Source organism: Micropterus salmoides, unplaced genomic scaffold (assembly GCF_014851395.1).
Source record: "Micropterus salmoides isolate LMB-PRFRI ecotype aquatic unplaced genomic scaffold, ASM1485139v1 Ms_hic_scaffold_8, whole genome shotgun sequence".
In the NCBI taxonomy this organism is placed as follows: domain Eukaryota; kingdom Metazoa; phylum Chordata; class Actinopteri; order Centrarchiformes; family Centrarchidae; genus Micropterus; species Micropterus salmoides.
Window position 1 is genome coordinate 26,178,807 of NW_024044570.1, and position 60,171 is coordinate 26,238,977.

The 60,171-nt window shown below is 41.2% G+C and overlaps 4 protein-coding genes across 8 annotated transcripts in view; 1 reads left to right on the forward strand and 3 right to left on the reverse strand.

Annotated features, from left to right (window-relative positions):
- si:ch73-62b13.1 (uncharacterized protein LOC100002270 homolog) overlaps nt 1–8,017 on the reverse strand; it is a 10,257-nt gene extending 2,240 nt beyond the window's left edge. Inside the window, exons 1-3 of one of the 2 annotated variants that reach the window (XM_038706999.1) lie at nt 7,781–8,017; nt 3,341–3,512; nt 1–2,402 (exon numbers count right to left, since the gene is read on the reverse strand). The exon at nt 1–2,402 is cut by the window's left edge and continues 2,240 nt beyond it. In XM_038706999.1, coding sequence (XP_038562927.1) covers nt 1,273–2,402; nt 3,341–3,512; nt 7,781–7,783 — 1,305 coding nt within the window. In that variant the 5' untranslated portion in view covers nt 7,784–8,017 and the 3' untranslated portion in view covers nt 1–1,272. Of the gene's footprint in view, nt 2,403–3,340; nt 3,513–7,593; nt 7,757–7,780 lie in introns of those variants that run through there. The other variant, XM_038706998.1, reaches the window with a different exon arrangement.
- Nucleotides 8,018–24,591: 16,574 nt separating this feature from the next.
- On the forward strand, nt 24,592–26,880 carry mterf2 (mitochondrial transcription termination factor 2). 2 transcript variants are annotated; one of them, XM_038705451.1, is made up of 2 exons: nt 24,592–24,655; nt 25,675–26,880. In XM_038705451.1, exon 2 carries the CDS (start codon nt 25,701–25,703, stop codon nt 26,826–26,828), a length of 1,128 nt encoding a protein of 375 aa, XP_038561379.1. In that variant the 5' UTR covers nt 24,592–24,655; nt 25,675–25,700; the 3' UTR covers nt 26,829–26,880. The 2 variants fall into 2 exon arrangements, with proteins under 2 accessions (XP_038561379.1, XP_038561378.1); XM_038705450.1 differs by lacking the exon at nt 24,592–24,655 and adding an exon at nt 24,692–25,588.
- A 4,460-nt stretch (nt 26,881–31,340) lies between these two features.
- zgc:153031 (uncharacterized protein LOC557552 homolog) lies at nt 31,341–38,196 on the reverse strand. Its single transcript, XM_038705452.1, has 6 exons — nt 38,007–38,196; nt 37,356–37,405; nt 35,567–35,672; nt 34,886–35,012; nt 33,234–33,349; nt 31,341–32,632 (listed from the first exon to the last, which is right to left on the reverse strand). Exons 1-6 carry the CDS (start codon nt 38,111–38,113, stop codon nt 32,542–32,544), a joined length of 597 nt encoding a protein of 198 aa, XP_038561380.1. The 5' UTR covers nt 38,114–38,196; the 3' UTR covers nt 31,341–32,541.
- Nucleotides 38,197–40,254: 2,058 nt separating this feature from the next.
- Nucleotides 40,255–50,862, reverse strand: cry1b (cryptochrome circadian regulator 1b). 3 transcript variants are annotated; one of them, XM_038705448.1, is made up of 12 exons: nt 50,510–50,862; nt 50,061–50,242; nt 47,316–47,424; nt 46,789–46,931; nt 46,474–46,658; nt 46,208–46,296; nt 45,137–45,277; nt 44,318–44,629; nt 44,046–44,197; nt 42,909–43,111; nt 42,040–42,177; nt 40,255–41,559 (listed from the first exon to the last, which is right to left on the reverse strand). In XM_038705448.1, the coding sequence occupies exons 2-12, from the start codon at nt 50,216–50,218 to the stop codon at nt 41,474–41,476; spliced, it is 1,716 nt and encodes a 571-aa protein (XP_038561376.1). In that variant the 5' UTR covers nt 50,219–50,242; nt 50,510–50,862; the 3' UTR covers nt 40,255–41,473. The 3 variants fall into 3 exon arrangements, with proteins under 3 accessions (XP_038561376.1, XP_038561377.1, XP_038561375.1); XM_038705449.1 differs by having other exon boundaries at nt 40,255–41,556; nt 50,061–50,862; XM_038705447.1 differs by having other exon boundaries at nt 50,061–50,862.
- Between the last annotated feature and the right edge of the window lie 9,309 nt (nt 50,863–60,171).

Here is a 60,171-nt window from a genome sequence, read left to right on the forward strand (position 1 = left end):
GTTCTTCCTCAGAAACTACTTCAAGCATTTATCTCAAGAGAGCAGCTCTATGTGGAAATAAATGGGCTGGTGTCTGGAGATGGCACGCATCTTTTTTTCTGTTTAGACACAAAGACTAATTTCAAATGGTGGAACTGGCAAAGAACCTGCAGCTGTCTAATCTCTGACCATACTCCACTGCAGACCGCCGCTGAATGATCCTGGTATTACTCTTTTAGGTTCAAAGCTTACTCAAAATGAAACACAGTGTGAGCAGTGTGTTCAAAAACATATCTGTCACTACAGACACATCAAACGGATAGAAATTTGGCTGAAAGACAAACCAAATGAATTGTAAACCAAAGGGATTAGAAGAGAAAAGACAATGAATTTGCACCATTCTCTGTTTTTAGTACTAAAACTCAAACACTTATCTGCCTGCCTCTCAGGATTGAAGAAATAAAAAAACACATAAAAAAAACGTGGTTGCAAGAAGATTTCAGTAGCGTGGTAGACATGTATTACTTACATATGAATAATTTATTTTAAAAAGTCTAAAAAATATAAACGGTATAGTTACACTGACAAAAATGTCCAAACACATCCAGTACATAACATTTGCGCACTTGCATTGTAACAGTTTTTACAGTATTTGTAAATAAGCGTTTTTAGTAAAGAAAAAACATTTAGTCTCATATTCTCAACATCTTCACGTAGAAATTAGAGCTGCTGTACTCTGCAGAAGATTGCACCGGTGAAGATTTTCTACCTACGACGTGACATTTTAATCCTTTTCTTAGATGCATTAGAGATGCTTGGAGGGCAAGCCCTATAATTTCTATTCTTTTCATTTTTTTTTTTAACTAATAAATCCCCCTCGCTTCCTGTGTGTCTCACTGACATCACTTTTTGTCTGATTAAAGGTCAGATTAACTCTGAAATGGTACCTGGACTCTTTCAAGTGTCTTTTGAAATGATGAGAAAACTGAATGATGAAAAAAAAAACAGCATGATAACCTAGTGATCATTTCAGGATGCTGTGTTTTGCTCTACAGGTACAAGAAGAGTTTTTCATCAACAAATACAGCAGTATTGACTAGCAACTCACACGCTTGAAATTTGGCACTTAATATCTTTAACAAAACAATAAAAAATTAAAATACAAGTGATATTAAATTACTTTAGGCATTATTACAAATTAAGATTAATTACATTCATTTTATCAGCATCATGACAGAGAGGAAAGTCAGCAGAAATGAATATGACAGATTTTTTTAAAAACCTTTACCAAATCTACCATGTGACTGGTTGAAAGGTTCTGTGTTCCACCAAACTCTGGGACAAGTTTCTGAGTTCAGTTGCAGAGTGAACCTGCTTGTATCCCAGAAGAGCCAGAGTGTCATTGCACAGATTCTGCACAGTCCTCACAATGTCAAATCCGAGACGTAGCCTCCAGCTCTCTGCTGTGGCTCTGGAGTCTCTTGTGGTGGAGTACCTGTAGTTCCACTCAGACGGAGACGAAGCGTTACTGTTGGTGTTCTTTGCAATCCACATCCGCACACTGTCCTCCATCTCCAGCCCCATAAATCTATAGATCTCAGTGGCCTTGTCCTTCGGGTTGAACGCCAGGTCCTCGTACCGCACCAGCAGGTAGCGTCCCCGCAGCCATGCCGGTCTTTGCAGGCCTGTTTCTGCAGAGGCCACCATGTCCTTACAGGTGCTGGTGATCTGCGACAGGTCCACATATCGAGGCTGCCGTCCTGTCACGTTCCATATTTTCCAGGCACGGAACTGGTCTGAAAACGCCATCATGCGTGAGGCAAGGATGGCTCTGGGGTCTCTCACCAGGTGAATGATCTTCAGGTCCAGACGTGGATCTTCTGTCAGGGTCCGCAGGTCCCCCACCTCAGGGACCCGCACAGTCTTTATGGCTACGTGTCCTCTTGACAGACATGACATAGAGGCTAAGGTGAGGTTGAGGGCCCCACACTTCTTAGGACACCAGGTTTCATCAGGCGGATCGGACGCCGCTACATCTCCTCCTTCCATGCACACGGGACGGGAACAAAGGGCGTGGCTGGAGCTTCTGCGGAAGAAGGAGTTTGTGACATGGTCCTGGGGCTCTGGACGGATGTAATTCTCCATGAAGTGAAGGTCACAGGTGTACAGATTGAGGAGGAGGTCCCTGTATGCTCCGAGTAAGGCCCTGCGATCCAGGGTGCGACGCAGCCTGCTGCTGGAGTTGGTGAAGGCTTGCTGGACATGATAGAGAGGTTCAAACACATAGAATATCCCTGGGTGCTGGTTGAGGAGCTGCCCGGTGAAGGAGGAGCCGCTGCGCGTGGTGGCAAACAGCAGGATGTGCTTGCGAGGCGACTCGTCGAGCATCCAACTGTCTTCGCACAAAGCTCTCCACCTGGAGTCTTAAAGAAAGAAACAAAAAAGTCAAATGCTTTACATTCAACTCATATGATCTGATTCTGACGTCAAATGGATCACGTTTTCTAAGAACAGGCTAAACAACAGCTTTGAATAACACGTTACACAACCTGCTTAAGCAGTTTCCTACTTTCAAATTCTGGTGAAAAAGGAGGAATCAAACTAATTTCACAGGAGTTACTTCAGCTCATAAAAGTGAAAGTGAGTCAGTTTTCGACATAACTCCAAGCCAAGAGAAAGTGAACTACTGAATCAAGCCAATAAAGCCTAAATAATTTAGAGGGTAAACATGCATGAGTAAGTAGCTTGTCTGCCGGTGGTTACCGAGGGGGTTTATGAAATGGCGGATCTCTAAATATAGCACAAATAGCTAACGTGTAATTACTGCTGATGAGGAGTTGATTGCAAAGTGGATGTTACTTTTGTACGCAGGAGCGCGGCGGCGGCAAGCCACAGCTGTGCTGTGAGGGGGGATTAATGGAGATAAATTGGAGGATAATTGTAAAACGAATCACACATATTTCATTTCTCTACCCTTCATACTTCTTAGGAATTCCCTCATTTAATGATCTGCTTTTCTTTTTCTTTTGCTTCAGTCACACTGTGTTGCCACAGCTTGATTCTTGATTCTTTCTGAGCTAAATCTCTTTGCATGAGGCTTTCCTCCAAACTGATAATACTAATATTATCGATATTACTAACATTACCAATCAGGTGTTGAATGTGTGTCGGTGCATGCCCTCTGCCGGTGCTGTACAACCAAAGTCTGTAACAATACACATACATCTCAAGGTATTTGTGTTACTTATGCAATAAATATAAGCATACATCTGTACACTGCAGCAGCTATACATGCTATGTCTTCTTGTAGCGAGGCAGTACAGTGAATGTGGGACAATCTTGACTGGCTGTCGAGGCGTACCTCTGTGGTGTCTGGTCTGGCAGCGGTAAGCTCCCTGACAGGGTCCAGACAGCGAGTCCCTCAGGGTGCGGATGGCCGTGTACTGGACCCCCAGAGACGCACAGACCAGCAGCAGCACCGTCTTCCAGGAGCACTCCATCCTGCCCCCCCCTCTGGCTCTACATCCTTCACGCTGACGCCGCCAGGGAGGCACAGAGACAAACACAATGAGATTTCATTTTGATGCATTTTTTCAGTTTCATACATGTGCATCTCCCACTCATTTAAGCCTACAGCCCTCTACTGATGGCCAGTGAGCAGCTCTTACTGGTGCAGTTAGGACTCTTTCTCAAGGGCGCTTAGACAGCAGAGGGTAAAATATTTTCCATTAAGATTTCCCATCCAGATCTCCCTCGCAGAATGTGAACCTTCTTCCTACAATTTCAGTAGCAACAGTGTTTTCTACTGATATAATATAATAATAGTTAAACATTCTGGGAAATATCCTTATTTGTTTTCTTGCTGAGAGTTAGATGAAAAGATACCACTCATGTCTTTATGGTTAATATGACAGCAGTCAGTTAGCTTAGCTTAGCCAGGGACCAGGGACAGGGGGAAACAGCTAGCCTGGAACTGTCCAAAGGCCACAACACGAAAGGCATCCTACCTCTAAAGCTCACTAAATACAACGTTATATCTCTTTTCTTTCACCATACTGAAAGAAAAGCGTCAAAGTGACAGTTTGTGTTTATATTGGGGAGTTAAGAGGCGTTGCTAGACAGGTCTGTATGTGTTTTGGTTGCTGTCCAGCCTTTGTGTCTGAATACTGTTGAATGAATGAATGAAATACAACTATTTATTACGTTTGATAAAGACAGGCGACTGTGTGTATAAAGTGCAGCTCGGAAAAGACAACCACATCAGGCGTGAACATGCATTCTTATGCGCATGCACAAAATTAAACTTTCGCATTCCAGCAGCAACCTCTGCACAGACCAGTCAATATCACACACGGATGTGATGGCACTGCTCATAGGCGCATAGCATTAAAACTCTAGACTAATGCAAGATGGAAAGCAGTAGATTCACATTGATTAGCGGGGCAGGCTGGCAAATATATGGACATCTCTCAGTAAATAGTGAACATCACGCATTCAGTCAAGCCATTGTGAATGGGCCTGATGCAGCTGATAGCATTTATATCTAGCAAGTATTGTTATCTATAATTTACAGGTGCTTAAGTTTGTCAGTAGAGTTGATGCCAGATCTTAAGCCAGTACAAGCACAGTTGATCAATGTTCAGCCTCAACCACTACGAGCACAGAGAGATATGTACAGCCAGCATCAGATACAAGCATCTCAGACCCTAATGGAACAGTTGCTACTCCACCAAATGACCCAGCAGATTGGCCCCCAGTCTTAACAGACTTTATGAGGATTGAGTTTGTGTGCAGCGGTCCATCCAAACCAGCAATGGATTTTTCATTCAGGATTATTACAAAGATAGACTGTTCTAAAGAGGGAGGATTGTAGTGAGAGCAAGTTTTGTTACCTTTGGACAGAGCCAGGCTTGCTGTGTCCTAGCAAGGCAGGCCACTAAACAAGAGTATTTATCAAACATTAAATGTCAAACTATTTATTAAAAGAACATATGCAGTGTTTCTTTAAAAAACACAGATTCAAGAAAAGGTTGCTCTCTCTCTCTCTCTCCAAGCAGAGGAAACAGACAGCACCTTTTAACATTTCCAACGTAAGAAGCTTAAATGCTTTGAATAAACAGTTTAAAGGTTTGGGATTTGTCTCCTAAAGGATCCAAAGATTTGTTCTGCAGGAAAACACGACTCAAAGGTCAGACTTTTGGAAATGGTGGCAGCAATGTCACTATCTATAATAGCTCCACTATTCAGGATACCGTGCACAAGCTTGCATAATTGCATTTCATTTTTGCTTTCCTCTCTTCTGGGTAATTAAGCCTCTAAGCCCAGCAGAGAGTTACATACCCAGATAAATATAGCTGTCTTCACATGAGTGGATAAGTTTCCTTTGTACACTTCCGAGTTCTTTGCCACTGGGCATGAAAGAGCAAAGGGAGATGTGATTTTCCAAATGGATTTTTAGAAAAAAAAAGGTGCTGCCATCCATTTGTCCCTGCATGCACCAAACTGATGGTAGGTAATCGCATGAGATCCTGGGTGCAAATTGTGTCTCCATCACTCAAAAAGTGGCTGCGTGGAGGCAATCATCATCAAAACCACAGGTAAATATACATCGTATTACTGACAAAAATAAATATCACCTTCCTGTTTGCTTCCTCACCCTCTTTCTGTCACTCTGTCTCTCTCCAGTCTGCCTCTTGTTCATTAATGATGTTTATGTGTCCCTGGTAGACCCATGTCCTCAGGAATGTATCACACTGAGCTGAGATCGGCTTTTGATGTTCCATTAATCACAAACAGTGCAAAACCAAAGACATTTACTCCGTGGGTGAGGGGAAAAGAAATCGAGCTGAAATCATGAGCCATTCTGTTTGAAAAAACAGCATTTGCAGAATTAACTCATCCGGGGGAGAAACTTTGTTTCTTTCTGGCAGCAGACAGGATGACAGAAACAGGGACACTGTAATGTTTGTCTCGTGTTTCTGAACAACTTTAAAGCTGCTTGTTTTGTTTATGCGTTTGTTAAAGGACAAGAGAGATGGATGAAAAGGCAGAGAAATATAAGCACGAATGACTGCAGATAATTGGAGACTTTGACCAAGCTTCTTACCATCTCTGACACTTAAGAAAAATAGAAAATTGACAGTCCTGCCATCCATACCCTACATGTATTGCACAGCTGGCTGACCAAGGCACATCATTTGATTCCTCAGTGACAGGTTTTGTTTTCCTTTCCAGTCGTGATCAGGGCTCAGTGCTCCTCTGCTACACACCCTGCCGCCCTCTGGAGAATGAAGACAGATGCTCCAATGGATTAAAGCAATTTGATTTGCAAGTCCTCCTTTCTCCCTGGCTTATAACTCCTCCCACATGGGGACTCACGCCAGGAATAATAGACACTCTGTCAACAGTTGGAAGGTGACTGTGAGCTTTAGATGGTCTCAGCTTTTGTATCCCTCATACAATAACAGTGCTTATAGGAGTTAAAAACCTCAGGGACAGGATCAACCAAAGATTACACTGTGCGGTGCACGCACCTCTGGCAGATTTGACTTGTAAATTCAGTGAGCACAAGTGTTACTGCTGGTGAGATAACATAGCTAGCAGCAAAAGTGTTGGAGATAATGACTTTTGTGCATGGTGCAGGAAAGGCAGTTGTCTCTGTGGAGAATAAAGGCAACAAATGAGGTTAGTGATGAGGGTGGGACTGAGAGACTTGCGATGCAAGTGATTGAGGGATGTGACAGTGCCAAAGATTTTTCTATTAAGGCACCTCAGTGTGCTCACAGATCCTCTGAGTGAGGCTGTTTATTGGCAAGGCCTGATGATCAATCCTGCGAAAACAGAGAGTCGAGCAACAGTATCGCAACAAAGAGCATCACGCTTCCAGTTAGCTCTGTTCCCCATCCATCTTTCTCGTTCTCTCTCTAAAACAACACTACACACACACAGTACCACCGTCGGAGAGCACAGCGCTGCAGCGCGCAGTGGAGTTGCATCTGGCCCCGGGTAACAGAGGAGAGAAGATGAATCTTGTCCTACATGATTCCCCCAGCACACACATGCGCGCGCGCGCGAGTAAATGCACTGAGACGAGAGGAAGGAAGAATGAAGGAAAAGGTCAGCACTTCATCTGATCTTGTCCGTGGTGAATATGTTTCCTTTAAAGGATGCCCTGTAAGTTGTTGTCACTGACTGTTTAGTTCATTCACAGAGAGAAAAAGTGCGCGTTGTTAAAGTGAGAAAATAATGTAAAGTTTAGTGATGATGAAATGAAGGAATGGACGATGAAATGGGTGGATTAGGAATAAGAGACCCGCAACTTCTGAACTAAATCTACACGATACAGTAGTGCGAGTCTTAGTGGCACTAACAGCGATGGAGAGCGTAAATTAGCATCCTTTATACTGTAAAATTTCCAATAGAAATAATAGAATAATAATAGAAATTCAATCTAAAACACATCGGGGTTATCACTTAACAAACAACAGTATTATTCTTTTAATAATGTTAGGATAATAAAATTAACAGATTGGATCACCACAAAACAAAGCCAATGCGAAGTAGCTTATTATAGTAAAACCACAGCCGATAAAAGTAAGGTCACTATAAACTCACCATTGAGTACCGCGGGCGCACTTTAAGTAGCTGTGAGGAGAAATCGTTGGCACATTTACTGATTTTCCTCCTCATCTTCTCACTGCTATGATACTCTTTGTCAGATCAGAGCATCTTGTTTGTTAGATAACAGCTCGCTGCGCGTAAAATGCACAACAGGATGAAAAACACATTTGTGTTGCCTTACCATGGACGCGCTCGATCAGATAGGATTTCTCTGTCCGGTCCAGTCGTCTGCGCTGCATTTGTAAAAGTAGGAGTGTGTGTGTGTGTGTGTGTGTGTGTGTGTGTGTGTGTGTGTGTGCGTGCGAGCGAGAGAGAAAGAGAGAGCCGAGCGCTGCCGCCGGTGTCCAGAGCCGAAGTGGATTCAGAGTTGGAGATGCGCCATGTATGGAGAGCAGCGAGAGGCTGAATGAGGATGCATGTCTCACCCCTCCAGAGACCACACAGGCTACTGGAGCCGAGTCTCTAGACTGGATGCAAGATTGCCGTGCCGTGCATCACACCTTGATGCCATAGGGTACGTTTTATTGCGTCTTGGGAATGCATGCGATCTTAACAGGCAGTAAACAGAACTTACACGGTGAGATATCACTAAGTAAAATTTTGTGTTGCCATCTTAATTTAATTTGTTTTACACTGCATGAGAGGACCAGAAATGTCTCATATTTTATAGAGGCAGGTTTCATCAGCTCCAGCCAGGCATCAACAATCGCTTCAGCATCCCACCATGAACATCAGTGTCATCCCCCCTCTCTCTGTCACTGTTATGTTCTCTGCAGGGATTCTCACTATACCCACAAATGGAGCCCCCCCCCCCCCCCCCCCCACACACACACACAACTCTCCCATGACCTCTATTTTTCCTCATTCCAGTGAGGATGACTGCTATCATGAGATGTGTGGCCCTTTCCTCACTCTGCTGCTGGCTCCCTGGTGTGAAAGGATGGGTGCCATATCATTGCCCCCAGGGGGGTCACCGTGGAGTCAGATTTAGCCAGTGACAGCTCCATTACTCCTTGGAATGGGGGTCGATTCTGTTTGCGGTCTTATCTCCAGCTGTGGCTAAAGTGTGTCTTTACTGTGATTCACAGCAGAGATTGGTGGAATAATGTTGCTGTCTTTGCTGCATCTCAGTTCTCACTTGCATACTGTCTGCTGCTGGATGAAATTCCAAAGCATCGGGAGCCTTAAACCTCCTATCTGTGGGGGATTAGTTGTTCCAACTTTTCTGCCCTTATCAGCTAACCTGTGTTTAAACCTTTCAGGCGGTACAAGTGAATACACCAAAGCAAAAGGCAGGCAGAAATTATCTCAGAAATAGGAACCGGAGGGGCTGGAAGTCTACCTACACAGATACAGAACAAGCTTTTTCTGGTGATAGAGGGCTGAGGCACATTACCAGCCAAAGGTCTTACTGTGCAAGCAAATACAAAGGACAACAAGCTGCTAAGAATGCCTGGTGAGTGATACAAAAGTGTCCTGTCCTCTGCACCTCTCTGTGCTGATCCCTCGCTTTGCCTGCCTACAGCATCCATTCCCCGGTTCTGAGCAGAGAACGCCCCCGCACCTTCTTGGTGAGATTTGAAACAGGCAATAAGAAAAAGTTGAATTTTCTGTGAGCAAAAACTGAATCCTCCACGGGCCTCCCTGTTTAGCTATACCCACACTTGCTCCTCACCACGCACACACGTAAAGCGCACATAATCAAATGAGCATTAGAGATTTAGAGTGACTTTCATTTTTCCTTTCCAGCACTATCAGGCTCTTAACAAATGTCTCACCAATGTGGGCTCTTTCTTCCCCCTTATCTCTATGATCCACCCGATATCTGATCTTTAACATGACAGCAGTCTTTCATCATAAAGTGGATGGAAATGCACAGCTGAAATCTCTCTACTGTTCGGGATAACCTTGTCTCCTTAGCTCACTGACTGCTTTTCTATATCAGGGCTTGCTTGGCAACTTCCCACTTTCTTTTAAAGACACGATCCGTCAGTCAGATTATCTGTCAGTCAGCTTGTCACAAAAGAAAGCAGGTCTAACGAAAGTTATCTAAGGGAGGAATTTTGCCTGCGGAAGAAAGCTAGTGTTTCTATACACTCCGTCTCATTTGAGGGAGCTAAAAAAAAAAAAAAAAGCGGCCCCTTTATTCAGCCCTACCTCGCTATAAGTGCAATAAGCAGGTGAAAGGAAATCTCATTTCACCCACTAGTATGCCAGCAGAGACAGCTAAATTTAATTCTGCAAACAACTAGCACACCTTCTCTATTTCTCACTGGTATTGCACTGGCATCATCTAAAACTTCTCCAAAGCTATTGTGACTTGGGCTATAAGAACTCCATGTAGACACAAATCTATTAATTTAAAAAAATATATGGCTACAGCCGGCAGCTGGTTAGCTTAACTTAGCATCTAGCCCTGGCTATTAACCACCACCTTTAAAGGTGTGTTCAGACAGAAAGTAAAGCAAAATTTCCACCTCATTCTTGCTTATTAGACTGTTGGTGAAGTCCATTAGAGAGGTTGGCTGCAGCCTTGTGTGTGTTTGTGTTCAGCTCAGCCTCTAATTGATCTCACCAGAAACTCTTTTTTTATTTGTTATTTCTCTCTGGTCTTTCCCCTTTTTCCTCTCCTGTCTGTTTATGAACTCGACTCATAAAGGCCCGGGCTAATTGATTTGATTTCCATTGACTTTGTATACAATTGGTCATACAGGCCTACAAGGTACATGGTGGATTTTTTTGTCATTTTATAGGGTTGCATAACGAGATCAAGTTCTATGTACAAAATGATATACAGTAGACTCGTGATTGAATAAAAGGTCATAGAAATAAAGCTATTTTACATAGCGGAGTGCTGAGGATCTCACAGTTTGAGGGAAGAAACTGCTCTGAAGTCTGGGTGTACAGCATGAACAGGAGGGGGCTGAGCACAGAGCCCTGGGGGACTCTGGTGTTGAGCCCTTAAAGGTTCATTGTTTAATATTAAAGAGGATCCATTGACAGAAATGCAATAACGATGTTTCCAGTGGTGTATAAAGACCATACATAATGAACCCTTACGTTTTTATTACCTTAGAATGAGCCATTACTATCGTCCTCTTACATGGTCGCCATGTTGCGCCACCATGTTTCTACAGGAGCCCAAATGGACAAACAGCTCTTCAGAGCGTGTTTCATCATTACGTTGAATAAGTTCAAAGAAGAAGAAGAAGAAGAAGTAATGTTAGTAGTACTAGTAGTAGTAGTTGACTGGTTAATTAGAAGTAAGAAAAGAAGAGAAATTTGGACAAATGGAGGCCCACATGTATTATTTAGCACAAGAGCCGACAGAGCATGTCGGCCATCGTAGCTTCTCCTGCGTGCTTGGAAAGGAAGGTGTGAGCAGCGAGTGATGGTGCATTTATGTGGTGATGGAAAAATTTGAATCTTATGTTGCTCCATAAATCTTTATTGCAAAAAAAGAAAATAATGTGGGACATAAAGAAGTATACAGAACTTTCATTCATGCAAAATCAAGTATTGCATGTAAAAACAAACATGTAATTTGTAACATGGTTATTACGGTTAATTTGCTGTCTATGTAGAGTGAACTAGATGTCAGCTTGTCATAAGCTCTAATAATGCTAAACCCACACATCCGTGTCGATTCCACAGGAGCACATGAATGCACCGTGAGTCGCTGATTGCAATTTGCAGCGGTCACCACTAGATGCCACTAAAACTTACAGAAACTGAACCTTTAAGTGGAGGTTCAGTTTACGTTCTGTCTGAAAACACAATAAAGCTTATTAATTGATATGTTATGTTGGGTGGTATTGATGTTCTCATCTAACACTTCCCTGAGAGGGAATGCATACTTTCCAAAATGTTCAACCATTTCATTCAATAATCAATTCATCAAAATATAGCTACGCTGAGTGGGATTATTTTTATGCCATTTCTGCTCTAATTTTTCACCGTGAGATTTTTTCACCTAATATTCATTGACCATTAATGGGAGGTCATAAATGAAGTCAACGATGCTGACCCCAATCAGACTCAGAGTCTCTTTGATTACTTGTCATCCTGAAGCCCACAGAACTCATGACCTTGCTCACCTCAGTTCAGTATTAAATGCTCAGAAAGCCATTTAGGGAGACGAAGAATATCTGGCATAAATTTGTCTCACCCATAGACAATCCCATCGCCAGCTGTTTTCTATGAAAACTCCAAATTACAGAGGGAGGGGACCGTCGTTTATAAACCGAAGCTAACATTTACCCAGCCGTGGCATTCCCACCCTGCTTACCAATTGTGCAAAGCTTCATTTATTAAATTTAGGCGGGACGGATTGCAAGCCAAGGTGCTTCGCTACTGGCAGAGTGAGAGACATCCGGTGAGTGACAGACGAGATGATGAGAGCAAGAAAGAAAATGGGACATGAGGGATGGGACAGAGAGAGAGATTACAGTGGAGAGGAAGAGAGAAAGAGCAGGAGGGGGAACGAGGAAGTTTACACACGCCATCTGTGCATCAAAGGTGTGGCTGTGCAGGCTTGCGCTCACGATGCACGTCTGTGTGATTGTTTTTGAACGAGGGATCTCTTGAATATAGATGGTCTCATTTTCACTCCCCTGTCTACTGAGATCCCCCATTTTTTTCTAATGTTTCATCTGCACATGAGTGAACAAGTCGGCTCCGCTGTTGTGTTGTTGAACCCTGCTGTGTGCAAAAAAACAAAAGACTTGTAATTATCTGCTGTATGCATGCAAGTAGCTGAACGTCATTCAGTGAAATTAAAACTTTTCCTGTCTGTAAAATGTTCTCCTGGCACCCATCAAGACTTTCACAGACAACTCCTTTGCTCCTCACATGCCAGACAAGCCAATTACTCTTTTCCTATGACTAAGATTTTTCCAGTCTAACCGGTTGATAGCTCTTTTTGCTTACAAGAAGATTCCCATCACAAAATGTTCCCTTATGAAGCATCACACATCAATACATAAAAAGGTAGATAAACTACTTTTTGCTTGTAAACATCACACAATGAGCACATTCACACTAGGGATTAAAAAACAGAATGATTACTTGTGATGCACCCTCTGCTCTCCAACTGTTTCATCACATTGGGGAGTTTACAATCTGAAAGAGAGTATCACAGCATTGCAGCCTCACGCCCACTAGTTTCTAGGTTATAGACTTCAAATCAAATCTACCGAAAGCCTTTGAGACTTCCAGAGGGAAGTCAGTTTTATTGAGAGCATTTGATTGGTCCTGGTCTCGCTTGGATTGCCCCTCTGAAAATAACAGACATAAATTCCTGCGTGGCTGCGATCCAAGCAGACACCTCCACGTGTCTGGGTAGAGAGCAGACAACGCCATTAGGGATGAAAAGCCCCAAGTGGCTCGTGTCCTTCCTGTCTCTAACATCCTTTCTTTCTTTTCTTTGGTTTGCTTTTGGACCCGAAGGCCCCCATCTGCAAGCGCTTTTTCCCCGTCTCTTTTGCTGTGAAACTAGCCCATCAGCAGTGCTCTCTGGTGCATAATTGGTGCCATTAGCATGACGCATCACACACTCTCAGGCGCTGTGGCTGGACAGCAGCAAAAGCTAGGTACCGTACTCTCTCTTTTTCTCTCTCTCTTGCTCTTTATCCCACCAACTGTTTCACACGCACAGGGCTCGCAGCCATCACATTTGTGGGAGTAATGGGCCTGGCAAATTACAGCAGATCGGTCCACAGCAGGCTCAGCCCGGCAGCCACCAGGGAGCACCGAGCAGGCGTGCTGATTCTATAGAACATGGCCTCCTGATCGGACAGCAAAGAGGGGCCCTGGGAGGGAGGGACGGAGCCAAGGAGGGATCATGCTCCGCGGGTTGTGATTTTGATTGTTGCATTGTGAGAAATGGACTTGTATGTGCTTTTGTGTGTGTGTGTGTGTGTGTGTGTGTGTGTGTGTGAGAGAAAATTTCAGATAATCTTGAAATTGGGAGTCCAGTCACACTTCTCGGTGTGTTCTGCAGAAGTTGTACGAGCCCAAGCGAACACAAGAGACTCTGAATAACAACTTGTCTAAACACAATTTCCTGGCTGATTTCATTGATTATTTCTCTAACTTTAGTTCTGCTCCGTCTATGCGATGGCTCACAGTTTGCTTCAACTCAAACACACATACAGCACAGACAGAGACAGACGTGCACTCGCAGCTCAAACATGCCCTCCCACACACACAGATGGTCTGAGAGATGCTTCGACAATTAAGCTGTTCCATTTTAAGTCTCTCACTTTAACAAGCCGAAGGAAGCCTGCTGCTGGATCTTCCTGTTCTCTGAGGCGTGCTGATTCCTAGGCGCTCCCGAGGGCCTTTCTGTGTGACCAAGCCCTTTCTTAATTACACCTGAGAGCACCGAACAGCTGCTCCTCTTCCACATCTTTGTCTCTATCAATCAAGGGGCTTCTGTAAGGCAAACTGGCAATATAGAAGACCCTCTCTCTCCCTCCCCCTCCCTTCCCTCTCTCTTCCTCTGTTTCTGCTTTGCAAGTAGAAATAAATGTCTGTGAAAGTCCCTGATTTGTGTAGCAAGTTATCAGCTACACTTTGGTATTGAACCCGACTGCTCTTTCCTCCGGCAACACACGTTGCACAACTTGTCCCGAGAGTGTTACTGATGTCGTAATAAAGTTATTTTTGAAAACAAAGCATGACCTTGTGGTCAGAAGATTTCAATTCCTTCTCATACTCATAGCTATCATGGTTAATTCATAGCTCAACTCTCCAAATATGACGCTTTTCAAAAACTTGGTTGATTTTTAGTCCATGTATTTTTAACACTTTTGGATTCATTTTTAATAGAAGTGTTCATCCCAGGCTTGTAAAACTGTGGGCTGGGAGACAATGTTAACAGAGAGCTGCCGCAAAAATGGAAGGAAAATGTTTCTGAAGGACATCGACATTGTGACATTGTGTATGTATTTATAGAAATAATACCAGAAATACTATTGTACAAGAAAGTCAACCTGTTCACTGAAGCTGCAGTATCAGATATTGGCCCATCAAATTAACAACAAAGATGGAATAAGATTTAATGTTTTATATATACCAGCTGAGCAAATATTTCCTACCAGAAACCATATTTCATCTTTGAATGTATTGGCACTGCTGTGGAACATAAATATTTATCAGGGCACTAAAAGGTGAAGTGTGTGGGAGTAATAGAATTTGGCAGCTTAGAATATTTCTGAAACACAACATCTCCAGATTGCTTTGCAAGATGGAGCGCTTCAAGAACACACCTCAAGTGCCCTTTTTGCATCACTAAACATCATTAAAAGAAGTTTTTTGGCTCATTGTGTAAAAATGTTTAGCACAATGAGCCTCATCAATATTGCAGCTTGTTGTTGCCTCGCTGGTTGCATTTTGGGAGTGCAAACTGTGATTTGAGCTCTGCATGTCAAAAGTAATGTAGCACGGTATAATTAGGCCTACAGTTAGAGGTATGTAATTTACTCAAGATAGTGGAGGCAAAGGTAAAGTTTCAGTATGGTATTTAAAAAAAAAAGGAATAGTTCCTCATTTTTGGAAATATGCACTTTCTTGTGTTTTCAGTATGCTAAGCTAAGGTAACCAGCTGTTCACACATATGGTGTAAATAAGAAATTGTAATCTCTACACTTTTGTCACAACTTCATGGACAAGTTAACTTACCTTTCCAGGCCCGGATTCTACTGACAACCTGAGGGAGCAGAAGTGTTTCAGTGGCCTTGCTGCGGTGGAGCTCAGAGTTTTACCTTTAGCAGCTAAACAACACGCCAACTGCTGCATATTAATGCTCAACATGCTATTGATTACATGCATAATTGCAGCTGGATGGTCCAAGAATGAAAATAGCACTTCTTTTCTCAGTTCTGAAGTTCTTCTAACAGAACAAATCACCATCAGATTACAGGATGATAATGATGAACCATTTTCCTGTTATATATATATGAAGTATTTGTTCAAAGTTACTGAAGCTAACGTCAAAGACTTACATGTGCAGATGATGTGATGAAATGACTAGCTGTCAGGTGAGATACATTTGTGCGTGGACCATAGCTAAGTTACCCAGCAAGTAGCTAGCAAGCAATGTGTTACGGCGCTAACATTTTGGTGACATACAGTGGATATAAAAGTCTACCCAACTCAAAATTAAAAAATGCCATTAAAATGCCAGGTTCTTGTGATGTAAAATAATGAGACAAAGATAAATCATGTCAGAACTTTTTCTACCTTTAATGTGACCAATAATGTTAACAATTCAATTGAAAAACAAACTGAAATCTTCGAGGGGGAAAAATGAACAATAAAACCTTACAATAACCTGGTTGCATAAGTGTGCACACGCTCCTTTAACTGGAGATGTGGCTTTGTTCAGAATTAACCATTCACATTGAAACTGATGTTAACTAGAAGTCATTACACACCTGCCATCATTTAAAGTGACTATGATTAATCACAAATAAAGTTCAGCTGTTCTAGTAGGATTTTCCTGACATTTTCTTAGTTGCATCTCAGAGTAGAAAGCATCAGAGGGATCTCATTGTTGAAAGATATCCGTCAGGAGAAGGGTACAAAAGAATTTCCAAAGCATTAAATATACCATGGAACACAATGAAGACAGTCATCATCAAGTGGAGAAAATATGGCACAACAGTGACATTACCAAGAACTGGACGTCCCTCCAAAATTGATAGAAAGATGAAGAAAATTGGTAAAGGAGGCTTCCAAGAGGCCTACAGCAACATTAAAGGAACTGCAGAAATTTCTGGCAAGTACTGGTTGTGTGGTACATGTGGTAACTATGTACCGTTTTCTTCATATGAATGGGCTCTGGGGTAGGGTGGCAAGACAGAAATCTTTTCTCACAAAGAAAAACATCCAAGCCCGACTGAAGTTTGCAAAAACAAACATCAAGTCCCCCAAAAGCATGTGGGAAATGTCTGATGAAACCAATGTAGAACTTTTTGGCCATAATTCCAAAAGGTATGTTTGGTGCAAATACAACACTGTACATCACCCAAAGAACACCATAACCACAGTGAAGCATGGTGGTGGCAGCCTCATGCTTTGGGGCTGTTTTTCTTCAGCTGGAACCGAGGCCTTAGTCAGGGTGGAGGGAATTATGGATAGCTCCAAATACCAGGCAGTTTTGGCACAAAACCTTCAGGTGTCCGTTAGAAAGCTGAAAATGAAGAGGTAGTTCACCTTTCAGCACGATGACCCAAAGCACACATCCAAATCCACAAAAGCATGGCTTCACCAGAAGAAGATTAATGTTTTGGAATGGCCCAGCCAGAGCCCAGATCTGAATCCAATTGAACATGTGTGAGGTGATCTGAAGAGGGCTGTGAACAAGCAATGTCCTTGCAATGTGACAGATTTGGAGCGCTTGTGCAAAGAAGAGTGGGCAAATATTGCCATGTCATGATGTGCCATGCTAATAGACTCCTACCCAAAAAGACTGCGTGCTGTAATAAAATCAAAAGGTGCTTCAACAAAGTATTAGTTTAAGGGTGTTCACTTATTGGTTTACAGGTTACATTGGCTTCCTGTATGTCAAAGAATTGATTTTAAAATCCTGCTGTTAGTTTATAAAGCACTAAATGGTTTAGGGCCAAAATACATTTCTGATCTTCTGCTTCGTTACGAACCATCCAGACCTCTCAGGTCGTCTGGGGCAGGTCTGCTTTCTGTCCCCAGAGTCAAAACTAAACAAGGAGAAGCAGCGTTCAGTTATTATGCTCCGTATGTCTGGAACAAACTCCCAGATAACTGCAGGTCTGCTGAAACTGTCTTCTTTCTTTGATTTCTTCTTTTAAATTAAGACTGAAGACTTTCCTTTTTACCATTGCTTTTAATTAAATATTTAAGATTTTTCTTTTTACCACTGCCTTTAACTAGTAGTCTTTGTTTTTAGCTTTTTACCATTGCTTTTAATTAAATATTCTACACTGCACTGTAACTTTTATTATTTTTTAATGTGTATTTTTTTCAATTTCCCTATGTTGCTTTTAAACTTTTTTTAAAATATATTTCCCTGTTGCTTTGAATTACCTTGTTGTTGAAATGTGCTATACATAAACTTGCCTTGCCTTGCCTTAAGGTATTTTTAATTTTTCCCCCTCAAAGATTTCAGTTTGTTTTTTCAACTGAATTGTTCACGTTATTGGTCACATTAAAGGTGGAAAAAGTTCTGACATGATTTATCATTGTCTCATTATTTTACATCACAAGAACCTGGCATTTTAATAGGGTTGTGTAGACTTTTTATATCCACTGTATATTGTGTGAGACGAGAGATGTAGTTCATTGAGTGGTCTAGCCTAAATGTTACTTCACTGTTTTATGAGAAACTGCGACTTTCTTGACTTACAAACTTATCTTTTAAATTGACAAACATCATATGTATAATTCAGCCTTTGCAGTTAGGCCAGCCAAAAGCCAATTGATTGACAGTTTGGCCCTTCAAGGAATTGCAAAAGGGAAAAACAAAAGCAATTTGTAAAAGACAAATGAATATATAAATAAAAGTAAACAGGAATAAATGAACAAATGAATGAAAATGCTTAATATTACGGTTTTATAATTTGTTATATTTCCACTTTTTTTTTTATTCGTTTACATGGCACTCTTATGACTCCATACATACAAAAGAAACTCACTTTCCTGAGCATGACACCATAACACACTGACACAGTGGCAGCTGCTTAGATTTTGTTAAAATATAAACTCTACATCCCAGTGTTTATTTTCATGAATAAGAAAATTCACAATTGAATCAATATGAGCACAGTCAGCTAGTCAATAAAACATACGACTGCTTTTTATACGGTTTCTCATTTTGTTTTTCACAAACTGCAATATTGGATCAATACTGATGTTCACTCTGAAGCAGTGTGATTCTGAACTTGCTCAGTACTCAGGAGGTACACCAGATATTGATTCAACATTACAGTTAATGTGTGTAGTGTTCAATGAGATAGCCTAAGGTATATTTTGATCAAACATAGGAGAACTTACAGCCAGAAATGTATGATACTTAAACATACATTTATCAAGTACTGTTTGCCTGTTCTGCTTGCTTTTCATAGTCAAATAACACAGCTCAGCCATTTGAAAACATCATAGTAGTGGTGATAGCTTGAGTTCTCTGCACTGAAAAAAAAACATTATATATGCAGCAGAAAAGGTCTGAATCATCCAAATTTTTTGAGAAATGCATTTAAAACCGTTTATATGGTAATTCCAAAATGACTCCTGATAAAGAAAATGTTTGGTAGTTGAAAAAGTACAAAGTATGTTAGGTTTGCTGGAATTTGCTTGTTGATCCATGAGAAAAAAAAGAAGACAATTTTGTCATCAAGCCAGCCAGTCAGTCAGTCAGTCAATCATTCCTCCTCAGGCAAAAAAATGCATTTCTTCTTTAAAGCTGCACTGATCAAACTTTTCTAAAAAAGCAATGGATGAAATGACTTTATATAATGTGAAAGGTGTCACGCTAAGTGGTCATCAGTAACTGTTTTCAGTGGAAAAAGCTTTGAGGAGTTGGTTAAGAGCCAAACAGAGCTAAAATGAGAGTGAATATTGGACTCACCAGTTGACAAGAAACACAACTTACATTAACAAAAAAAGTCCACCTGCAGTTGTATTCAGTACTTTAATGTGCAGCACAGTAACTGTGTCAGTGTCAAACTGAATGGACTTCCTGTTGTTTGGATTCTTTTGACACGGGAGCGTCAGGTACTTTTTGGCCGTTGTGCTCTTATTCTCAACAAGAGACCTGTTGACAGGAGAGCTGCCTGACTGGTTTTCAGACATCACTTAATGTCACATTACAACCATACCCCATTTACATTTATCAGATAAATTCAAATCATGGCATCATCTTTTTACAATGTACTGGCTATTTGGTTTCTGCCTTGAAATATACAAAATGGGGATTTGAAAGAGGAAATTCTACTGTATCCAGAGAAAGACAGCACATACATAAAACATGAGTATAAATGCAACCTTTTCATAATCATCTGATTTATGGATAGACTTCATAATAGTTAGTCAGTTGACAGTAAAATGTCTTGGAGCTACTTTACAAATGTTAAGCACAATAATCATGGATTAACCTCACAGTACACCAGAATCATTGTTCATTTTTGTCCTCATCTTTATTGCAGTCACTGCTATAACCACTCCAACCACCAGCAGCCCAGCCACTCCTGCCCCCACGGCATACAGAGTAACGTTGGAGGCTGCTGACGGGTCAGCTGTAGGGCTAGTTTCAAAGTTTGTGCTTACTGGTCCAAGGCTACTCCTGGTTAAGCTCAAAATGGTCTCCTGTTTAAAGATGCACCTAAATGGGTCATCCATGAATGTGCCCACATACAAATCATCTTCATCAGTACCTTCCTCAATAAAACTATCTGTGAAATCATCCTCTAGGAACTCAAGGTCTCCTAAGACAACACACCAGTACACCCCTTGATCTTCCATGTTTACGTGGGAGATAGCCAGTGAGGAACCTTTTTCAGACAGAGTCAGTCTGCCAATCAGATCCTCTGGGATGGGAACAGTCGCTTGTTTTGAGTCACAGATAAGCTCATGTTCACCTGTAGCCTTCCGGCGGTGCCACTGCACCCTTTGGGAATCATTTTCTTCGCCAACATCACAATCTAGCGAGACGTCCCTGCCTTCAAAAACAGCTTTGTCTTGGGATTCCTTTCTGGGGCAAAGAACCAGCAAGTACTGCATTTCAAGCGAAGGGGAGATGCAGGAATACTCGCCAATATGTTCATCAGTGACTGCTAGAATTACCAATGAGAAGTCCTGTGATTTGTCGCCATATGATATGTACATGTGATTGTTCATCAAGTCACTAGCATTGATTCTTCCCAGTGGTGTCTCCCATTGTTGGTTGTTACCATCAGATGGGCAAGGTAGTACCACTCTCTCACCTAGTGAGGCAAAAATGTCCCAACTCTCACTGCGATCTGGTTGGTACATGCTTTGGAAACTGAGACAATTCTTACCTTTGATCACAAGACAGTGAAAGTGGTGGTTATTCTTTAACATGTTGCTGTTAAACACAATTAACGCCCCGCTTTCTCTGACCTCTATGACACCCTCCTCCAGCACAGGGTCCAGTGACACATTGCTATCCAGGAAGAGTTTGAGCTTATAGGACGGATGTTTTTCATGGTACCAGCGCACAGAGGTTCCCTCTAGACCAATGGAAGTGTTGTTGCACAGAAGCTCGACCTCTGCATCTTCTTCATTCACAATCATTTCTTCAGGTTCAACCTCCTCATTGCATACAATGAGCTGCTGTGTTTTTTGGCTGACTAGTGTCTGGTTCTTCCAGCATTCCCTCCTATAAATCCCTGAGTCCATGTGTGTGAGCTGACTGATTAGCAGCCCGGACAAGTGTTGATTTTTGCTCATGTGGATGCGGCCCCGAAAGGGTGCAGAAGGTGTAAAGGCTGTGGTGTTGGATGAGGAGTTCCCAATCAGCTGGTCTCCCTCCGGATAACATCGATAAACAGCAATATAATCCACTCCGAAACAATACCCCATCTCGATAACGCTGCCCTCTACTCTGAACACAGGCTGTGGCTCCTCACTGTAGACCTGGTGAACGAGGAGGATAAGCAGAAACTCCAGAAGCCTGATGGAGGTCATGTTGTCCTTCTGTTTGTCACTCTCTGGTGTGTTCTTACAGCAAGCCTGTTTCAATGAATTCACTTTTGGTTTGTCCCTTTCGTTACGCCTCCATCAGTTTCCTCCTCTTCCACATTTTTGTGCAGCCTGCACAAACACACTCTCAGAGTGACAGGCACAGGAACACATTCTTACACAAAATTATCCAGACAATGAGTGACAGGAGTGGGTGGAGAGACATTAAAGTCGTTTATGTAATTGTCATAAGTCTGAGACAACCAATAAGGCTAAACAAAAGCCAAGAGGCAGAACATAAAAACTGAAAGTTATGTTCTAGGTTGCACATTAACTGTGCAGCTGGACAAGTTTCCACTCAGCTGTGGGCGTGGCGATACACCATGCAAGGTTGGGTGACAGCAGTTAGGAGTGTTTATGTGAATGCATGGGGTTTTCTTTGCATGGAAATTCTGTGAAAGCAGGCATCATTGTGTATTTGCAAATGCACGCAACAATGCTCTTATTCATTGGTGCAAACTAATCTGAACCAAATCTAGAAGTATCAGGTGGTCTGTCTCTGTTGCCTAGCAGTTGTAATGTAAGGAACACTGTGTCTTCTGGTTTCACATTGTGCAAGAGTAATATCATACACAGCATAAAGTCCATAAAATCTAGATGTATCCTGTTGTTTCACAATACAAGTCAAACAATATTTAGGTATAGAAACAATATTTAGGTATAGATACATTTGTGCCCATCACTGAATTTACTATAGTGGCCTCGTGATGTCACATCATAACAAATGTGTTTCATATTGTTCATGTTATGCAAAGCTTTTATATCTTATATCGTCATTTTTAATTAGTTATGGGTTACACTGTACATAATCTGTTAATAATAAACTGCTCTGTTTGATGTTAAGGCTTGGTCGACCTCCTGCCCTGTAAGTCTACATGCCACCACAAATGACAAGTTGACTTTGTGCTGCCATAACAGGACACAGCTATTATAGTACTAGTCATATTACTCGACTCCTTCACTTTATGAAGCCTGATGTAACAGCTCTTTCCGGCTAATAAATAGCGCAAGTTAAGTCTACTACTCAAAAATCAATACTTCTCTCACCGGTATTGCATTCAAGGTCAAATGCCTGCTTCTAAATTGTAATATGAAACAATGGGAGGTTTGTGTACAGTGTACTCATGCTCTTGATAAAGCAAGACCTTTATCTCTCTCTTTTGGTTTCTGTGGTTGCAAATGCCTAGAGCTTACTGGATTTTGGTTACAGAGGACAAGTGCACTACCTGGGAATACCCTGTACTTTACTTCCCTGTGTATGGTGGCTTTGGTATTATTTGGAAAATGATTTACCAACCCTTTCCGAAGAGACGTCTGACCATGTTTAAAAAGGTCAGTGAAATTGATAGATTGTGGGAAAACACCCAGAGTTCCACACTTGAAAAAGAGATTGTGAAGTTCAACTCTGCCTCCCTTCTCTGTCTATTTGGCTGACTAGACTGACGCAGCAGCCATGATAAGGCTGAACTCTGGTCCATCTCTTCTGTTACCCAAGGCTGAATGACACAAAGTGTGACTTAGGCAAACTTCTGTAAGCATAGTGTTTTGTTTTGTACCAATACACACATGTATAGAGAGGTGAAGAATAACTTTACACGTATTGAATCTCATCAGAATAAAGAAGGATAAATAGCCCATCCTCAGTTGGGAAGTACTTTCCGGATTTGGTTTTGACACTACACTGTGTCAGTACTCACTTTGTACTGCAGCTGTCATTCTACTTGGTTGAGTTTCAATAAATACTTCTGCTAAAGATAACCTGAGTTTCCTGAAACCTTCTTTATCATTAGACCAGCTCGCAAGAATTTCCTTCACAGAGATGGTGAGACGATGAAGTCGCCACCATCCCTGTATCCTAAAGTAAGTGAACAAGAGAAATCAATTTTAGAAAGCTCTGGACACAATCACCTTTGTAATTAGGCATAGTTATATTTATCACACTTTACCCCACAAAGCAGCACCCAGCGTGCGAGCATCTGCAAGAGGTCTGACCACCTGTACTACATTTTGGTTATGTTGTACAGTGGCTTTTCCTTTTCTCTTTCAGTTTGTTTGCTTTTACGTGTTTGTGACAACATGTTGTCTGAAGCGTTGCGTTTTGTCTCTTGTAGATGCTGTTCTCTGTGTTTTGGTGACTGTGCTGTAACCTGGTTGTAGCTGCCGCTTAAATTTTTGTGCAACCCCCACAGTGTTGAAAAGCAAGTTATCAGAGGCGCTTGGCACAAACCAACTCACAGACTCTCTGTCTTCAGTATGGAGATGATCATACTGGATCAAAATCACATCATGGAGCCTGGATTGGATATTTTTACACCTTTTATTTCTGTCTGTCTGCCCATTTAGTTCTGCCAGTGACAGACGTTTTTTTAGTGATCTTCCTTACCCTTGTTTTAGTTCTTCATTCCTGCAGAAACCACAGGAGCAATGCAGCAAGGGAGGGTGGATACTGATGCCCTGACTTTGAGAAATCTGTTGATAAAAGCCAGAGAAACGGCTGACAATAAAACAAGAGGAAATTACACTGTTTACTTTGCAGGCCCACATCTTGTTCCACACATGCCCCGCTTCCACTATAAAAAAAGTTGTTTCCTATGAAACACATGCAAAGTCAAATCAATGTTTCTTTCATGTGTTTGTGCTTTGACACAGATCATGTGGTGTCCTGTCTGAGACAGAAACTGTACACTCTGATGAAAAGCTCACTCCTGTCATATTGGGTATTAAACAAGAAAGAAGTGCCAACCTGTTTTCCTTAGAGGCATATCATCTGTTTACTAGTACATAAACTATAATGAACCCAGCGACCCACTCAGCAGCAGCAGCTTCCGCGCTGCTGAGGGAACAGCTTGCAGAGCTGGTGATCAAGCATCATGATTAAGCACCAACTGCGAAAAAACTCTCCGTGTGTTCAGTCCAATTCAGCCCAGCGCTGATTACACTCATCAAGGCCCCGTATGCTGCAGGGTTTGGAGGCGCACCAACTGCTGTTTGAGATACAGATTTTTGCCAAAAATATTTAATTACTGGACATATGGGCTGCAATAAAAGAGCAGAGATAGAAATTGGGGAATGGGAGCAGAAAATCAAATGACTCTCACATTTCTGTATCGACTTTTCCACATTATGCGTGAAAAAATGTTTCTTTCTCAAAGAATCAAGGCTATTTCAGCGTCGCATTTGAATCTGTGTCAGTTGTGCTTTGCAACATTGCCACCGCCTCTGCGTGACGCTGTGGGACACACGACAACACGGGCCGACAGTAGAAGAAGAAATCAGTTTCACAACAAAACGTAACATCCGCTGACCGAAGCAGAAGGTAATTCATTTTCTCACAAAAACGTCTTTATCCTAAGCTAAACTCTCCACATGTCTGCACACCTCGTAATAATGTTCAATCACGCAGTCAAATGACACGATGCCCCGCGGTGCTAGTCGTGGAGCGGTACTGATAACGTCTCTTCTAGCTGTTAGCTAAATACCCAGCATGTTTGTTCAAGTAAAATACTGCAGTCTATTTAAAAAGACTTTTATTTTGAAAGAGTTGTCTAAATGTATTTACGTGACAAAGGCACTTTATTATGCTTTTGAATGTGTCATCTGATTGTGATTGGCAATGGGCCGTTGACTGTGACTGATGTGTCGGTTAGCTCATGCTCTTCCACCCCTATGAAACATCTGGCACCAGCTGCGCACAATAACCTTTATCTTCACTCAAGGAATCTATCTTATGACCCAACATGTCATAAGTAAACATCAGGGCACTCCCTGTGTGAAAGCAGTTTAATCACTTTACGCAAACAGTATATCAGTTTAAAAATAATAATAAGTAGGCTTGGAGTCCTAATGTTTTCTGTTGGAACATGTTTAATGAAGAGACGTTACAGTCAGTGTCCTGTCAGTACTTTAAAAAAAGTTGAACTTCATGTAAGCCTAAGTAAGGTAGCACAGCTGTGTTTGTTTGTTAAAATGTACTTCTCTTGTCTGTTTGTCTCAGTGGCAAGTCACCATGGAGCTCCAGAAATATCCCCCTGCCTGTGCGTAATGTCAGGAGGATATTGTTGTTCTGCATGATATTTATGTAAATAATGGAACAAACAATATGATGAGAGTCACGACTGTCCGTCACGACTGTTTGTCACCTGTCTCGACAGAAGCACATGACCACAGCAGCTCAAATAGTTCAGAATTGGTGGTGTTACTGTGCATAGATGCAACTCTCATTGCCTAGCTCCCTATACTACTTCAGAAGGTGAAGCTTGTATTTTTAGTAAGTAGTTAAGTTGGCTGCCTGCTTGGTTGTCACCCACTGCAGTTCCTTTTCTCTCACTCCCTAAGGTGTTCAGCTTCAGGACTTCGCATGAATGTGGCGCTTGATCGCAACATCCCTGTGCCAACGATGCCAACGTGTCAAAGCTCTGCCTTTAAACCTAAGGCCATGTGCAACACTGAGCTCAGCAGAGAACCAGCAGACCGTGGAGGCTCTCTATGATCTCTCTGTGGACATCCAGAAGGTCCGGAAACTTAAGGGCTGGGTCCTGCATCAGAGTCCAGCCTATGCTAAGGAGGTAGGTAACCTGCTGCAGGACATGGGAGCTTCAGGCTCCATCGTTGCCCGGATCCTAGCAGCCCACCCTGAGGCAGTCCTCTGTCACCCAGAGCAGATGCAGGCTCAGAGGGAGCTGTGGATGTCCGTGTGCCCGAACCAGAAAGAGCTGGTTGGTATAATTGAGAAATTTCCAGCCTCCTTCTTCACCTCCTCCAGCCACAATGACAACCAGCGGAACAACATCGCTTACTTCCAGAGATTAAACATCAACAAGCGAATCATCACCAAGCTCATGGCTAGCGCTCCCCAGAGCTTCAGCCGGCCAGTAGAGCAGAACGAGGTGATGGTGCGCACCCTCCAGCAGGCCTATCAGGAGCTTGGGGGGGGGGAGGCTAACATGAAGATCTGGTTTCAGAAGCTGCTGAGCCAGAACCCGTTTGTTCTCCTCAAGGCCCCCGAGGTGCTGAGGGAGAACCTGCTGTTCTTGAGAGACAAGGGCTTCAGCGCGGCAGAACTACTCCGCCTCCTATCCAAACTCAGGGGCTTTGTCACAGAGCTGAACCCGGACACCATGCGCTGCACCATGGCATACTCCCAGGACACCATGTGCTGCTCCGAGACAGAGCTGCGGGACATCATCCTCAACTGCCCGGCCCTGCTTTACTACCCTGAAGCTATACTGGCTGAGCGCTTTGAGGGCCTCCTTGGCGCTGGTATTAGCATGTCTCAAATCAGAGAGACTCCGACTGTTTTGGAGCTGACCCCGCAGATAGTTAATCATCGCATCCAGCTACTGCGGGCGCATCGTTATGACATAAAGACTGGTAGTCTGGAAGTCCTAAATGGCACTAAGAAGGACTTTGAGATGAGCTACGGAAAACTTCAGCTACGTAGAGAGAGACCACTTTTTAACCCTGTTGCTCCTTTAAAAACAGATGACTGACAGAGGCCGTATGGACTAATGCAAGTGAATTAAAGCTGGAACTGGATGTATACGGCGGGTCTTGTATTTATTTATATCTATATTCTGTCTATATAATATATCTATATTGTGTCAGATTGGAGTGTCTTAAGTATAACGGTGCACTCACTTCAAGCATTTAATTTATAATCAGACAAATGTTTTGCACTAGTTCATGATGCCATTTGAACTTGATAGAGAATCTTGACAGTGAGAGTGCAAACTGAACCGAACAAAGAAAGAGAATCTCAAAATGCTTTTAGTTGCTTTTTAATGGGTGGAAAGACAGTTTTTGACAGAAACTGGTACGAGGGATCACACTTAAGCAACGTTACAGTGAAGAGAATTTGTTTTGATTCTCTTTCTGGTGCCAAAATCTCCAACCTTGTGGAATGAAAAGTAGTCAAAATCCAATTATTACTTTTTGTGTCCAAGCCCTGGTTTTCCCCTAATTGGGTAGGGTGAATCTCAAGACCAAGTACAAAAATGTTTCAAAATACATCTTCCTGTTGAGGTTCAAAACAAAGTAAACTGAGTTCACACCCTAACGTGTTGGTCACACGTGAAAAGCAGCACACTTTTATTGTATTTAATGTTAACTGATGTTTAATGTTAACTGATACACTGTAAGAGACGAAGATGGTTATGTAACGACTTCTCAGAGTGTTATCAGGAATTGAGATAAATGTAATGGTATCTTAATGTGACACACTTTTTAGGGAAGATGTAGTCCCCTGCCAAATAAAGAATTTATTACAGCTTATGCACAAATTACCTCATCACAGTAACTTCACAGAAAACGCTGCGTGTGATGACAGATGTGCTGACTCGTCTATCAAATGCATTACTGAGAATAACCGAGGACAAACAAGGCTTTTCAAACCATTTTATTTACAGCCTGTGCAAGTGTCTCATTTTCACACAATGTTCTTGGCAAGCACGACTGTTCCCCTCAGGGAGGAAATCTAGCTGTGTCTCAGATTTTTATTGTTACTTTACAGACACACTTTATGTAGGCACTTTATTATAAGCCATTTCACTACCGAAATGTCATTATCATTTCAAATGAATTCAAATGCACCCACACAATTTGATAAAAAAAGGCAGGAAGTGATTGGAAGTGGTTTATTTAAAGCACTCTGCAATCTTTATTCAAAAAGCAGCTGTTTCAGTTCATTTATGCAAAATAGATTTTCCATTACGATTGGTTTTATTAATAAGGTTTTAATGTGGTCATATGTAGGTAAAAAGACTTCTTTTGTGTTAATGCCTACATTTATTGTAGTGTTAGCCACAAAATCAATATATAATCCTACTGAGCATTGTCTAAACCAAGAGAGAGCATTGTAAAATGTTCCCCGGCTCGTTCTGAATGTGTCTTAATGTTTCAAAGCCAGGAAAAGCCCTTGAAACATGCTTTTTTTTTGCCTTTTAATGGGACTGAGCTTCCCGGCTAATGAAGCCATGACTTTATGCCTCAAGGTTCCCTCGCTCTCGTAATGTGGACGATGGGGGTCACAACAAAGAGAGAGAGACGGGACTGTGTCCAGAGGGAGGGGGTGGAGGGGAGTGGGGGCTATACACGTTAACAACTTCCTCTTCCCATTTGCTGCCGTCTGCATCACTCAGTATGGCTCTGTAGTCATGGCAATAGCCACTGGGCAGATGATGCAAAAGTGAGTGCATCTGGTGATGAATTTGAGCTCAGCAGATGGATGCTTGAGTAGAGTTCATTTTCAAGCCGTTCACAACATGGTGCTCCTGCGGGGCTACAACAGTACCTCAGATACACTGCAGCTATCGTACTGAAGGTTACTAATTACTGACCTTCCTTTTTATTCATCATTTTGCAAGGTTATGGTCTTTCAACAGCGCTTAGTTGTAAATACAAGGAGTTAATCAGGATGAATCAAGGCGAGGCAGATGAGACAAGACCCCAGGTGTATAAATGCAAGTCACCTCTATCTCTTACCCGCTGTCCTCTTGTCCTCTTTCGAGTGCCGTGTTGTCCTGCACCGTGGTCTTCAATTACACAGACAAGCGAGAGAGGTTAAAAGAGGGGATATAAATTGTCCTTTTTCATTTCAAACATGACACTGGTTGATATTAGCCACACTTAACATTTTGCTTTTATGGGTCATATCTCACCAGAAACAGACGACATCTGCAATTAAAAGCTGTGATTTCCAGCATGGACGAGCACTGCTGCAGTAAATAGTCCTTATTTGAAGTCAGTGTGAGTTAAACTCAAGTCCTGGAATTATTATTTAGAAGAATGTTCATAAAAATCACCTTCTTTTGCAACTTAAATGGTCCATTATGGCTGAAAAGAAAAATACTATCATGTGTTCCCCGCAAAGGAAAATCTAAAATTACAAAACTTCATTCCTACCTACTTCAGCCTCAAAAGCACCCTGTAACCAGATATTGCTCTGGTGTTTCTTCCCTTATATTAGCATTTGCAGTCAGCTGAACTTTCCTCTACCAAACTACAACAGAAAGTTTGATTTCTGTCATTACTCGTCTGTCGTGAACAGACTCCTACCCGCACCCCCATGAGATAGCACAAATATGCTGTACATGCTGCCCGAGGAAAATAAATGTCACAATGATGGACGTTCAATGCACAAAAGGTAAATAACTTACTATATTGAACCTTGCACCAGAGATTCACAACTTTGAAACACCTGTCACTACAGGTAATTCTGCTTGTGGTGGGGTGCAGTCTACAAGCCATGACATTCCATCTTTTGAATCATTCATGACTGATTATATCATGCCATTGGCCGTTTAAAGCTTTGGTTGTCAGTGCTTGTCCTTGATGCTCAGAAAACGGCCCCCTTTTTGAAGTCTAGCGTACCAGGAATTGACAGGGTGTTTTCACAGAAGACGTCTTAATGTCACAGTAGGAAAAGCACAAGTGTCACCAATAAAATAAATGATTATGTTGGCTCCTTCAGTTTCTTTAATTTAATGTAAGTGCCACCTGTGCTTTTCCTGCTCTGACAAGTAAAACCATTTCCTGAGAAAAAAGGCCTCCTTCTTTCCTCACAACTAGGGTTGCAACAACTAATCGACGTATTTGCCAACGAATTTAATAATCGATTCGTTCATGACGTCATCGGGCCGTGGCGTAGCGACACCGTCAGCTTAACGGAGGAAAGTGATGTGAACAGTAAAGTTAGTACAACATCAGAGCTGCAGTAACACCTTCACAAACTAAAACCTCCAGAGTGTGGCAGCATTGCACTGTTCACACAGCCAGAAAGGTCGTGAACTGCAGCAAAGCTGAGCTCTCCCGGAAACACCGGAGCATCTGAAGAGGAGGCACGTAACGTTGTGTCTCTCTGGATGATGACGACTCGTCTCGTTAAGCTGCTTAGCGAGCTAGCTTCACGTTAAAGCCGTGTTACTTCACGTTATGAGCTGAAACGTTTTCTATACAGTTGGTCCATTTGATTGATTGTTACAGTAATGGAGCTGCGAGTAGCACATAATTACGATACACAAAGGCCGGCTCCACATTCAGTCAGATGTGCCCTGACTTTATAATCATAAACGATGCATCGCTCATGGCGACGTTCCCAGCTGGAGAACGTGTTGCTGCTGAGTGCACAAGATTAAACACCGGATAATTTGATACTTTATAAAGAAGAGAAAACAGTTCTCCTGTCTGTGCGTGAGGCGGTGGCTTATCTGCCCCAATCTCCCTTAAAAAATCAGGGAGTTTTGTGAGTTGTTGAGTTAGGGGAAAATATATAAATGTTGTGAAACGTCACTTAACTGCCGATCAGCTGCTTGTCAGGACGTGATTTCAGTGGAACTTTCTGTTGCTGCAGCAGAAACGTTCATTAAAAGATGCATTTTTGAAAGCAGTATTTATTTTATTGTCTTGACTGTTAATTAGCACGTGCCTAAAACAACCTCAGGTTTAATTTAAAGGCTAATAGCTAAATGAGAGGCATTGTGTCATTTTGCGATTCATAACCCGAATAGTCGATTATTCGTTTCAATAATCGATAGATTAATCGACTATCAAAATAGTCGTTAGTTGCAGCCCTAGTCACAACCATTTACAGGTCTGTGCATTTGTCATTGTATTGGACTTTTTACATTACAATGCTTCTTATATGTTTATGTTTGGGTGTATTGTTAGTGGATGTGTTTCTGTCTAGAGTGAGTTTAAACAACACATCCATCTTAATTGAAAATCCTGCAGAAGCAGCACTACAGCTCCACTGACCCCTGCTCAGAAAACTCAAGTTTCACTTGAAACATTGATGTGAATGTGTGTCTTCTGGGAGTTTCCCCTCTATCTATCCATAAACAGTCTATGTCTAATAGACTATTAAAATTAATCGTTAACTCTTGTGATTAAATGAATTGTCATAGGCTAATGTTATTTGTTTAACAGTTTTGTTTTATTGATCTGATCTTTAGTCAAATCAGTTTATGTGTAGAACACATCTAAAAAAAACACACGTTGACCACATGTCTGGTTTTTTCCCCCTTGTTTCACTTTTGCTGTTTACTGTCACTGTTTTACATCATTTTGATTTATTCTGTAGTAAAGGCACTTTGAACATTATTATTACATTACTATTACAAGACCATGAAACCATCATCCATCCATCGTCAACCGCTTATTCTGCGTACAGGGTCGTGGGGGGCTGGAGCCAATCCCAGCTGACACTGGGCGAAAAGCGTGGTACACCCTGGACAGGTTGCCAGCCCATTGCAGATGAAACCATCATAAGCCTCCATATATGTGAGACTGTTAACTCCCTGTGTGTGTGTGATCCAAATTAAACTATGAAACTAAACTAAATGAAGTATATTAAAATGCCTTTGATAGAAGCCGGTGGTGAAATCTGGGATAGGTTGATAATCAGCAGCATAAAGGTTAGCTTTCTGTCCCTTTTCTCGTTGATATGCCTCCATCTAGTGGCAAAAATGGTACAACCAGATGAATAAGGATCATTTTGTTCAAAGTGAAAAATCAAGTCACAAAATGTCTATTGTTTATCTATTTTCGGAAAAAAAAAAACTATATTCACAACAAAAAAACACAACACAGGCTCAATAAATAGGTGGCTTTCCATTTCTAACTTTTTACAGATGTAAAATTTCACCATATGTAAATAAGACGTCATTAAAACAAACCAGTAGGATAATTCACCCGTCACTGTATAAATTGACATCTGTCATGATTGCTTAGAAAAGACTGGATCTGCTGTGTTACCTGGAACACAGGCAGTCAGTGACGCAGTCCGCTGACTCACTCACTGACAAGCATATTTTCTGAGCAGCTGCGATATTACTGAGGATGAGGACGAGATGGGAACGCTAACAAGTAGGTAGGGTTGGCTGGGAGGATTTCTTTTATGCCAAAAAAATATCTTACCAAACAGTAGTGGTGGGTAATGGGTAATAATTCTAAGAGTAAATTGCACATAAAAACACGTGTAGACAAACTGGACCGCTGATAAAGTGCTCAGTGTTTCAAGTTCAAATCCTATTTACATTAGCTGGAATGCTCAATAACAGTGTTAGCAAGACTTTGGCTTTCCTTGAGTTTCTAAAGATACGCCTATGGCCTTAGGGGCGTAACTCTACAGTTACAGTCTAAATGTTGAAAGCTGACAAGGAAGTTTTCAAAGGAGGACAGAAAAACACACCACCATCCTCTGGCGGTCTACACCACATCGCCAGTCTCTCTTTTGAATACTTGGAATTTGTACTTGATGCCGTTCTCCTCCTGAATTCCGCTCGGCACACCAGGAAATCTTGTTTGGAAAGAAAGAGGAAAAAAGGTTTTGTGAGTTCATCAAAAGGACAGTCAAATATAAGAATTAAATGGATGAACCATTTAATAAAAACACTAGCTAGAGGGTAGAGCATAGTCATCTTCAGAACCATGACTTGGCACATTAATGAGCTTTTATTGTGGAAGAAAACATACAGACATTAAACGAGTAAAATACTCAGTCTTTTTCAATAATAGTAATTTATTGATAGAAAAACAGAGATACCAAAAACAAGATGGAATCTACCTTTTGTGAATTTACTATTCAAATTCAGTGCAACTGAGCTAACATTGCTCTTTCGAATAATCTCACAGCAACCAGCAATAGTGATGTCAGCAAATCCTTTTGAGCTGAACTATTTAAACCAATGATAACACAGTCTAACAGATAGTGCTGATGTCTGCTTTATAACAAAGGGCAAAAATCACTTTCTCATGGGGCGGCAGCAAAGCTTGACCTGATTATAAAACATTACATGTAAAAATCACTCTTTTGTAACCGTTCAATGCAGTTAACATCTGCAGGTTCCAGGCCAGGACGACCTGCTCTATAATGGTCTGAGGATAAGATAAACACGTACCTTTCTTGTACTTTAAATATTCCTCTGTCAAACTCAGGGAAGAAAACGTCGCAGTCAAAGTCTGCCATGATGTCTGTCAGATAAACCAGGTCACACCACAGGTGCTTCAATGCATCCTGATCAGAAACAAGAACCAATGGAGATTCTTGTCATGTTAACAGCATTACAGTTTTTCTCAATTGCTTACATGTGTTTTCTGAAAGCATGGCTCATTTTCTAAAAACTTTATAAATACAAATACAAAAACTCACACTAAAACATCTCTTGCGATTCAAAACAATGTTAAAATAAATTTTGTGTTCAAACATTTACACACAAACCATCAAATGAAAAGACTGATGTGCTCACTGGAAAACACTGATGAGCAGAAATCAATGCTATGTTAATCTTATCTTTTTCAGTGTATTGTACAGTGTCCTGTTGAAAACTACTCAAAATACACAATTACAAGAAAAGAGTGTTTTTTATTCTGAAATACTGTGTATACGTCTCGGCAAACACAGTTGGATTTGTTAAGCATTCTTCATACAGAACAAACAATAGAAAAAATATAAGCCTTCTGCAGTGTTCTCCCTGGCCAAGCAGTAGGAGAAGTAATTCCTGGCATGGCCAATCCAGCCCTGAAAAGCTGCTTCAGCTATATCATCACATGCATCTTCTATAGTTTGCAGAAGAGGTATACAGGATCAGGGTCGTGGTCATAGACCTTCTATCTCCTGGCAGTAAATATTGTAAATACTTTTGGAAAGTCTGGTCGACGGATTTTACTGTGAACCGGTACTCTGACCAGCCTCCCTTAACTGTCAGACCATGGGGGCCCAAATCTCAGAGATCATGGCTCTCCTTGGTCTTGGTCTCGCTCTTCCTCATCCTCCTTTTACTCTCAATCCACTCGGTCCTTGCTCTTTGTTGGCATCTACTGCTCCAAAACAGAAGAGCTCCCTGGTGGCCCTGAATTGCTAAATCTCTGATTGCCTGTTGAACAAATGTGCAATATGTGTTTGCCCATGTGTGGAGTCAGGGTGGATAGCGTAACATGCAAATTCAGCATTTTGAATGGCCATGTGAACACAAGAGATTTTATTCATGAAGACTGTGCCAAAAAAGTGGTTTAGAACTGCAGTCTGAGTGTAAAGCAGGGAATGTGCCTGTATTTTAGCAGAATTGGTTCAGGGGATTAGTACATTAATTATAGTCATTGTGTCTCAAGCACCAGTGTTGAGAAAAACTGTAACAGCCTGGCACAGGCGTTTCCACATGTGTTTCAGCACTATATTAACACAGAAGAATATTTACAGTTTCCTGTTTATCAACCTGGCTGGTGCAGGTTGAAAAGGTTAAATCCACACTGCTGGTTGGTGCTCTGTCATAAGCTTGTCTGCTGTTGAGATAGGTGTATATCTGTGCAGACCACAATGTCTCACAAAGGCTGTGCACACCAATATAAAAAAGTGTTTAATTATTCAGTCTGACTAGGCCTGCAGGAAGTTGGGTGGAGCTGGGAATCATAGGAGGCCACCAACTCTGTGTACTAATACAAACAATAAACATGTAGGTTATCTTTAAGGTACTAGAATGATGAAAGGAGAGTTAGGGCAATGTAAATGGGTGGGGGGGCTTCAGGTTTCAATGAGCTGCTTTGACTAGTTTACCTTGTAGACCTGCGTCCCCCCAACAATCCAGATGGTCTCAATCAGGTCAGAAAGGGGTGGCTGGGCAGCCAGCCGGATGGCACTCTCAAAGTCTTGACACAGGAAGTGGGCGTGATCTGGAACAGTTCTGTAAGAGGAGAAACCTTTCAAAAACATGTGTTGCTGTAGTCTTACCTAAAGAGAGGTTTTGTGTATATACCAAATACATATGTTAATTGAAATAAGATCAATTGGAGTAATTCAAAGGAAGTATATAGCATGTTGCCTGTGTCCCATAAACGTAACCAAAAATTCCACTAAAATGACATGGAAATTATTTTTTTTCCCTTTGATTTGGGGTTGCTGGAAAAACATTTAATAAATAATTCAAAAGCAATTTCCAGAGCAAAAGTCATTTGAGCCTTGAAATGACTTCAAGTCTGATACTTGACGTGCTATAAAACACATTGCACATTAGATTAATAGGTCAAATATGATACTGTATGCTAGCTAATTTTTTTCCTCAATAAGTAACCATAGTAATTTTTGTTAATTAAATCAATATAATTTCTTAAACCCAATTCAATCAACCTAATTTCATAGGTGGAGTGGGAAATTATTTTCTTTCTTGCACATGTATGTAGGGTATCCTTTGACAGAGAGAGAGAGAGAGAGAGAGAGAGAGAGAGAGAGCGCACTCACTTCAGTGTCGTACTCAGCACCACATGCAGAATATTGGCCAGTGGGAACATATTTTCTGGGTGGGAGTACCAGCACAGTTTTCCCCAGACCATCATGTTCATCTTTCCTGAAATAGACACAATCAACTATTTGGCAGAACACACCACATCTCAGCTGCTGAGATGTCTACTGCTCTCACATCTCTTATGGCAAAAAGCACAGGACTGAGTTTCAAAAACCATAAAGGTTTGGAGTTCCAAATAAATTTGTGCCCATAACAACGCGGGAAAACTGTCAAGTAGGGGTGGGTGATATGGATAAAGAATCTTCTATCATTGTATATATCATGATATTGATATATATTGAGATATAATACACTGGGAATGTCCCTTTATAGTTAATCCATGGAATTAAAGGGGTAGTAATGGATTGTAATCCAATTCACTTTTTGTTAAATTCAGCAAATATTTCCTCACAGTTCGTTAGATCTCTGTTTGTGTGCTCTCACAAAAAAAATCCAGTTTTCCTACCTCCTGGCTCTGTAGATTGTCTATGTATTTGTAGAGAGAGCAAGTTGTAAACACAGGTACATTCAAACATGCTGGACTCACTGCTGGACATAGGTGTCATTTACACTGGGGACGCTGGGGACATGTCCCCACCACTTTTTGAAATTGTTGATTTTGTCCCTATCACTTTTTGAAAGCATTTGTTTAAAATGTTCTGAAAATACCTTGCACCAAAAAATGTTAACCAACAAATGAAATGCTTTGAGAAAGGTTTATTTGCACAATCAGAAAACATGCAATGCAATTTAACTATAGAAGAAACAAATGCGCGTTGTCCAAAAAAAAGTAACTTCAGCTGAAAAAATTATATTATATAAATTATATAGTTATATTTATGAACTGTCACCTGCCAGCTGAATTTTTTGTTTCCCTTTATATAAATAAAGACATTTCCACCATAACTTGGAGCAGAAAATGTCTCCAGAATGCAGTAATTTAAGAGTATAATGCTCCAATTTTCTGGAAGAGGACCCCCAGACCCCTGCTCATATATTTCAGCATTTCCTATTTCTTCAAAATAGTGTTAAAAATATTCTAGTTTTGTTCTCGTGCATCGTCACGTCTCGAGATCCAAGTATATCGTCACACCCCTAATCTGAGCCCTTATGTCCCTACCACTTCTCAACACAAAGTGACACCCTTGCTGCTGTCCAAAAGGAGAGATGGCTGAACAGCCAAAAAGGAAAAGGCCTGAAGAGTACAAATTGTGAAACAAGTTATATGACAAGGCAAGGGCTGTGTGTTTGTCCGCTCTAATGTTATATGATAGTATTTGTAAAACGTTTGCTAAGGGATTTATGGCCAGGAAGACCTAAAAAGGGGTGTATTTGTTTGGCAGTTGAGTTCAAACATCAACAATCCCACTGCAGGATTGCTTACTATCCCTTTAAATACCTGAAACATGAAAAGTACAAACTGTGTAAACTGTATAGGAAAATCTGAGACTGTTGATACATTTCTATGGTCACACAGTAAATATCATTGTATCACCCAACTCTACCGTCAAGGTAACCAGGATTGCCTATGTCAGATTCCTTTATTCTATTCTATCAAACAATTTCCTGATTTAATAAGATTATGCACAGCTGTTGTAAATATTTTGCAAGGTATAGCTACATCATTTTGGTATCAAAATACAGATGTGGGTTTGGCTCAAGCATTTAAAGGTTTTGAATGATACCCAGCCCTACATGAGGTGGTTATAATACTTTATGATGCATTATATTGATATTGAGGAATACCTGGTCTCGACACCTTCGTGACAGTGTTCAGAAAGTACTGGAATTCAGATCTGCAAGAGTCACATTTTCAGTATTTAATGAACAGAAAAAACAGAAACAGACAGAAAACAGCCAGCTGTTACTGAGCACTTTCATTTATAAGAAGGCCTACTGCTGCTGAGAGAAGTTTCTGAATGGAGCAAAGTTATATAACACATCAAATCACTCCTCTTTATATTTTACTGTAGGCCTACGATACTACAAGCTACTGTCTAACGTTACTGCTCTTTGCTCTACTGTACTGTACCACTGCATACTCTCCCACTACAGTATTGTGCTGCTGCTTGCACTCTTGCAACTTAATATCTGGTCACTTCAGCATTTAGGTACTGCTAGTACCTGTTACATTTGCAACCTGCCACAACTTTTGATTAATCAATTACATAACCAACACCTAAGACAAGTTAGATTACTTTAATTTGGCATTTGTCAGTTAGACATTCCTCTTGCCACAGCTATTTCCCTCTGCGTCATGGTATCCTTATTGTAGGCTGTAGCCAAGTCATTTGTTTAGTCTGCTTTAGGATTTTTGTCCAATAAAAATATGCATTTATCACACATAGGCCTACCCTGACAGAATCAAGACCTCTTCACAAATGGTGTCACTCTTACGGTAAATGCCAGGGCAGTTTCCCATCTTTCCCGATCCCCATGTTATTGCAAACTGCTGCAATGAGGCGAATAGGTTTCTCCTGCACTTTGTCCCGACTCGTTTCCATCTCCAACAGACGGCCAAACAAACAAGCAGACAGGAAGGACAGGATCTCGATGTGCAGCAGTCACCGTGTCTGTAGCGCATGTGGGAGCAATTTATTTAGGTTTTCAGACTCAACTATCACCGCCCACCGTCGGGGGGCTGCTATTGGACACGTTGCAGTTTAGGCGCATCCTGAACTGGTTTTAAACTTCCCACTCTTTCCCCACCCCGAGGCTACCACCGCACAGCGTGACTGTCATCGGAAATAGACACATGTAGGCTTATTATCACTTTTATTAAACACTTTACAAAGTGTGAGAAAGACATCCTTGGCAAGTCGAGCCCTATAAAAGGACAATTCCCTTAAGCAGGCACCGAAAAAGTCAGATTTGAAGTTGGTAAATCTGCCGAGCACTCAGCGCCAGGACATGTCATGCCTTTTATGATACGTCGTTTGTAAGAACCGGTCAAGCAAGGCAATAGGCCTACTGCATATTGTCATTTTTCTCACTTTGCAAAAACAAGTGCAACATGAAAGTCTTACCTGAAGAGAGGATGGGACACACCCAATTCTTATCAATGTGCGTCGGTAACAGAAAGTGTATACCAAATTGATTTGTAGGTTATTGGTATAAAACATGTTGCCTAGTGTAGGCAAGTAGTAAAAACAATCCACTAAAATAGTTTGGAAATGACTTTATTCTTTGATTTGGGGTTGCTGGAAGAATAATAAAATAAGTAATTCCTGACAAATGACCTATTACTACATACAGACTGAAAGTGAAGCATTTTTTCTGCATCAATGTAAAGGATTACCAAAGTAAAAGTCATGAACTGGCTTCAAGTCTGATACTTCACATAGTCTAACAACACAGTTCTCCATAATGTCTGGCAATGACTGATATATTTGAGTTCAGGACAACTATGGCCCCATATAAAGTAAATTAAGCATTTTTACTGTACTGTGTCAGTGCAGAGAATTTCCAAAGTAAAGGTGTAACAGTTTTACCTTGAAATGATGATGAAAAGTTTGATACTAGAGGTGCTATTAAAAACACATTGCACATTAAATTAATATGTCAAGAATGATATTGTATGCAAGCAATTAAGTTTTCAATAAGTAACCATATCAATATTAGTTAATTAATCAATATCATTTATATAGCCCCAATCAGTCAATCATCATTCAATCAACATCATTTCATAAAGACAAGGCTCTGATATCTCTGTATTTCTATAATCATTCAGTAGTGTCTTTGCTGCTGAAACTACACCCCCAGACCAAGCCACCTCTGTAACAAAATATTTTAGGGTAAACTTCACAACAGATGTAGGTTTGGTGTAACTTGGGAGGGATCAGGTCATGTACCTGCACCACGCTCAGCTAGTGTAGTCTGCAGATAGGCCCTTGTCTTTGAATCTGTGAAAGCCTGCAACAAGGGGGTTCTCCTAATAAAACATGATAAGAGACAAAGTGTTAATCAGTAAAGACTGGGTAAGCTGTGTAGGAAATGCACATTGGTAATTAAATAAATTCATGAAAAATAAGGTAGGTAATTGACACGTATGACAGATTGAGGCCTTATTTTAAAATGTTAACAAAGGAACATTTTCAGACTATACTTGTAAATGGTGCATAGTTTCAGAAAAACTGGATTAAAGGTCAACACCTGTGGAAAATTAGGTCTTTAGCAACACACTATCTCACCTTGTTCGGCTCAAAGTTCACATGTACAGTGTCGATTAGAAGTACTATCACCACCTGGACTCATGTTTTATTGTTTGAATGGATGACATTAAGCTTTTTTGACACTGATTAACACAAAAAGTCAGAGGCAGACAACCGCAGACATTTGTGTGAAGTTCACTCATTTAAGACCTGTCCTTTTAAGATATGTCCTTTTCTCCAGTTTTATTGAAGCATAATTAAGTGAGTAAATCTGAGGCAAATACAATTTTTTTTGTGCACAATCGACTGATAAATGTAAGAGCCTTATAAGAAAATCAATGTTTAAATGTATCAAATTAACTAAAAAGCACAAGACATACTTCTGTCCATCTGATTGCACAATATTCACAAAATACTTGTACTGAACGTTTGTGTAAACTGGAAAGAGGGTTTTGGTGGCATTGTAGTGCAAAGGAAAAGAAACGTCAAGAGGATACAACAAGGTTTCTGCCTTTTATTGCCATTTCAGTACAGTTTTACAGAATTTGGTCATTATTAATACAAAAATAATAATTATTTACAATTACATGGGAGATAAAAGCACATGCATTAACAGTAGAACTTTTGAGTTTCTGTAAGACATTCTTTACAAAAAGGATTTGTGAAACCCCATGACCAAAAATACAAAAGTTGTAAAACAATAAATATTTACAAATATTTAGTTCTTGTAAGGCCTGCCTTATTGCCAAACCTGCAATATACTTTACTACTGTACAGCACACCTTTGTGTCCTGAATCTTTAAAAAAAAAAAAAAAAAAAAGTTCTCACATTATATAAATTCATGACAGCGTGACTTCATATTCTTAATGTGAAATATTTAGGGGCTTGTTTTTGAGAAAAGATACAACTGTGTTTTGTATCTTACTGTATGTCAGTGTGTTATCCAGGTCATCTTGTGTTGGCGTGTTAACAGTAGGTGAGGGTGTCAGCTGTACACACCCTCCGCAGTCTCCTGATGGTGTTATAGGTTCCCATCTCTCAGACGAGAATCTGATTTCAGATTTTGACATTTTCACATTAAGGTGAAGTCAGGTAAAAATTTAAGCTTCAAGCAAAATATTAAGTTCACCATCTGTGAAAACCGTTGCTTAGATAAACATCCAGCTGACTGAATATCTGGTGGAAAGACTGTGTTTTGCCTCCTGATTACACAATTTCACCCTGATGATGTCCTGACCTGACGGATGTGGGGTGAAAAAAGGGCATTAATTATAATGCTTAGTGGTTTCATCACTTGTGCAGTGACACACTGTATTGGAAGACAACAGGTGGCCTCACACATCACCCTGATCTAAAGAATTTATAGATCAACTTTTTGCCTTTTATAAACTGCTGGCACAGGGTTCTTTCTCTTCAATATTAGTATTCTCTCTCAATGTCTTCCTCTGTTCCTGAGATGTGCGACGTGTCTCATCTCGAGAACATGACAGCTGACTGTCCTGTCCGACTCCTGACAATCTAAACTGATTACAAATTTCAGTAATGGGGAGTCCTTTAGCCAAACAGACAATAGTATCACCTGGATCCAATAGCCACATTTTGTCTCCTAGCTGCAGTTGCTACAGTGCGATAGCTGAGGCCACCTCAGGAGTGGATGCAATCCAGAAGAAACAGACTGACCGAGGGACCCTTTGTATTCTGCATTTTGTAGACTATTTGTTTTGCCTCCAGAATTTAGAGGCGCTTTGGAGCGGAGCCTCTTCACGCCGCCGCTTCTGTGATGACTGTCCTCTTTCTGCTTTAAAACATGACAAAGAATGAGTCAAGAGGTTATTTCAGATTTATGTGGAATCAATTTACATTATTGTTTTGTGAACTGTAAATAAAAAACACTCGCATGAATAAATTCAACAGTGAAGTGAATATATCTAAGGAGCTATTACCACCTTTTGCAGTGTAGCAACTTGGCTCAGGGCCTTTTGTGGTTTTTCAAAATTTCTGACTAAACAGTAGTTTACTTATGCTCTGTAATAAAGAGCAATATTCAGTTACCCGTTCTCAAAGGTCCATAACAATCCTCCAGGCCAGAGACACTAATATTTAATATCACGCTGCCAACTGACCCAAGTCTCATGGGTATTTTAACCATGAGCATGATGTCTTTGAGTAAATAAAGGATTAGTATCGTCTGCATTGTACAATTAAAATTTTGTGCATGGAAATATGTGCAAGAGCGGTATTTTAACCAATGATGATGTTAACCATCCGACCTGCGTACCTGTTTGAGACATTCCTTCGTGTATGGAGTGGTTTTCAGAGGACCCTCCTGGACTTTGACTGGTCCATGTGTTGACATCTTTGAGATTACAGTCATTTCCACCATTGTTAGGATTGGCAGGTACTGTTGCAAGCATGCCTGCAAGGGGACCAAAGCATTTTAATTTACCAACTCAAACAACAAGTGCCTTAATAATCCTGGCACTGAAAGCATCAAAAGCAGCTGACTGGTCATAATTCTCAATGGTAATTATTGGAGGTCCAAATCATTGCAATTTTCTGCTCCGAAGTCAAAGAGCCGTCTGACACTAATTGTACACCCAGACCGCAGTACCTGAAAGCTAAAAATAATCAACCACAATGCCAACATCTAGCTCAGACAGCAGGTATTTGACAAGTTGACAGGATGTGTATGTATATTATTTGCATATTAACCATCTGAACCCTTTTAGGCTCTTTATTTCTGGGTTTATAAAAAGTATTTCCACATATGTCAGCCAGTTTTTTTGTTTGTTTGTGTAGTTGCTTATGTGGTTTAATGAAACAGCAGAGCTATTGCGGGGATCCTATCTGTAACTCACACACACACACAGTGTACTCTAATGAAACATCGTGTCCTGTGTATTAGTCAGTGCTCTGAAGCAAACAGCATGTATGCTTTTAGATTTACTGTCCACTGACATGGTGTGTGAGGTTTCAGGAATGCAGGAATGAGTGGAACCAGTCAGAACTTGACTATAAACAGAAAAGGGGCTTTTTCTTTTAAATCTGTATAAATACATGTATCATTCCAGATATTTAAAAATACATTACAAAAGATGGCATGAATGTGTGAGTTTGATGTAATCAGTATCTGGGTCATGTCCCTACCCAGTCCTCTGTAGCAGGAAAGCTGCTGGTAAATTTGCTTCATCCTCTCTATGTTGACGCGGCTGGCCTCAGCATGGTTCACCATGGGTTTGGGGTAGTGGACTCCAATGATACATTTGGCTGCCTTCTGCACTTCCTCTGGGGCATTCCAAGGATCATAGATGTATTTTGCTGGAAAGCCCCTCAATATGGGCAAATAACGCCTGGGAGTAGAGAAAGAAACGAATGAAGACAGATGTGGAAGATAGAAAATGGCTAAAATATGATATAAAGTAAAGCAGACTAATGTAGCTCATTACAAAAATATGTGACAGTCGTATCTGTGATGTTACAGATGTGCTGTATCAGATAAGCTACAGTATATAGTTATGGTGTGTGGCAAAATTTCCCACAACCCTCTGACTGACTTAAATTCGGTATATGAGACAAGGACCCTCAAGAAGACACAGTCAGTCCTGGCTGACCCAAGTCACCCCCTGAACAGCTGCTTCATTTTGTTGCCGTCTGGCCGCAGATTCAGTCTGCCTAAATGCAGGACAAACAGACACAAAAACTCTTTCGTCCCTGCTGCTATAGGCTTTTTTAATAAGTCACTGAGAGTTGTGGACTTCTGTGTAGTATGTATTCATTTTTTGTTTCTTACTGATGTATGGCTGTTGTTTTGTATAAAATGTATTATTTATGTCACATGCTGCTGCACAACGCATTGCCCCCCAGGGATAATAAAGACTCCTTGAACTTGAAGCTAGTATTCACCATTTATACTTTTTTATTGAGTGTGAAAGCTCACTCTTTTTTCCCCCCATTTATACTGACACTGTAAATTAGGTCACACAATTTTAATCGCTGTTTACCAGGTACTACACGTTTGTTTCACAATAAGGAGCCTCTCTGTGGTGTAGTGCATCACCAATAATGCAAAAATGAAATGAGTTTCTAAACAATTGTTTGATACTTTTCTAATCCTGATGCAACCATGACAAATCATGTGAGGCTGCAAAAGAGCACAAGCTTACCATGAGATTTTATTTGCTCATTTGAAATTACTGCAGGGGGCACAGATACCAACAACAATGTCTGCTTATGAAAGGTCTGCGTTTTTATAATCATGTGATGCAAATGAAAGTACTGACTGACCGTATGTAGTCACCGTTGGGGTCAGTGCGTCGTCCAAATCCCACGGGGCAGTAGCTGTGGAAAAACTGCTGGAAAAACGAGCTGCAAGAAAGCCACATCCAGCTGCCAGCATTTACACTCCAGTCCGCATCTATCAGCAACTCGTCAAATGCCTGTACAAGACACAGACAGTGGGCAGTTGAGACGATGCATGCTAGTAGTAACTTTAAACTGTGGTGATTTATGACAAGTGTGAACACCTTGTGTACTTGATCCCTTTTCTCTCTTCTTACCTTCATGCCTTCCTCCCAGCTGATCCAGAGGTTTCCCCTGGTGAGGAAGCAGGCCACAGCGTGCCTCGCCAAGTGATGGATCCACCCCTCCTGCCTCAGCTGGGTCATAATGGCGTCTATCCAGGGAAAGCCTGTCCGTCCCTCTGCCCACTTGGCCAGCGCCTCTGGGTTTTTGTCCCAGGGGATCTGGACACACACAGGGTTTCCCTCCATCTTGTCAAAGCAGGGGTTGTTGGTGGCAGTCGCGTAGAAGAACTCCCTCCACAACAGCTGGCCATACAAGGAAAGTGGTGGGGTGCCGTTCTTCTTGACCTGATAAGACAGAGCGCAAAAAAAAGGCAACAGAAATGTATCATCTGCAGGATAGACTGGTTTGACTCCTTAACCATCATATGAAAAGAAAATGGCCACAAGAAAGATGGTAGGTTGTAAATGTTGGGACCGCACGTGTTGCAAATTAGTTTGGTACCTTTTATGAGACTAAATTAATGGGTTATCACTTTTCTCTTCTTTAAGAGTGGTGCCCTAAAATGAATTTAACACAAGTTAAATTATATTATCACTAATAGTCACAATAATATTATTATTCTATTATATATTATAAATATTGATGCCATTTAACCTATAATAACCAGTATAGCCATTTAAACGCCTATGTGACAGTGTATTGACTACGATTATGTGACTCATATTAACATAAAACTTAGTGCAGGGTAAAAACAAAACATGATAAAACGTAAAATGGCGAATTCAGAACGGGCTCATTTCCAAATATAAATTGTTCATATTGTTTTGTGTCTTGTCTGTGGTCATTCGTACCTTCCTGTACAGGTCAGTAAGTTTGAAGTAGAAGAGCCGACAGGAGAGACAACCAAAGCGCAGGTAGGGGCTGAGGCCTGTGGGACTGGCCAGCAGGGAGTTGGCGTTCATACGTGGACGCTCAAAGTTTGCCACCCATGCCTGTAAAAAGATGGATAGTTAGCATTTAACTAAAACAATACCACTATGGTTGCTGAGAGCAAATATGCACCTGAATACATGACAGACACCAAATGAGCTATGACATGTTTGAGTATCAGGCCTCAAACTATGAGGCTCAAAAAAGAAAGATGCTGTTGATGGTGATACAGCACACACCCGGTGGAGTTCATCACTTGAAGCGAGACGTCTCAGTGTGTTTTGGCCTAAATGTTAGATTCAATTCTAGCCATCTTTAATGTGTTGAGGTTTATTGGTTCTGTTGTTCTAAAGAGAAACTATACCAGTCCTCTAAAATGTTTTCTGGTGCCACATCATTGTTCATTTTGTAGTGGCTATATGGAAAACAGTGGTACTCTGCTGCTGTGTGTATTTAAAAACACCTGGGTGTAGATTTTTGAACAAAAAATATTCACAGTAATAATGAAAGATATATATTTTTTATTATTATTATTTATTTATTTTTTAATGGAAAAAGGTGTAAAGCCCAGATGCTGGATAGTAATGATTCAGGCTTTTTTAATAACCTGCCATCAGCAGTATGCATGTGACCATCAGGAAGCAGAGAACAAGTTTAAAGAGGAATACTGCATGTTATTAAATGTTTTTAGTTTGACTAGAAATACAGAATATCCTAAATAAAGTCAAATTCCGTCAAACTCTTCTATCACGCATTTATCCAACTAATTTTGCCAATTCAATCTGTGTGCACATTTCACTGCAAAGGAACTGGAGGGAGAAAAAGACCAGGCTTTCAAATGAACTTGTGTGCAAGATGTGTGTCAGGTTAGTCTTTATCTTTATGTTATGGTATGAGGTAGGTGAGTGGTCAATCAACTAAAGCTACAGTAATTCATAACTACACTCGTTTCTTATTTTGTGTAATACTGTGCAGTAAAGTCATCTTTTTACCTTCCTCTCCAGATGCCGCTCAAGCCTCATGAGGGCTTCCGTTTCTCCACCTGGCCATACTGCTGTGGTCAGGCCCTCTGTCTCAAAACCTGAAGGCAAATGAAGATTAAAAAATGTTTCCAAGTCTGTGACTTTGACACTGAGAAATAAGCCGGATATAATGTGTGTGTATACACCAGGACCAGTGTATTCATGCACACAACATACAGCCACTTAGAAAGAAATAAAGAAAAAACAAACACACAAACAAACAAAAAAAAACATACCAAGCTCTTCCAGAGAGGGCACCCCAAACTTGTCATCATGGTCGTCACTGGTGGGTGTGGCACATTTCTTGACAACCTCAGGTGTGATCGTCTCGGCAGGGAGCTCCACAGCATCCATACGGTTGATGAGGGCCTGAAAGCGCTTGTACGTAAGAGGAGGCTGACCATCATTGAGCTCTATGATCCTGTTGGAAAGAAAAATGTAAAAAGGGAATCAACACACTTCACAAACACAATATGTGACAATACACATAGTTTCAAACAGGTTCATTACTATGCAACATTTATTTCAACTAATTCTTTATAGTCACTCACTTAGCCAGATCGTAGAGGGTGTGTGAAATCCGCACCATGACCTCTACTCCAGCCTCGCTGGCTAGTTTTTGGATGGCAGCATCACGTTCCTTACCAAACGGCTCAGAGTCATATTCATAAGATAGACGGGAGATCTGCCATTCCTGAGGAACAAAGTAATTAATTGTATAAAGGGATGACCACAATGTGCGTTTGGTCATTCTAATCTCCTGTTCAAATATCATCACAACAAACTGATTCTGAGCGATTAACCTCAAACTTGAGTTCAGGACAGAATGTGAGGGTGCTTGATATGCAGCCGGCGTCTGTGTTTTATATGACTGATATATTGATATCCGAGATTTTTCTATGTAATGGATTCCGAGGGCCATTGCACAAGTCCACTGAACTATCAAAATCTTACATTGTTTTCCTGTTTAATGAGCAACAACATTATGTTAAAATTATTAAGTTCTTACAGTGTTAGTTTGCTTCTGAACAAACCGAATTATAAGATGGCATCTTCTACTTTATTCCATCTCTTATACCTTAAAAAGACGAGGGAAGACATCTGTAGGCTGGCCTCTGATGACAAACAGGCGGGAGTTGAGTTTGCGCAGGCTGGCGTCCAAGTCCTCTAAACAATGCAACAAAAACCTGGAATCAAACAGGCAGAATGATCAATTAAGTCATTATACAGCTGAGACCGGGGTTTCCCAAAATGCAATCATGAGATCACTAAGCATCAGGCATAGCTGATTTGATGATCTGAAAGCATTCCTGGGGGTGAGTAACATTTCAATGGAAAAGCAATGACTGTGTGGACGCTCCTAGATTAGGCTGGTTAGAGATTCAGTTGTTGCTTTATTAAAAGTCAGCACCTCAGACTGCTGCTTAGCATGTGTGGAACTTAAAATTCATTCAACCTAAATACAGATAACTACAACAAGACTATAGGTTTATGGACACGTTACAGACCTTTAAAAGAAAAAGGAATCAGCCAGGGAAACTGCAATCGATGCATCTCTTGAATAAAACACTAACTAATTTAACTTCAGTTAAAAAAGCAGAGAGACGAGTATTTTGTGAATATCCACAACAGCACCAACATGAGAAAGACAAACGATCTGATGCAGTCAAAATTAAAAGTATAATCATCATTTCATTATCATGTGACAAAGAGATGAAAGGAGTGCATGAAATGGAAGATCCAAGTGTTTTAATGTGAACAGACAGCCCTCTTCTGGTGAAGTCTTTTTAGACACTCAGTTCACTATATGCTGCAAAATGTTACCAAGAACCGTAGCAGACTATACTTAAACACAACAGGGACATTTATTACAGGGAGAGGCAGAAAACAAGTGCTTTCATGTATAAGATATATGCTTCAGCATTTAAAATCAAACCTTTTCTCTGTAATACAACCAGCACAATGACAACAAACCTGAACTTGCTCAAAACAGACAGATTCAAACAGAGCGCCTCATACAATTTACACATATTTGGTTAGTATGTATGAAGTATGAATTGTCACACTCCATGCCACTGGATTACCTTTATTGCTCTTTTTATTTGCCCCATTACCGCTTTCTTTTCTTTTTTAGTAACAGATAAGTCATAGATGTATGTCTATGTAAGCTATAACAACACACTGACCCAGTTTCTCCGCTCTCCATTCAAGCCTGAGCACAGAGTTTACTACAGCCCGCTGAATTCAAAGACGATAAAGAACTGTACAATGGTACAATATGTGTAGACACCTATTTTAAAGCAGGATTTGTCAGCCTGATCAAGATATGACGTACCATTTGAACATTAGCAGAGGACATGCTCAGGGAAAATGTCAGACTATTTGTAAAATTGGTTCTCAGTGAATAGCATGTATTTAACATGTATCATTCAGGAGTAGCTCCCTGCCTGCATCCATTTCCTGAATCTACTGAGCGGCTAACTGATACAATCATGGAAAAGGTTGAAAGAGACATTCAGAGAGAGACAAATGAAGATGCTATGCTTATCACGCTCTGTGGATTTTCAATCAACACAGAGTAAATGCTGGAAAGACTATAAAGAAAACAGATGCTCCCAGTCAACAGTTTTACATCCTGTATTTTTAAGTTACCAAGTAAGTCAAAACAAAACAAAAAAGAATACAGATAATGGGGTTTTTTTGCGATTACATACAACTATTGGTCTGGGTCGTTATCACTAATGATTACACTACAATTGCAGATAACATGCAACATATGAATTTGCTGTTTTTTCTTCTGATACATGTTCCACACCACAGCTGAGCAGAAAACAAGCCTGTTGTGTCTGCTATACATGCAAAGAGCTTTGACACGGAACAGAAAGCTAACAAATATCTTGAAAGTTAAAGGCCATTTAAATCGACAGTGATTCTTATGACACACTGGACAGTCAAAGGTCTGCTGATATTGAACAGTGACCAAATTGACACATAGGCACTGACCCTTAACAAAAGTCTGAAGGCACATTAGAATATCCTATTTTAAAGCAGGATTTGTCAGCCTAATCGAAATCACGCAGACTACAAATGACTTAATTCTGGTTGCCTATGGACCGGTTTGTGAAAATACTGTATTTCATTCAGTAAACTATATGCCAGGTTAGTTAACATTTGGCAACCTGTATGAAATTATCACTTTGCACTTCTTTTCTTTATCATTTTGCAGTCTGTGAAAACTTGCTGAAATCCTTCTGCATCTAAAGCACAAAAGTGGAGCTTCTGTTAGTCAGCACGCTTTTGCATGTTTTTGTTTTGCAACTCAGCCCCCCTGAGTGACGATGGCAACTTTCACATAATTACATCCTGTGTATACACTTTGCCTCAAATACAGACTAGATCCAAAGTAATTTACTATCCACTATAGAGCAGCATTTAGTGTTAGCAATGGTGCTTTATGGGTGACAGTGAAAGGAGTTTAGAAGCAACCACAGAGTATGTTGTCTGATAAAGGTGCCTATTTAGATCAAGTGTTATTAGATGTAGGTCAGTTCCTTTAACATTAACAATCACAAACATCTTTCAAATCAGTTGTATGCTTTAATTTCTAATTTGACAGCAAGTTATCTGAAACAAATGTTCAAATAGACAGTTGAGGATTTAACCAAAAAATGCTAAAATATGGCACATTTGGAAGTGGTTAAGTTAGTGGAGAATCACTGGGTGGATAATTAGTCGTAGCAGAGCCTAATTAGGGTTCACTAGATTTGGGGTTGAGGTCCAGTGATGATACATAATCAGTTAAACCCTCCATTCACATCCTTACCTCCACCTGTTGATGCCCACATTGGAGGACCCTGCGAACCACGGGTCCAGGATGTAAATGCAGCGCAGGGTGTCGGCTCCCCGGATAGAGTCCCTTAGAGAAGGGTTGTCGTGGAGCCTCAGTCCCTTCCTGAACCAGTGAATGGTGTTGACCCCCATGACACCTGCCTTCTTTATGTATCCCTGATGGGGGTCGAAAGACGAGAGGGGGTTCCCAAAATCAACAAAAACAAAAAACGCCCTCTTGTGTTGATTTGATAGCAAAGTAATTAAGTGTCCAGTCCCATCCGACGTATAAGGACGTGGACTCGTACCGTAGCGTTAAAGATTTGTCTAATCTTAACCTTGCTCCATGAATATATCTACAGGGTTGAATCTACCGACCAGCGGTGGCTGCATGTGTGGACAGCAGGTAACCACAACAGACGCAAGAAACCCGGCCCAACTCACGTCTCGATAGGTAGCAACGATGAAGTGAGCACCTTTGAGGGGGATAAGTCCCGAAGAAGTCCGTTTTCAGCCAGCAGCAACGTTTAAATTGTTTTGTTATCGTGAGCTATCACACGAGGCGTGGCTGAAGCCCATGTATCTGTTAAAGTTAACGCAAACTACTCAGCTAAGGCTCACATAAAGTACAACCGCGCAAATATTTCCGGGTTGTATCCTCATGTAACGTTAGTCTGCACCAAGAAAACGCACTCTAGACCTCACCAACACGTTAAACTTTGCGTATAAACTGTAATGCCTAGTAAACTCGACCAGTCAAGACGTCCTCTCCGTATACACATCACCGCCCACAGGAGTACGCAGGAAGGATTAGATCGCTCTGATTGGCCAGAGTAAACCGTTATACAACCTCTCCACGGTCACGTTTACATAATGTGCTTTCTTACGCGTGCTTCAACGTTGCCTATGGTTGCTTAAAATTATTCAAACGGCGATATTCCGTCATACTCTCTTAACGTGTTGTATAAGGTTTCACTTTGGGAGAGCAGAAGTTAAAAAAAACAAAAAAACAACAACCCTTAAAAGAGTGTTATGAAAGCGTTATGTGTACACCCACAAGTACCCGGATGAGCACATGCCATGTGGCGAGGACTGCCTCCATTCAGGTGCGCTCGATTTAGCATAGGGACCGCACCGCTCACACTGCTAGTCCAACGCGTCCACAGCAGGGATAATCTGTCTGAGCCACGTGACGTGTAATTACATAAAAGGGTAAATATACTATCACAGCCTATAACCAAGTATGAAATTACAGTTAAAGAGGAAACCCATCCTAAAATATAAATTATATTGTGCTATTGTCCTATAGTATTCATAGGGCTGCCTGCATCAGCACCTTAAACTGATTATAGTAACAGTGACATTTATGTAAAGTTTGTCCATATATATTAGTATCTGACTTCATTGTCAGAGATTATTTACAGGAGTTTGAATACTGACCTTACAGCTGTGAATTGTCACCTTGCATACACCAGTAAAAATCAAGATAGGTATTGGCAGAGGTGGGAGTAAGTCACTCACTGTAAGAAATGATTATGTGGTCATGTAGATTTGAATTAATGTATTAGGTAAAATATATTCAATATGATTGTGTTTTTGCTTTTGAGGCAAATATTTAATTAAATTTCAAATAAAAATGTTTGGGCCCTCTGATGGACTGGCGACCCGTCCAGGGTGTACCCCGCCTTGCGCCCAATGTCAGCTGGGATAGGCCCCAGCCCCCCCGCGACCCTGTATGCAGGATAAGCGGTTGACGATGGATGGATGGATGGATGGATAAAAATGTTTGGGCCCTCTGATGGACTGGCGACCCGCCCAGGGTGTACCCCGGCTTTTCGCCCAATGTCAGCTGGGTTTTGCTCCAGTCCCCCCGCAACCCTGTACGTAGGATAAGCGGCTGACGATGGATGGATGGATAAAAATGTTTGGAATAAAATCCACCCATTGTAGTTAAATAAAACATAAGCATTATATTTGTCTAATCCCAAATAGAGAGAATATTGAGTGAATTCAAATAATGTAATCAGGAAAATTTTAATTGAAAAACACTTCCTGTCAAAGTGCGCCTTTTTTTAAATGCAGGCTACCATCCACAAGACATTTGAACCTTGCAAAAATTAACTGGTTGACTAAGGTAAGAAAACTTCTTTTTATATCATTGGGCTAGTAAGAAGAACGCATGTAGTGGTATATTACAATATAAAATGAGCTATCACAGAAAAAGAGACTCAGCAGCAACACAAAGTTGATTTCTGTTGGAAAGGCTATATATTAATGTAGTAGTGCGATTTTGTTGCACCATAATATGTATAATACATTTTGAAAGAATTCATATGAATCGAAGTCAAACGATTATTTGAAGGATGCGGGTTAGCATTTCCGCTATCATGGTTCCTACATCCTTTGCGTGTTGATAGATCCTTAATATATAATATGTGAATTTCCTCTGTGGAGATCAATAAAGTGAATTCTATTCTACATGTTTCAGCACAGTACAGCTCAAACATCCAACAAGAGGAACAAGAGAAACATTTTTAGTAAATGATCTGCATAGCACCTTTCTAGTCTTTTCAACCACTCAAAGTGGTTTTACACTATATCTGCATTCACTAGTCATTCATACACTGAGCCTAAGTGCTCAAACAGAAACTAACATTCACACACTGGCGGAACAGTATCTTACCCAATGACACTTTGACATGCAACCAGGGAGAGCCGGGGATTGAACCGCTGACCTTCCAAATTAACAGCCAACCTGCTCTACCTCCTGAGCCACAGCCGCAGAGGGCTCCAAGTAAAAGATGTTCAAATCTAAATGTATTTTTAAAATGAGTTTAAATAAACATTAACGACGTTTATCTCATGCGTATGTTGATGGGGGATCAAATGAAAATAATTTATATTATATTTAATTGATAATTTCCTTTCCAATTTATTAAATAAATTTGATTTGAACAAATGTAAATCAGTTTCATTTAGTTAATATAATTATTTCAGTTTGGTTGTATTTGATAAAAATTAGTTAGTCTAACACAATTACATTCTGTTGAATGTATTTCATACAAATTAATTTGAATACCTCATTTACATTCTGCTGAATGAATGTACTGAGTTTAAGGTGAGGCTACATATATTTATACAACTTAATTGAGTTCATCCAATGAGTTATTTTTTTGAGTGTATGTTTTTATGAAATTGCGTAAATAAGTACATTGGGTTTAATGTTTCCGTGTGGGTTCTCTCCGGGTGCTCCGGCTTCCTCCCACCACCCAAAGACATGCAGGTTAATTGGTATCTCCAAAAAAAAATTGTCCTTAGGTGTGAATGTGAGTGTGAGTCGTTGTTTGTATGTGTGGCCCTGCGATGGACTGGCGACCTGTCCAGGGTGTGCCCCGCCTTTTCGCCCAATGTCAGCTGGGATAGGCTCCAGTCCCCTGCAACCCTGTATGCAGGATAAGCGGTTGACGATGGATGGATGGATGGAGGTTATAATTAATTCTGTGCTGTTTTCTATTTGAATCTACTCATATTAAATGGATAACTATTAATTTACTCAGTACCAAACATTGTGATATTTAATTAATAATATTGCTTGTAATCTGTTGCCTCATTTTTATTGAGTAGATATGGTGTATCTTTTCTTACAGTGCATGTCCAAGTCACAAGCAAGTCTTAACCTTCAAGTCTCAAGCAAGTCCCAAGTCCCTGTGATGAAAGTCAAGCAAGTCACTAATCAAGTCATATAAAATTCTTAGGAATTCAGTTTGTTTAAGAGAGGTGGCAATTCAACTGTATGATCATTTTGGAAGATGCAGTGAGTGTTTCTGTTCTAACTAAATTGAACTACACACAAAGGTGTTTCTATTATTTAGTCATATATTGGCTTCAATGATTATTGTAATGGGGTAGCAAAAATAGAGAAACATGTGTCAGTAAACTATTACCATTCCTGTAAAACTTGTTTTAAATGCCTATTGAAGTGTCTAACTTGAAATGATTATTATAAGTTTAAACACACTAAAGAAGTAATATATTTATCGTTTCCATGCAGACAGCTACACTGTGGGTCCACAGCATAAAGCCTTACCTAGTCCAATTTTAGATTTTATACCAATACCATTAAAAATTAATGTTTTACACAGGTTCCAGCATATTTCTTTTTTCAAAAACAACACTGCCCCACGCTGTAGATTGACGCCGATGTGTTTTTTTGCTGGTAGATCATGAACTTCTTACCTAAAGCTGGATATAGTTATTTTCAGAATTTTATTGGCTATATGAAGTGCCAGTCATCGGCACAATTGACCCTTCGCTAAGCCACGCCCCGAATACACAGCTGGCCAATCACAGCGCAGTATAGGACTCGCTCTAACTGAGGTCCGACACTTTCATGGCTGCGCTCCATTGACTGTAATGCAAAAAGATTCGTTTTCTAGCTTTTTTTGGCTGTATTTTTCTAAGATATGGTCAAACGCTGTTCCCGGGGCACTTGTAATAGTTACAGCAGCTACCCAGAGAGGTTGAAAGGAGAAGTACGATTTATCTCTTTCCAAAACCTAAAATAAATCCAGGCTGTGGATCGTTCATAATGTAATGTTAGTTAGCATATGCTAGCTAACTTCCTACTAAATTTAACGTAATAAAGCCCTACTGTTCTTCTTTTTAATGATTGTAAAAAAGAATAGAGACCTACCCAGCTTTATAGGAACAGTATTAATCCTTAATATCGTTGTTATATCTTATCTCTTATCTATATCTTATATCTTTTGTCTCAATCGTCGGGGGAGGCGGTGATTCACTTGCACTGTGTGATCAGTAGGTTTTAGCTTGGATCTCAAATTTATTTCACGTCCCTTTGACAGCCTGAATAACTTCAAATGTATAATGCAACTGCAAAACTGTCTGTTTCTTTCTGAGTTCGCTTTTTCAAGTACATTTGACAATATTTCTCCGGGGAGTGCATTAATACACAGCGGCTACGCAGGCAGTTTGTCGGACTTAGCAACAGTAACTAAGGGGGGCGGGGCTTAGCCACAAAATAATAGGGGCTGGCCCTTCCGTACAGCGTGGGCTCTCGTTGGTTGCTGTAGGCTATAAAAGGGACATGTGAACTCCTATTGGGTCAAATTAGCTGTCAGTCGAAAGGTCAGAGTTCAGCGGCCAATTTAAATACAAAATATCAAATTTGTTTACATCGGAGTTGTTACGGCATAATAACATATTAGCCACGTTTGCCGGCAAATATGAAATGATGCAGCAGCAGTCCCAGGGGATTTATTGATGGAATAATGTGTTTTGGACTAAATATTTTTACTGGATTGGATCGTCTGGACCTTTGACAATGTAACAAGACCGTTTTTGTTGGACTTTAATCGATCGGTGGATTAAATTACTAGTATGAGGCTTCAAATGTGAGTCGTGTCAATTTTGATTGTACTGGTTGGTCTGACAGAGGTGCTGATTGTACCCTCTGTGGTGATTGTATATTGAAGTTAAGTTAGCTAAAAAGCCGCAGTCACAAATGTAACATACCTTTCAAATTCAAATTCACATTTAAATGAGATTTAATGGTGTCACATTCTGCCTGTCGGACAGTTTTGCCCTCTGTGAGTTTTTGTTATATTTGATCAGTTCAGTATCTGTTATTGTCAAGCTGAGCTGCAGACCACGCCCTTTTTTCCCTGGTTGTGGTGCCTAGCTGCAGTCAGCTAGTTAGTCACCAGGTGGGAAGGATCTGGTAATTAGGAGATTTGGAGTCATTCACAGGATAGAAAGCAGGCTGGGAAGATGTGTTGAGGAACTGGAAAAAAATGAGACTGCAGGACTAAAGCTTGTCTGAACGAGGAAGGAGTCGGTGAGCGTTTGTTTGTTTGTGAAATGTGGTGGATTTTAATATTAAAGTGAATCATGTAATTATATTTAGGGAAAAAATGTTTGTATAAAACCATGTGTTTGAATTGTAAACTAAAGTGTTGTACATTTAACATCATGGAGATTTGAAGCATGGTTAAAAGTAATGTATTGTAAAGTTTAAAAGGGAAAAACTGTAAGTGTAGGATTGTGTTTGTAGAGGGTTAAAGTTGTTAGGATTTAAAGTTAAATTATGTGAGCAGTGATTTAAAATAAGTATTTTGATGTTGGATGGTGATGGTTATTATGGTTACCTGAGTTTATTATGTGTTTCATTGATTTACTTGTGTTTGTATTTAAGGTTTTTTACCTGCTTATGGCTACGACAACTTTCAAATAAAAGAAGGAAAAGAAAGAATTGATTCCTGGTCATTGAGTAAAATCCAGTCCAAACCTTCAGAGGCAAGCATACCCTATCAAGTGGGGGAAACTGCAGGGTTGAACTTCACTAAAGTGAATGCACCCCACAGTAAAAAACCGTTGTGAAGACTGGAGCAGAGAATCCTGAACAGCAACCAGCCTGGCCTGATAAAACGGGAAATCATCTCACCCAATCCTGCGGAAAAGAAGATGGCTGACTCAAAGACACTGGAGCAGCTTAAAGCTAACAGGACATCTGCAAAGCGGCAATTCTCACGACTGGCTAACAACGTAGTCCGGATGCATGGCATCACACCTGAAGAGGAGCTCAGGGACAGTTTCAAAAAGCTCGTAATTGAGGCCAACAAGGTCATGGAAGCCAACGATGATGTAGAGGCCCAATACCTTGTAGAGGCAAAGCTGGATACTGATTCCGAAGAGGTTCCCAGGTTGAATGAGCAGCAAAAGGCCGACATCGAGAAAACTACAAGTGAGTGTGAGACGAGACTGAACGAGCTCAAGGAGCTAATCCAAAAGACACTCTGGGCAAACTTTGGAGAAGAGGAACTGTCGATGGCAGTAAAGGTTGCAGAGGAGAAAGTAGAGTGTGTGGTGTCCTTTGGACCTGATGGGAGTAAAGAGAGTTTTGACTTCATGTTTGATTACATGGAAAAACTGGTTAAGAGGGTAAAAGAGCTGCATACACAGTGGAAGTGTTGGGTTCCCCCTGCTGAACGGAAAGATTTTCAGCTGCGGGTCAGAAATCTTGAGCAGATCATCCCTAAGTTAATGTCAAGAAAAGCAGAGTTCATTCAAGCAAAAGCTAAAGAAGACGCCGAAAGAGTTGTGAGTGCAGCTACTATCAACTATCCAACAGCAGCAGTTAGACTGAAGCCTACTTCCCTCCCTAAGTTTACTGGCATCAGGCGAGACTTTCATCGCTGGAAAAGGGACTGGGAGGCCCTCCAGAGGCAAGGAGAACCCACTGGTTCAAAGGAAGTCAAAAAGTTCCAGCTTCTTGACAGTTTGGATGAGAAAGTAATGAGAGATCTTCGATTGATGAATTATAACACCGCAGGAGACATCTTTCGTGTGCTAGAGAATCGGTTCGGAAGCCAAACTGCGATCGCTGTTGAGATAGTTGAGAGCTCCAGAGACTTCCAGCTGCCAGAGGGCACCAGCCCAGGAAAATTGTTGAGCTCATCCAAGCTGTGGAGAAAGCCCTTGAAGATCTGAGTGATCTTGGTGACACTGGCGCTTTAAGGAACCCTCTGGTGACAAAGTCAATTGAGAGCAAGCTGCCGGATGCACTAAAGAAAGAGTGGCTTCTCTATGCAGCTGAGAGAAGCAGTACTGACCCAGAAAAGCGCTTTGACTATCTTCTGGCCTTTCTCAAGAGTCAAGAGAGTATCTACGAACAGCTGGATCAATTGAGGGATGAAGAGCCGCTGAGGAAAGAAAACCGACCGGAGCAAAGGCAAGCTAGAACCAGAGCCTCAAACCAGTTAAGTAGCAATCTCTCTGGATGTGGTGTCTGTGGGGACATCAAGCATAAGAAGAAGCTGTACTTCTGCAAAAGGTTCCGTGTGCTCAAGCTCACAGAGAAGAAGGACGCAGTGCGGAAGCTGGGAGCCTGCTGGAAATGTCTGGAGGTCCATGACGAGGGTAATCACTGCAAAACTTTGTTTTTGTGCAGAAATCCCGATTGTGGGAAGCAGGGAGTCGCAGACCATCACTACTATCTGTGTCCCAGTGCTGAGGCACCCAGAGACAGTATGGCTCAGAGGAGGAGAAAACACAGCACAGTGGGAGGTGAGAGCTGGAGGAATTACACCGAGGCTCAGGAAAAATTCTTCGGAAAACTTTCACCTGAATTAGCTCAACAATGCCGGGACGCATTCTGTAATACAGCAGTGAGCACTTCACATATTGCAAAGAGTCATTCAAGTCTTCTGGTAGAGAGCGGGCTAGCGGAGTGGCCAGTCATCATGATGCTGTTGGAGGTAACCGCAAATGCTGGGCAGAAAATTGGGACTCTTATAGACCTAGCTTCTGATACTAATTATATCACCCATGAGGCAGCAGGTCGGCTCAATCTTAGAAGTGAAGACATCACGCTTGTAGTCCATGGTGTAGGAGGCATGAAAGTCTTTGTTAAGACAAAGCGGTACCTCCTGAAAATTCGGGTCAGCACTTTAAGAGGCACTCTTAGATCTCATCAGCTGGTTTGCTATGGCCTAGACAGCATTGCAGACATTCAAAGACATGTATCAGCTAAAAAACTACAAGAGTTCTTCCCAGACATTCCACTCAGCGACCTGGCAAGACCGAGGGAGATCCATCTCCTTGTGAGTCACAAGGAAGGCCAGCTGGCCCCGCAGAAAATCCGCACGGTAGGGGACCTTGTGCTGTGGGACGGACCGATGGGAAAGACAGTTGCTGGCACCCATCCTGAGTTGTTTGAGGCGGTAACTGTATCAGCTCACACATCGAGAACGCATTTCGCAAGGTCTATGAGAACTGCTGCTGTGAAGTATGAAGAACACACCTGCGTGGTCCCCATTCATCGTCAACAAAGCCAGCAACCTCAGGGATTCAGTTGTTTAACTACAACATCCAGCTTCCTCGAGTGGTGGAAATGGGAAAGTATCGGTGCTGGCTGCATTCCAAAATGGAGGTTGTCGCTGTGGAAACTGCCACCCAGGCGGCAAAGAAATGACCCTCGCTGAAGAAAGGGAGTTGGAGGTGGTAAAGAATGGGCTTACATATGTAGTTGCTGATGAGCACAGTGAGAGGCCTCACTGGCACGCCAAGTACCCCTGGATAGAAGATCCAGCCACATTACCAAGCAACAGGAGTGCAGTTGAGGCAACTTTCTTCAGGACTGAGAGACAGCTGACCAGGGAGTCGGAGTGGAAAGCTGCCTATGCTGCTCAAGTTCACGAGATGGTCGAGCGCCGAGCTGCAATGAAGTTGTCTAAAGACGTCCTTCAGACATGGACTGGCCCAGTCTGGTACATTAGCCACCTCATCGCACCCAACCCACACTCAGTCACAACTCCGGTGAGACTGGTTTGGAACAGTAGTCAGAAGTGCAGAGGGGTGAGTCTGAATGATCTCCTGTTAAAGGGCCCTGACGTCCTCAATTCTATTCGTGCTGTGCTTCTCAGGTTCCGGAGGGGACGTTTTGCGGCTTTGGGAGACATAAGGAAAATGTACAATTCAGTGTGGCTTGATGATCAGGAGGTACATTTGCATAGGTTTCTGTGGCGTGATTCCGAGGAGGAGGAGCTGGGCGAGTATGCAGTCACAAGGGTTAACATTGGTGACAAGCCTGCAGGTTGCATCGCTCAACTCGCCATGAGAGAGACAGCAAATCTCCCCCAGTTTAGCCATCTTGAGGAAGAGCGTCGAGTGTTAGAGGAGGACAGCTATGTCGACGATATCCTGACCTCTCATAACAACTTGGACCAGCTCAAAGTCATCACAGAAAATGTGGAGCAAATTCTGGAGGCGGGAGGTTTCAAGTTAAAGCCATGGGTCTTTTCTGGTGAAAGTAGGAGGGAGTCTGTTGGAAAACAGGAGCAGGAGGCTACTCCAAAGACTGTAATCCTCCCAAATCAGCTCAAGGAGGACGACAACAAAGCTCTTGGCCTCGGCTACACCCTGGAGGATGACAGGCTTCATGTTATGGTTGGGATAAACTTCTCAAAGAGGAGGAGAAAGATGAGACTTGGCCAAGACCTTAAACTGGAAGAGGTGAGAGCTCAGACGCCAGACCCACTGACCCGACGAGAGTTGCTTAGCCAAGTTTCTGGGCTGTATGACCCGGTTGG

Excerpts from the sequence above, each read along its gene's own strand:
- mterf2 (XM_038705451.1), top strand. The coding sequence starts at position 25,701 with ATGTGGCGCTTGATCGCAACATCCCTGTGCCAACGATGCCAACGTGTC.
- cry1b (XM_038705448.1), bottom strand. The coding sequence starts at position 50,218 with ATGGGGGTCAACACCATTCACTGGTTCAGGAAGGGACTGAGGCTCCAC. Across the intron at positions 44,630-45,136 it reads TTACTGACCTGTACAGGAAG|GTCAAGAAGAACGGCACCCC; the intron begins GTACGAATGACC and ends CTGTCTTATCAG. Across the intron at positions 42,178-42,908 it reads TTCCTGCTACAGAGGACTGG|GCATGCTTGCAACAGTACCT; the intron begins GTAGGGACATGA and ends GTCCCCTTGCAG.
- zgc:153031 (XM_038705452.1), bottom strand. The coding sequence starts at position 38,113 with ATGGAAACGAGTCGGGACAAAGTGCAGGAGAAACCTATTCGCCTCATT. Across the intron at positions 37,406-38,006 it reads AAACTGCCCTGGCATTTACC|ATCTGAATTCCAGTACTTTC; the intron begins GTAAGAGTGACA and ends TGACTCTTGCAG. Across the intron at positions 35,013-35,566 it reads GTGCTGAGTACGACACTGAA|AACTGTTCCAGATCACGCCC; the intron begins GTGAGTGCGCTC and ends CTCCTCTTACAG.